The sequence below is a fragment of the Populus alba genome, chromosome 14 (assembly GCF_005239225.2).
Source record: "Populus alba chromosome 14, ASM523922v2, whole genome shotgun sequence".
Classification (NCBI taxonomy): domain Eukaryota; kingdom Viridiplantae; phylum Streptophyta; class Magnoliopsida; order Malpighiales; family Salicaceae; genus Populus; species Populus alba.
The window spans coordinates 12367938-12437852 of NC_133297.1; the positions used below are offsets into that span (position 1 = coordinate 12367938).

Sequence of the window (69915 nt, forward strand, 5' to 3'; positions counted from 1 at the left end):
ATATGTTTTAATTTGAGAGATTTTTTTTCTTATTTCAAATCGTCCAAGATTATTTTGAAATTTATTTTGGTTCATTTTGATTTTTACTAAATAAATAAAATAGAACATAAAAGATTATTTTTGTTTGAAAAAAAATATATTAATAAAAAAATAATTATCTTTGCAAATTATTTTATTCAACGGAATTTAAATTATTATTCTTTTAAGAAATATTTATTTTCATGTACTTAAATAAAGCATTTTGAAGGGATCAATGTGCATGATATTATATATCTTAAGATATATCAATATTTCAGTTTTTTGATTTATTTTTTATTTGGCGTTAACAATATTTTTTATTATTTATTAGCATATATAATGTTTTTTTTGTTTTTTTTATTAAACACACACATCAAATTGTTAATTCATAATTATTTTTTTAATATTATAAAATAAATTAAAAATGATTTCATAGTTTTTTTTAATCTTAAAAAGAACTTTTGGTGTGATACAAAAAGTTAGGGTTAACCAGCTAGTTTTATCCAAATTACGAAGAGGAAAACAAATTCCTTATTACCATTTACCCTTACAGGCTCACCTCATACTCACGCGAGATTTTCGTAATGTTGGACTCTAACTAAGTTAAAAGGGATCAGGACAATCCAATCCCAGAACAATAATATGCATCCAGCAATAGCCAAACAGAAGGAATTTCTAAAATTTCAACTCTTAGTTCCAGCGAAGCCAAACCAAGCGAAACCAACGAAGAAGAAAGCAAAAAAAGCAAAAAAAAAAAAGAAGAAGCTCCAGAGCTGAATTGATTCTAGGTAGAAGAAGATTGAAATGGAAGAGGCTAAAGAACTGGCGTCGAGTTCACTGAGTCAAGGTCTGAATCACCATGGTTCAGACCCTGATGACATCCCCAAGTCCCCTCCTGGGTCCCCCAATTCCTCTACTCGCAAGGTAACTCTAACACTAATACAGCAACACTCTTATACTCATTCTCATTGCATCAATTCCCAAATACTGAACTAAATAGATAGATCGTCATGTTTTGCTTGTGGATTTTGGTTTTCAAGTTATGTTTAATTATATTTTATTATTTTAATTAATCACACTTAAGTATGCCATTAAAGGGTGTTTTGTTTGCTTGATAAATCAGGCTTGCTATGCTGTTCTTCAAAGTTGGGCCTCTAAGAAGTTCATGACTGGATGGTATGGTAAATAAACAAGATTGCTTCTTTTTTTTTTTTCATGAATTGCACATTACCATAACATAGTGAAATTGCTTGCAGTGTTGTTTTGTTTCCAGTGGCAGTTACATTTTTAGTGACATGGTGGTTTATTCAGTTTGTTGATGGCTTCTTCAGTCCGATTTATGCCCATCTCGGCATTGACATTTTCGGTGAGATTTCGTAGCATCTCTGAATTATGGCTCTTGACTTAATTATTACTAAAGCCTGGTGCACTCACCATCGGCTGCAAGTATGAGTGTTCATTATTATAATTATATTTGTATGTCATGGGGAGCTTGGAATTTTGCATTTCAAATATCGCAATCCTAGTTTAATTTATCTATTTATATTGTATTTTGTTAGTCTGCTTTCTTAATTTTTGTTGTCATGATAGAGTTCTTCACTGATGATGTTATATATGTTGTTTGAACCAGGTCTTGGGTTTGTCACGTCAATCATTTTTATACTTTTCATTGGGATATTTGCTTCTTCGTGGCTGGGTGCCACCGTTTTCTTGGTCGGGGAATGGTTTATTAAGAGAATGCCATTTGTGAAGCACTTATACTCAGCATCTAAACAAATTAGTTCTGCTATTTCTCCAGGTAATTCGTTTTTCAGTTTTGTATGTGCAATCAGCACAGCACTAAAGATGTCTTTATTTAAAGTTGCTATTATGAGAAAAGCAACTATATCATAATTTCAGTGCTCATACTGAAACTTTGTCTTGTCGTGATGAAAGGACTAAAATTGCCCAAGAGAGGGCCCCAAAAGGAAATTTTAACACAAAAAAAGAAGAAAAAACCAAATACTATGTGTTGCTTTAATCTTGTTATTTTATACACGATGATGTTCTGGAGCTTCTTCCGGAAGAATTAGCCTTGGAAAGGGAAGATGCAGCAAATAGAAGAGGTGCTTCACAAATCACAAGTTTTCTCAAAGGAGCTTGGGGGTAATAAACTGATAAAAAATTGTTCAACTATCCAAAATTTATCGTAGTACCTATGTCTCCCAAACAAACAGAAACTTAGTCTTTTTTTTTTACACTATTTTCAAGGATTGATTATTCTAAGTTTTAAATGTCTTATATTTATTGGTCTTTGGACATGATGGATTTTTCAATAGACGCTGTCGGTAAGAGCCTGTAGAGTTCTTTTGGACCTTGGTTGGGTTTGGTTGTGAATTATCTTTTAGCTAAAGTTTTATTGAGTGGTGAAAACCTGATTTCTGATGGCCCAATTCCTGCAATTTGCTATAGCGTATTTTGGTTTTCCACTTCAGTTACTGATATGGAATGAAGCTCCAAGTTAATTTATTTATTTATTTTTGTATGTTCTTACCAACTCTAAAACCATCCCCCTTTTATCATGCAGACCAAAATACTACTGCTTTTAAAGAGGTCGCAATTATTCGACATCCCCGTCATGGCGAATATGCATTTGGTTTCATCACATCATCTTTAGTCCTTCAGGTAATCCAATCTAAAGAGGTGGACTGTTATCACTTTGTCTGATATCTTGTATAAGCTTGCGGAGAGAACAATCTTGGATGCAGTCAAAACTTTTTGTCTGTATCCGCTACACAATGAAAAGTAGGAATTTGGAAGGGAATAATTAATGGAACATCTTTAGTATTCCTTTTCTTCTTTACTGGTCAAGGAACTTAGCATCAGCAGAGGCACCTTCTTTAAATCAGGAAGCTGCCTTTGTTACTGATCTGGTAAATAGAAAAGGTGGTGGCTTAATCTAATCTTTTGAGGAATTATGCTTTTATAAGAAGAATTTGAAAATTGATATCATGGTACTGACCCTAAATTGCTAGACTTTTCCATTGGGGAATAGCCACGAGCCTAACAGGTACATAAAAGGATGGAATTATTATTGATGTCTTGCTTTTGCCAAATGACATCAGGTTCCTTGAGTTGCTACTTTAACTTGATTAACTGCAACAGCTACATAACCATCACCAGTCAGTGTAATTGAGCAATTGCTGGAAAAAAGATTCTCTTTCTGAAATTTGGTTTAAGTGACACCCCTTAAAAATGTAAATGCTGAGGTGCTTTTGCAATATTTGCTAAAATTTGTAGGTATGGAACATTCACTGATTTTTTGTTGCGTCAAGTATTTCCCTTGAGCTTCTTGCTGATTTTTTTTTCTGGTTGATTTTAGAGAGAGAATGGGGATGAAGAGTTATGCAGCGTTTATGTCCCAACCAACCATCTGTACATTGGTGATGTATTTCTGGTCAATTCAGAGGAGATCATAAGACCAAATTTATCTATTCGAGAGGGCATAGGTATGATTTTACTGCACAGCTCCTGTTTTATTGATGAGACTGTTTTTGCTATGCTGCTAATCAAAATTTGCAGCAATAGTTTCTGCTTTCTCTTTTTTCTGGGTCTGCAATATTAGAATGATCCCTTTGGGTTCTTTTAATGTTACCGGTTTTTAGGATATTTTCTTAACCCTTGTGCTTTGAAACTTTCTGCTGCCTGCATGCTTGAAGACGTGGTTTACTTTTGAAGTCTTTTTGGTAATAATTTGCATAATCCTTTCACGCTTTTGCTTGACTGGCATTTTCTCCTTCTGTGATTCAGAGATCATTGTTTCTATTGGTATGACAATGCCTCAGGTGTTATCTCCTATAGAAAGGATTCCTCATCCGAGCAACAGGCTTCCTCTTAATAGAGTTTGATAAAGGTACATAAGATAGACAATTCTACAACACAATGTACTGTCTGTTTAACAGTACCTTGTTGATGTCTTTCTTCCCTTTATCTCATGCATTGAAACTGTTATTGTCTGACAACATGATAATCAAAAAGGAGGCAGCAAGGTTTTTTTTTTTTTTTGGTGGGGTGGGGGGAGGTGATCTCAGTACTCTATATATGTACATTTCCTCTTTAGAATGTGTTATAGTGTAAAGCAACTGTCAGAGACACTTCAGTTTTACTCTTCATGAAAGCAGTTTCATTCGTAGGAAATAATGCCGGGGACCTTGTTTTCCGTACAAGGACTCTGCTTGTGTCGTATGGTGAGTATTAAATTACTCTTGTCGCTAAATTACTTATTCCTCACCACAATTCTATCAAGATCAGGTTATTTGTATCTCAACTGGATATGAAGTTCCCTATTAGTTGCTGCTATAAGCTAAGTTATTCAGATTGAAAATTGCCACTTGACTACCTCTCCTGCAGTAATTTAAATCCTAGCTAGGCCGACGCAACGGAGTGCCTATCAATTCTTCCCTCTGGCAATTTCACTCTTATCCTCGCAGCCTTAAAAGCCCTAAACAAATTGCAGTCTTAAAGGGTGGCCCCGTGGAGTTCAGATTTTAAGGCAATGCAAGACGAAATCGACCTCCCAATAAAAAACTAGAGTAGAGTCAGGTCACCTTGATAATAGAACGTTATTGATAACGACATAACAAGCTGCTGGAGTAGCTAAGTTGGTTTGAGCGCATGGTTGTTAACCGAGAGGCCGAGGGGTCAAACACTTGCTCTAGCGTTCATTTTGCACGCTGAATTTTAGCCTGAAACACTCTAGCAAACGAAGACTTTAACTCAATTAACAGAGCTATTTTTTCAGCTTTTTTTCTTGACAAATTGTTTCGAGGTTCATTAGAAAGCTCAAGTAGAAACCAGCAGTGTTTGTTGTGTGCACTCAGAATGGGCATATCCCTTTAAAATCAAAGATGATGATAACGATACAGAAACAACGACACAGTAACAATTTATACTTGTATCTTCTTTTTTTATTTAACTGGCAGTACAACAAACGAACCTCTTCTTTTGTTGTTTCATCTTTGGTATAAGATGTTGCGTCAGTGTGTGCATTTGAGCTAATCTTCGCTGAGCAGTGGGGGGTAGTTTCGCAGGCGGTCCACGAGGTAGTTTCTGCCTGGTCTCTCTTTCAATTCTGGTCTTGAGCTATCTGAGTATCCGGATTTAGGCAAGCTTCTCGGGAGACAATGTGTCCAAGTAGATAGATTCCTGCAGGTTAAAAGAGCTTGTTTTCTAAGGATAGGTCATGAAAACTACCTCAACCCATTACAAGGTTGGTATCACTCGGTTGTTCACAAACCTCGAGGCTTGGGAATAGTCGTATTGGTGAAGATGACCTGGGTGGTAGCGCATATGATGTCGAAAGGAACGTCACGAATCATCAATTTCTCAGCCGGCATGTCATCTGCTAATTGTTAATCATGCACTGCAAGAATTTTAAGAAAAAAGAGAAAATGGGGTTACTGAAGAGTACACCTTTACTGATGCAATAATTCAGTAACAGCAAGTATAATTCATGTCTACAACTAAAGGGAGCAAGGGAGAGGCCAGAGCAAGTGCTGCGAAAATGGAGCTGATATTCGGGTCAGGGTTGACTCCATGAGCAGAAATTCGGGTTGTTTAATGAAATACGTGCTTTGCGTTGAATTTTGAGATGGAAGCGATAGGGCATCAATGGCTAGCTAACATGAGCAACTTCAAAACCATCAATCTTGTTTGCATCTCTTCATGTATTACAACAGGCTTTATTCTTAAAGAGTTTCTTCGATGCTGGGGCTCAGGGAGGACCAGGTTTGCAATTTCCCAGAAAATGCACCATTGCTGGAGCGATTTTCATAATTGAACGTGCCCGCGCAGAGAGAGAGAGAGAGAGAGATGGAGGCAGAAGATGAAGAAGAAGAAGAGGTGACCAAAGAAGAACAGTACATCTTTTGATTGAAAAAAGACGGAGAGCAGGGCGGGAGGAGGAGAGGGACGGAGGTGGACAATGAGGTAGAGAGTAGATTGGCAGATATGCAAAGTAGTGAACATCAGGAAAGAGGGAAGAATAAATTTTACGCTGGGGGTGGGGGGGGGGGGGGGACGAGGAATACAACAGAAACGGCCCAATTAGCCTGAATTACAAGAATGTACACCAATGATACAAAGTGATCCCCTCAACGAGAAAGGTAACACATTTCTCTCTCCCTACTCTTCAAAACTGACCAAATCTGCAAACATGAACTCTACTCCTGATATTAAATAAACATTCCTAGGAAAAAAATGTGAGCGAAAAAGACGATAAATAAAAGAGAATGAACATCCACCAGTACGAAAGCAATGAACCAATTACAAGAGGAGAGAGTAGGAGCTGTCACCAACATGTGAATATCCTGGGCAAGCATGAATCCTCAAGAATTATTATTTCCACAGCAAATCCTTAACACTGCTATTCTTTTATTGGTTCTCTCTAATGGACTGTAGCTGGGAGAACGAGATCCGGACTATTGACCCAGCAAGCGAAGTAGCATGCTTGCACACAAGGGCTTCAGTAGCCTCCTCCTCGGTTTCAAACAGAACAAGAGCTTGCTTCTTCCCATTCATCTCAAAGAGCTTGGTGTTCACAATGGTCCCGTGTTCCTCTACAAGATTCCCAATCTCCTCCTCAGTGATGTCCTGAGGTAAAGTGGAAAGATGGATCATCTTTGTTGGTGAGCAGCAGTATCGATAGTTCTTCGCAGCATTTCGGTTGAAGCGATTCAGATTAGAGTTCATGTACTCGTGCGTGTCAGCACCTTGAGTTATGTTTGGGTGCTTCGAAAAATTCACCTCCAATCGCTTTCCAAAAAGCATGGCACCCTGTTCCACATATAAAAGAACATAAATACTGTTCATTGAGACAAGAAAAATGTTATATGGAGGGAGAACTTAGATCCTACAAAAAATAATAACAAAGTAATGAATTCTGCAAAAGCTTCATAGAGTGAACCTTCAAAAAATGTACTGCCAACTCTGCTTGAAAACCATCCCCCATCTGAACAAGTGCATGGTCGGGCTTGTTGCGAAGAAGCTTAATCCGCACTATGTTTCCATAGAGAGAAAACAGGTTGAACAGCTTATCCTCATCTATTCTCTGGGCACACAAACATTTTTCTTGAATGAATACAAGGACTATTAAAAAAAATATAAATTCAAACAGAACAAAGATATCAGAATAGACTCACATCAGGATTTAAATTGGAGGCAAGAACTGTGCATCTATCATTTGTCCCACTAATTCCAGGAGGCAAACCTCCACCAAAGGCGGCAGCAATTGCAGCTGCATTAGGCATCTAAAAAAATTTCAAAAGAGATCAAATGTGTCAAATCATATCACATCTTAGAACATTTCAGCATATACAAAATGACACTAATTTTAGGCAAAAAAGCTTGCATGTTTAAGATATTTCAGCAATTGAAGAAGTTGACGTCTTATTGAGGTTAAACCATGGATCACATGTTATTTATATTCCACAAACACAAAATAAAGCTCAGAAAATAGCAAAGATAAACAAGATTTACAAGATGGAGATCTTTAAGGTGTCTTTCATGCTTTGCCATTTCCATTCTATCATTTCTTATTTTCCAGGAAAAAAGGTGTGGAAGAAGGATTACATTGGAAAACAGCATACACAGTGAGGTGTTTCCAGTTACAAGTTGAGAGGATAACATAAAAATACCAATGGTGGGGAAGACAACAAGGCAAATAGGTAAGATTGACGTTCCAGTTCAAGTTCCCTAAAACTGATCAATAGCACCGTGACTCCAACATATACTTTACTTTATTGTTTTCAGATTTCAACCCTAGCTGTTATTTCTGGAAAACAGTTCGCAAAACAACCAACTGCAACCTAGGAAAGGTTGAAATCAATTAGGCAGGCCATTGCTATAAATACAAAAAAATAAAGAACAATAAATGATAGTGGTCTATGGTCGGCAGACATCCTGAATATTACAAGTGGATGATAAATAGTCCTTACAGTGTGACCGTAGCAATACCCACCTGAGGAGGATATCCAACTGCATGGGAAAAAGGAAAAAAAAAAGAGTTAATTCTCAAGGAAAGCAAAGAGTAACAGCTCATTGTAACCTCCAAAGTCAGCACATCCCCTAACTCCAGTAGTTTTAAGAGCATGCATACCTACATCACCATATGCTGGCTGCTGCAAAAAGAAACAGAAAATAATTTAATAATACAAATCACCTATCACCAACAAACATGTTTATTCAAGCAAAATATAACAAGAGACCAGTACATACTTGGGAAGATCTGCCTTTCTGTTCTGAAGGCAGGTTAGGATTAGTGAAATCCCTGTGCAGATGAAGATACGGTGTTTAGCAACAATGACAGGAAAAACATTGAAAATATAGAAGGCAAACAAAGGGCGACCCACTCACCTTGAGCGGTCATTGTTGTAGTTCACTTGCAGCTCGTCCAGGCTAGATGACAAATATGGAAAGTACAATTATAACACCAGAGGAAAAGGACAAAAGAGAATCAGAAATCATATGTTTCAGTGGTCTCAAGAATAATAACCCCCCCCCAACACACACACACACCACCGCCACTAGTGTATGTCCATTACATACTTTGAAAACTGAATGTCCAGCTGACAGCAGCCATCATAGATATTGCGTCCCTACCAAAACAGCCAAGTTTCAAAAAACTCTTAATAAAAATCAAGTCAAGTGCTACACTTTGAAAACAAGCTTGCGGGTGAAAGTATCATCTGGAATGACAAATTGAGAAGTACCTGAAGAGAAGTCCTAGCCTGAACAGCCAACTGGCGTGACTGGTACTGGATAAGGGCTTGAAAACCTAAAAATATGCAAAACATTCATGGGTGACACTTTAAAATCACACACATAAAGCATAAGACAAATCCACAGAGCACTCGGAGTAGACAGTTAAGAAACAGAAAAAAACAGATGTTACTCAACTATAAAACTATCAGTGGTTCAATTGGAATGCACAAAAGTAAATACCATAGTTAATACGTGTAAACTAAAATTCTTAAAAGAAAATGGAGAGAAAGAGGAGAAGGGGGAGAAAAGAAAACTTGAAGAAGCTGACCAGCCGACTTCTGAAACGTGACAATCTTCTCCACAAATCCATGGGGAGAAAAAACTTGATGCAGCACTTCCACTGTAATAGGATAAAGCATGTGATGTATTGTAACTAACAGAATTCGATTTGGCTGCGCATCCAGAGTGCCCGACAGCAGACCATCATAGAGACAGAAGAGAGAAGAGAATAAATAGAGAAGCACAGATAGCAAGAAGAGATATATGGAAAAATAGTTAGAAGAAAGATCAAACAAAACAGACCATTTGTAGTTGATGATTCAACATGCAGGAAGCATATAATCAACAGTACTTAGAGAAAAACATGAGAGATGCCAAAACAAAGTTTGAGGTATGAAAAGTCCAAAAGGTGAAAAATTAGATACAGTTTATAATAGAGATATAATTAACTTGCTATGCTCCTGTGCAACTGGATCAAATCATCTGATAAAGAAATGCGTAAAACTTGGTAGACGTACTAGGGCTATATTATATCTACATTTTACGTCAAATTAAGCAGATTATAGTGGATGATCTACAATAAACATGGAAATGAAAAATCAAGGTGGAAAAAAAAAAACAATCCACAGTCACCGTCAGTTTCTTATTGGGGATTGAAGAAACTAATGATGATTCTCTCCTTATATTGTGCTTTCTGGTTATAAACATTTTCCATTAACCAGAAACACCACACCCCTATCCAACTACAAGAACAATCACCGCTCCAACTTAATGCCACTATTACCCTTAACCACCGGGAAAAAAAACAGTGCAACTCTCCAGTCAGCCACTAGTTGATAATAAAGAATCCTTTTCATCAATTAGCACAACCCCCCCTGGTTGCTCTTTTCTCTCCCTGCAGTTTCAAAAGAAGGGAAAGGAGCCATACATAATTCTAGTCTCTATGATGATACCCTCAATCAGAAGACCGGGTGTCTCTTTGCTTCCCAATTAATGAACCATTCACCTAATCAACGAAGCCTGAATAATTCAAGGCCATATCATGCTGACCATTATAGCTATTGGATCAGTGTATCATCTAAACATCTAAGTAATGATTAATTTCTGCATGATACACTTTTGTACTGGCAGCAACTAAGCCATTTTAGTATGAGCAGACTGAAATAACCCACTGTAGCACTCTTAAGGTTCAACATGGAACCACGGAAGCTTCTAGCTCTCCACCTATATGGATTGCAAAGTATTGCTATCAACAATGTAACATTTGGTTTTTAGTATATTAGAATACAAAGTACCCACCTCGTCTCCTCGCCCTTGAGTATTTTGATCCATTGTAGTAAGTTCTTGATGTGATGAGAATTGAACATAAACATTCCTTCCCCTAGAAGAAGAAGCAGAGATTCAACACAAATTAAAGCAATCTGTTTCGACTGTTTGGTAGATGTCATTACACAAAATTGATGATGATGATGAAACATCCTAACAGAAAGTTCTGAAAGGGAACCAAATACAAAATTTTGGTTACCTTATGGTTGGCTGAATGTTTGTATAGAGTTGGAGAGCATTGATAGCTGAAGGAACATCTTGCATTTGAAGGAGAGCCTGCATGCATGGCAAACATATCAGACCACATCACATTCCAGGTTCAGTAAAGATCTAATGCGTTCATAATCACCACCATTCAATAAGCATTAGAGAAACCTGATTTTTAGCACGAAGCATAACAAGCTTCGTTATAACCCCGAATGGCTGGAACAGCTGAAGCAAGTCATTCTGAGAGAACAACAAAAGATCATCAATGATGCATGTATGTAAACATGTACAAAAAGACCATTCCATTATTCAGTAACGCTAGTGAGCTGTTTCCAGTTATCACTGTGTTTTGAGACATGCAAAGCTTCCAAGTACTAAGGAGACAACTCTGCTAGTGAGCTGTTTCCAGTTATCACTGTGTTTTGAGACATGCAAAGCTTCCAAGTACTAAGGAGACAACTCTACACGATGTTTCAGCTAATTTTGAAAAATGGCCAAGAAAACCAGAACATCTAGGATGAATTTCATTAATGCAAAGATTTTATCAAATAAGATAATTAAGCACACTGTTCATAACAAAGCCATCCTGAACTTTATCCCTTATGGTAAATTAAGCTAAGGTTAGACTTTGCTATTAGTAGCATCAGATTTAGCTCATCCTAAGCATTAACAGCTAAGCTTGTGCTATGCATCTTTGTCATGCCACTAGGGTAACTCCAGGTATTCTAGAGAGACGAGATAACACATAATACACAGATTGCAGATTTCTCTGTTGCCTTTCTGTGGATTGATAGAATACATGCCTTCTCATCTGTCACATTTAGGAAGTATAACACCTCCTGATTCGTTTCAGAAGTAAGTTTTTTATCTTTTTTGAGTTCATTAAACATTACCACATGCAGAAATTGAAAGGGCTGTAACTCATGTCTTTGCAATTTTCTCGACAAATCCTTATCACCCCGTAAAGAATTACTGAATTGAATTTTTTTGTTCACATTTTCCAAGGTGTTTCTCCTCTATCCAAATTAGCATGAGGAAATATAAAACTTTCCTTCCTATGCTACTAATGGAATGCTAATCAGCACATTGTTACAAAAACATTGACTCGGAAGCCATCCGACTAGGCATAAGCAAAAGGAAATTTAATATCTCTAGCTATTAATAGAAGTGCAATCTGTCTTTAAAGACCAACTTCCAAAAAAGCATCATTCCCCGTGATACGTTTTAACATGTATAAAGACATTAGGATATATACACTAGTTACTTCAAACCCTTAAATTACAACTTCTGATCATTTCTGTGCGAGCACGTGAGAGAGAGATAGAGAGTATACTTCAGAAATTTCATGCCCCACGTTGCGAACATGTATAACTTTGGAAGGCTCAGTCATTTTTTAACAACCCTGCAAAACCATCACCAAAGTTGATCCATGATCCATGATTTCCATTCTCACAAAAAAAACTCATTCAAGGTTTCTCACATGAAATAAAAGCAACTAAAAAACAAAACTCATTCACATGCAAAATGCTCACAGTATGATCGATCAACATGAATTATCTTCTACTGTTTTTGTCATTTGAAGCCAACAAAGCAGCACTAAATCATGAATTACAAACAGCTTCTTCAGAAGCACAAAACTTGTTAAATGATTACAGATTCTCCACTTCAATCCATGTGCAAATCTTAATAAATGTATTTATTTAAGAACCTAATTATCCAAATGCAATAAAACATTTAAAACCTGTGTCACTAAAGGAGTAACATGGCTGCAAGCAAAAGTAGTAAAATTCGAAACCCTACCTACCGGTCTTTTTGGAAGCTGAGAAATAACAAAGATTGAAACGAAGCAAAAAAGTCGAATCTAAAAACAGTAGCTAAAACAAACTCATCGAGCGCTATCAGCTATTTCAGATTTTCTCAGTTACCAAACAGACCCGTGCACATTCATCGAGTGCGATCGAAAAATACAAGAAAGAGAAATAGAGAACCTGCCTGGGAGAGAAGGAGAGAGAGAAAGATTGTTCTGCAGAGAAAGAAGAACAGAGGGGGAAAGAGCAGACGTGCTATGTAGATCGACTGCAACGCAGGCACGTTGTCCAGTCTTTGGTGTTAGTGGCTATTTTGCCCTATCTCCGTCTGTTTGAAATGCTTGTACTTTGGACTTTGGAGTAAAAGTAATGGTGGACCCCCCGAGTTCCGTATGGGACCCATATTATCTTCTACTGTTTTTGTTATTAATTGACGTGTTTGGGTACCCTCGATATAAAGAAAAAATACGGTAATTTTTTTATTTTATTTTATATGAAATCTTTGAGATTTTGGACACTCGTTGAATTTCTGCTACAACTTTTACGCTTCAAAAAAATTTATAAAAAATGTAAAAATATTATTTTAAATTAATTGTTTTTTATATTATTTTTATTTACTTATATTTAAAATGAATTTTAAAAATTTATTATAAAAAGTAATTAACAACCATCTCTAAGCTCTTAGGATGAATTTGAACAATAATATTGATGACTGTTTGGGTTGAAAAGTTTGGAAATATGATTATCTCATATTTTTAAAAGAATTTAAATTTTTTTGTTAAAAATTAATTATATATATATATATGTTTTTATGATTTTAATATACCAATCTTAAAAATAATTTTTAAAAATAAAAAAAAATATCATTTTAATATATTTTAATATAAAAAAAATTTAAAAAAACAACCATAAAAATACTCACAAACAGCCCAAATATCTGAAAAAACAGTGCTCAGTAATGAAGAGAGTGTTGAAAATGTTTTGTGAGAATTAATGTTATTATTTATAATAATTGATTTAAATAGATGTTAAATCAAGATCTGAATTAGATGTGGTTAAGAAGCAGTGGATGCATTTATGTAGCTTAATGATTAGTGCGGAGATACGGAGACGTAAATGATTTGAGCCCAGGTGATGAGTCCATTTACATTTCTTATTTTAGGAGCTAAGAAAATGATTCGCCTTTTTACTCTTTTCCCCAACACTCTCGTGTGCCGGTGTGGTTGTTTGTTTTTAGAAAATATCTTCCTTTTTAATCTTTTGTTATGTTACTTAAAATTATTGCTGTTTTCTATTCAAGGTCAAGGCCGGGCACATCTGAAAAGAAAAATCATTGTAAATAACTATGGATAAAGATCGGTTGGTAACGCAACTCGAAATTTAGTCTGTGTTCATTGATATAAAATGGTTTTTTTAAAAAAAAAAATTAATTAAAAAATATATTAATATAATTTTTAATAGTTGAATAATATAGACTTATAATGTTTCTTTTACTTCTATATAAATAAATTTGCAAAACTTGTTCAATATTTTTAATATCAAAAAATAATCAAAATATATTAAAAAATAATTTAAAACTAAAAAAATCAAGAATTTTTAATAGCATTGCTGGCGGTAATGCTAAACAAGGCCTTCAATATCAATGTTTAGAATTATGGTATAAGTTGTTTTTTTTAAAATATTTTTTGTTTGGAAATATATCAAAATAATATTACTTTTATTTTTAAAAAAAATATTTTTAATAACTGTGCATTAAACAATAAAAAAAAATAACATTAAATAAAAAAATAATTTAAAAAAAAAAACGTAGTTGAAAAGAAAAAATCATTGCTAATGGATAATTTTTTTTTGCCAAACTAGAAACGTGAATTAGTATAAATAATATACAAAAGCCAATCTGAGATGAGGTTGATAAATACACAAACACATCGGCATGGATAGATGAACACGATTCAAGGCATAGAGGAGCGGATAAGACTACATTTTGAATGCTAAAGACCTAAACCGCTACTTCAACGGTGGTTAGAAAATTAAAAACAGTTAGTGAGTTGGCTTTGTCAGGATGTCTGGAAATGTGATATAATTGGTGTATTTTAAAAGAATAATTTTTTTAATAAAAAAATATTTTTTTATATTTTAAATAGTTTTAATGTGCTGATTTGTAAATAATTTTTAAAAAATAAAAAAATATTTATTTTAATATAAAAAATACTTTAAAAACCAATCATTACTCCACTTTAAACATGTAAAAGGAGCCTATCTTTGTGTTTTTTTCTCTCGGCCATCAACTGTCTTTGTTCCTCTCCTCTCTACATCCGTGAAGGTGATCAAAGTTGTTTTTTAATACTCTCAAAGGGCGTAAAAATCACAACAACGACAACATGGATAGCAAAGGAATAATGGAGTATTATTGATTTCATATCAGATACACGATAATTAAAATAATATATCAGAATTCAAATTAAAATTTATAATATTGTTTAGAAAACATGTTAAAACTAGAATGTAAGTGAATTTAATTAAAAAAAAAATAAGTGCAAAAAAAAACCAAACAAGATAACAATAAAAAAAGAGAAAAGAAGAGTAGAGTCCAATGCCTGCCCACGAGTAGTAGGCTAGGCACATGCGGGGCTTGCTTTATTTTTCGCACCTTATTTATTTGGAAAAAAAATCACTAGTTGTTTATCTGAATTTCGTGACCTCTCATCTCAGTTTCATGCTAACCAACTAAGCTATAACATGAAATTACTATCATGTCAATTTAACAAATATATTTATATGTTTTATTATTTAAATAAACAGTAAAACTCCTTATAGAACTCTATTATTTTATAGATATAGGGTAATATGCAAAATTTGACCATTGATACAGCAGTTCAAAATATTTTTTAAAATAATTTTTTACTTGAAAATATATTAAATTTAAAAAATTTAGATTTTTTTATTTTTAATATTAATACATTAAAATCATAAAAAATATATTAATTTAATATTTTTTTAAACTAAAAGTTTTTTAAAAAACACCTAAAAAGAAGAAAAAAAAAACCGTCAAAAATATCAACATGGATAACTGGATGGATAAACATGACTCGAGGTGTAAGAAAGTAGGCGAGAGATTGGACTGGAAGTTTCAAGGCTTCTAGAATGCTACTGGGATGATTTAAGTAAATGCGTAGCACGGGGATTTACAAAAAAATACGAGATTTGCTATTGAATAACTGTGAACCCAAATTTCAACGGATATTCTCTCCCCTTGCAACATGTTTTATACTCTCATCATAACTTTGCATGCTGTTTTCCCAAATTTTTAAAAAATTTCAACGGCCATGTTTGTTTTATATATATATTTTTTAAAATTAATATATTTTTAGATAATTTTAATGCAATGATATTAAAAATAATTTTTTAAAAATAAAAAAATATATTATTTTAATATATTTCTAAATAAAAAATATTTTTAAAAACAACCGTAATTATAATCTCGCTTACACAACCACCTACTATATTCTGATTTTTATTAGTTTACAAGTTATTTTTAAAAAAAAAAAAAAAACTCAACAATTTTTATTTTGTTTTCGTTTTGGCTGGATCACCAAATATCTCTAGCCTCTTCACAAATCGATAGCATGTATTATTTTAGAATTAGATTATTGTCTAACGCTTTGAATGATTTGTTTAATATAAAAAAAAATTAAGTGTTGTTAATATGTTTTTAAGATAAAAAATTTAATTATAAATTTAAAATATAATATATGTTGTATGGCATCTTTTGTAAACATTGACAGCACAACATATTTGGTGACATTTTTTCCAAGTAAGGAGACAGGGACATATTAAATTGGTGAGGGTTAAATTTATATCATGGGTCATAAACCATGATGATTTTATAGAAATTAAATTATGAAAGTTAATTTTTAATTAATTAAATGTTAAATAAATAAATTAATTAAAAAATAATAGAAAAAAACTACTTGAACCAACCCAAATTAACTTTATAGATACACAACTCAGGGTAAATTAATATTTTTACTCGGGAAAAAAAAATGTGAAGAGATGGGATAACCCTTATTTAAATTGATAATGTAAATTGAATCATGTAAAAAGATAATTTTAATCCATGTTTTTAACTTTCTTGGCTTTACACCGTAGCAATTCAATGTGTAACAAGTCTCATTCCACTGTATTTCACTGACCACCCTTATTTTTTTTTTATTATAATTTTACCGACAACGACATTAAAAATCAACCAAAAGGCAGCTGTTACTGTAGCAAAGTCAACTGCATAGTAACGGAGTTTTAGTCTAAATTTTTTTAGGAAAAAAAAGAAAAAGAAACATGAAAATCGAAGTTTGTGTTCAAATGTTATATTTTTACAAATTAGAAAAAAAAAACTGTTTTTTTTTTTTAAATTTTCCATAATATAGCTTCAGGTTGGAAACATCTAAAAAGATGTTTTTCAAAATTTTTTATCCACGTGTTTGATAGTGTAGGAATAATTATTTTTCAAATAACTTTTTGTGTTGAAATATATGTCAATAATATTTTTTTATTTTTTAAAAATTATTTTTAATATCAGCACATCAAAATGATCTAAAAAGTACAAACCACATTTAATTTTAACAAATTTTTTTTTTAATTTTTTAGTAACTCAGATTGAACCGTGTTTCCAAACAGCCCCTAAAAGAAGTGCAAAACACGCTTCTCCATTTTTTTTTTCAAGTTAATGAATTTTTTTTCTGACAAAAATGAACTTTCACATTTTATTAAATTACAATTAAATCATGCACATAATTTTTACTCTTGTTTTTGCCCTATCTTTTATATATATTGTTTTTCTCCTTGTCCATTCTCTATTCTCACCACCCAGAATTCATCACCACCGAGGCAATCAACCGCAACAACGATTCCACCACCACTAGCAGTGCCTCCAGAAGCAATAGCAGCGACTCCACCGGAAACAACAACCGGTAAGGTATTATATAGTATAATTAGATTTGATCCTGAACACACTTGTTTTGATTTCATATAATTTCTTCTGATTTCTTACCTGTTGCTAAATGTGGATACTAAACATATGCTTTAAGATGTTAGTCTTCTTTTTGCAAGTATTACGAAAACAGATTATATGCAATGAATTCTACATGTGCTGTTACGAAAACAAATACTATATATTCAAGATAAATTGTGATCAAATTCTTTTATTATTTGGACTACGAAGTGAAATGGGTTGGCTTTTTAGATGTTGAAACCTGATGGGATGGCATTGGATTATGGTTTTAGATACCAGTGAAGCTACTCTAGAGTACGCCTTCATTTGGGAAGAAATGATGGGTCAACTAAATATTGAAAGGCGTGGCTTACTTCGAAGGGCTTAATTAGTCAAGAAAGCATTGGATAAGCATGCATGGTAATTGGAGAAAATGGATGGCACTCTACTGCATAATCGTGGGTTCCTGTTTGCCTCAAAAATCTTGGCAGCTTATCTAGGGTATGCATTTTAATCTCTAAGTTCCCATTGAAGTGTTCTCGCTATAAATTTTGATTATTTGATTAAAAAATTCAAAACTTTATTAATGATGAGAATTAGGTTTTAGGACATGGTAATGTTCTCTAGGCCAACTCAATAATGGCATTTTTATGTTTGATGTCTTTCTCTTGCTGGGTTTTTATCGACTGCTCAATTGGATGAACAAGCTATACTGTTAGCTTTTGAACAGGTATTGTAAGAGCAGTTTATAATGATGTCTAGGCCTATGTTTCTTGTGTTTAGTGCTAATGTTCTTAATTCGCCCCCAGTTTAAGTGGATCAACAATAAAGCATGTCCTTCAGGATACATTGCAACCCCAACTAAATATAAACACAAGACGTACCAGTATATACTGTGGGCTGCATCTCTATGATCTCTCGTTTTGCTTTACTTTGTGAAAAGACTGATCTATGTTACGAGCTTCAAAATTATGTGGTGGTCTTTCTGTTTTCAAGAAAAATAGAAGGATATAAAGGACGTGTTTTGATTTCGGCCATGAAAGGGTTCATGACCTTGACTTGCTTTGGATATATATTTATGTGCAATGGCTGCAATCTTTGTAGCTTAGAAGGTTGCTAGCTCTTTTAGCGGCATAAATGGTTCCTTGAGAGCAAAATATTGGTTTCTTGTATGTTATTTATGCAGTGAGTAAACCCCAGAGCCCTCAATTATCTCCTCTTTCCGGAGGGGATAACTTTTTAACAGATAACTTGAGGAATGGTTTCCTATTCTACTGTGCAATGTTGAAGGATGTGTGTAGATGAATTTCATATGCCTATGCATGTGCCTTTGTCAGTCCTGTTCAATGTATTCTACTTGAAAATTGGTAGGTAAAATAACTTCATATGGCCAGACTTATTTATACGTGTGTAACATTTCTGCAAAGCGCAAACAAAATAAGCTCTTGGAAATATCACGAATCTTTTTCCTCTGCTGTCTGTTGGGGACAATATATCAGCAAAACAAAATAAGGAATTTCGTGTTTTTTTTGTTGATCAGGCGGCATCCAGATTTGAACTGGGAAAAAGGATTTCCAGTCCCCGGCCTTATCACTCGGCCATGTCGCCATGACAATAGAAATAAAAAAATATATGAAAATACCCTCCTTTTTTTTTCTTACTAAACTTCTATTTTTATCTGATCAATTATTTATAAAATATTATGGAGAATGATTGAAATTTGTAGAAGAGGATGGTACTGGCATGGTGCAAGAAGGCATTCAACAATAACAAATGAGTTTGGTTAGGAAACCATTTTACATGGAATCATTATAATAGTCACTAGTAACTTACTGTATTTTAATTAATATTGTTTATGGGGATAAAACTTAATTATTGATACACTCGAACTATGGAAATATTATATTGTTATTTTTATTCTTTTAGTATCTCATTCAATTTAATTAGATGAGAATTTTCTCTCAAAATAATGATAAAAATTATTATGCATGTCAAAATATAACGAATATCATAAAAATATATTTAATTTGAACACGATTTTTATTTTGTTATTTTTCTTCAAATAAAAAACAATATAACATGAACATATTTTTCAGCTTTTCATACTAGAAAAATATTGTAAAACTTTAAAAAATGAACATGTTTTTTAATTTTTTACTGGAAAAGAAAAACTGGGAAAAAATGACTAAAAATGAAAAAGAAAACTTTAATAAGTGCTTGGATCCTTTGAGAGAACAAAAAGTGAAGAACACAAGTGTGTTCCCAGGTTGTCAAATCCCTACTAATAGATCCAAAACGACATCGCTTGGCAGATATGCTTCTTTCCGTGGCAACAAACATAGGAGGAAAGTACAATTACAAAATTCATATCCGAAGGAGCCACGTCATGATAAAGAAAATCAGTTTAATAACGCGGTCTCATTGCCGAAGCGACCGCCCTCCTTTTCAAAAAACAAAAGAAGAAACCCTACCTCCGTCGTCTTATCTCCACAATCTCCTGGCAACTGAAAAATAAAACACGAGGAACTTGCGCTGCTACTCAAAACGGTACCGTAGTAACTAACAAAGAAAACCCTAGCTTCTTCAAATCGTCGTTGTTTTCAGTGATTTCAGATCTCTGTGCGTGATTTATTGAAGCGAGAACTGAAAACAGTGTGTGTATTTTTGGTGTCATAGAGAATGGATCGGTACCAGAGGGTAGAGAAGCCAAGAAACGAAACGCCGATCAATGAGAATGAGATTCGCATTACTACTCAAGGCAGAATGAGGAACTACATTACTTATGCCACTACGCTCTTTCAGGTTCTTCTCTCTCTGTTTCGATAAATTATTTTTTAATTTTACAATGTTGATTAATAAATTGACCTCACAAGTCGAGTGCGCGCGTGCTTGGTATTATTTCTTTCTTTTTCAAAAATGCTTTTTAGGCTGTTTATATATATATATATATATATATATATATATATATATTTGTTTGTTGTTTTGTTTTGCAATTAAAACTGCAATAGCATAGCATAATAAATCTCAGTAGTTTTTTTCCTTACTCAAAGGCTTCAGTGATTTGTTAAGTTTTGATACCTGTGTAGTACTGTGGGTGAAATTAGCAGATGGTCCTTTAGAAAGCTTTGTTTCACTTTGTTGTGCCCGTGCTAAATGAGATTCACGGTTGCTATTGCTCTTATCTGCTTAAAACTGCATATTTATTGGCATTCATCAGTTTTTGCAAACCCACCTTATCGAAGAATTGGTGGTGTATCTATAAGTAAACTATTCATTTACTTGCGTCATAGCTTTGGATTTGAAGGTGGTATTTTATTTTTTGTCGTGCTTTAACAGGAGAAAGGATCTGATGAAATCTCTCTCAAGGCCATGGGCAGAGCTATAAACAAGACTGTGATGATTGCTGAATTGATTAAGGTAACGTGATTATGTTTTGCTGCTTTCCCTGTTTAATTTGTATTTTTCAATTCTTCCACAACTTTTCATTCACATAAACATGGAGGCACAAGAATATGGATGCAACCTATCATCAGAACCTTGTTATGCTGAGAATTTCCTCTCTGTTTCAGAGAAGGATTGCCGGTCTTCATCAGAACACATCTATTGGTTCTACTGATATAACTGACATGTGGGAGCCACTAGAGGAGGGTCTTCTCCCGTAAGATTTCTCATGAACTTTCTCTATTCCCCTCTATGGTGTGTTGTGTTTATTAATGGCATTGGCTGATTTGTTTCTTGGTAATGCAGCCTGGAAACCACTCGTCATGTATCAGTGATAACAGTTACTCTATCCAAGAAGGAACTGGATACATCCTCCACAGGGTGAGTTGAATCTTGCTGTGTCCCTAAATCCACACTTTGGTTTCATTGAGTCAAATTTTAGTCAATAACATCTCACTGCAGTCTCTAATGTACCTATGTGTACATCTGCCCGCATGCATAAATGTGTAAGAATGTATTATATTGAACTTTTAGTCCTTGTTTTAATACCATTTTATTACTTCGCCTCTAGCTATCAATCACCAATTCCAGCTGATCAAGTGAAACCTTTGGCTGAATATGATTATGAAGGAGGTAACGCAAAATCTTTCACTTTTCTTTCTGATTGCAATCCCTTTGTGGTGTGTCAATTGACTTTTTCTTTGTTTTTGTTGATATAGAGGGTGGCTCTCCTCGGAGGCAGGGGAGGGGGCGTGGTGGTCGAGGGATTGCTAGAGGTAGAGGTAATATATGATGCAACCTTAACATTGTTTAATATGTTAATTCTTTTTATATTGGTTGGGGGCGGTGGCAAGTGTTTTTTGTTTCTAACTATTTATTATCAAATTTATGGCTTCTAGAGTGAATGTCTGTGTATTGCATGCCATGTTGCTTTTAACGAGTAGATATTTTATATTAGGCAATGGATTTTTGAAGCAATACTGGCTGGGATTTAGGGGTCAAAAGTAAACCAGCCATGCTGTATATGAGCTGTTGCTGAGCAATTTCTTTTTAATTGGATTCTGAGGTACCCAGTTCCGTTACCTCACCTGAACTGCTTCACTTTTTGTTGGTTAAATGAGTGTACAGATAAGCTGTCAGGTGTCACCATTTCTGGCAGTGAACATTGGACATTAACAACTCTGGCGAAGCAATTAGATATATCTGCTAGATGCCCTGAACAGAGAAATTGTTTTTGTTTGATCTCTGTAATATTTTTCTGCTTATGTGAATAATAGATAAACAGAAAATTTTGGTGGTATGCTGATGTCTAAATAGCAACTTTCACTTCAAGTTCTATTGTTGGCTTATGGATCTTTTCCACCATGGACTAATAGTTTTCCTTGCCATTTGTGTATCTCTTTCATTATATCTGCTTTTATTTTGGGAAAGTAACCATAACTTTATTTCTTTTCTGTAAACAGGAAATAATAGCAATGGAGTGGTGGAGCACAATGGAGATGGTGACAGGGTTGGTGGGCGTGGATATGGTGGGAGGGATGGTGGGCGTGGATATGGTGGGCCTGGATATGGTGGCAGGGATGGTGGGTATGGATATGGTGGCAGGGATGGCGGGCCTGGATATGGTGGCAGGGATGGCGGGAGGGATGGGCCTGGATATGGTGGCAGGGATGGTGGGTATGGATATGGTGGCAGGGGCAGAGGTCGTGGAAGAGGACGGGGTTATCGTGGCCGTGGAAGAGGTTATGGTGGTGGATATATGCAACAACAGTCAGGTGGTTATAATGACTATGGTGGTGGAGCATTTGTTGGCCAAGGCAGTGGTAAGATTTCTAATTATGTTATTGTAACTTCAACTCTTGCTCAATAGATTTTTGAGATGTTATGAATAAAATGTGAAACAGGTACAGAATAATGTAGAAAACCTCTTTTCTTGCTGATGATTGGCGAGCTTTGCATTAAAGAAAGCTTCTAATTGTCTCCCTTGTACAGTTGCACATCTTTCTCTCATTTGCATTGAATCATGGAATTCTTCCACAGTTTTACTGCATGGTACTGCTCAATTCATTTTATATGCTGGCATGATTTTTTGTTTGTTGATTTAACAATCCAAATCAAGCATTTTTTATTTTCTTATAACCACATCTCTGAAAATATTTTGACTTCCATCTTTGGAAGTATCCAGAAACCAGTATAGCTTTTTGTTCACATTTTATAACTTTTGCCTTTTGTTTTGTTCCTTGCTTCTCTCTCTTTTCATAAATGCTTGCTGGGTTTAGCATTTTAAAATAACGCACCTAGTATAATCATTTTCTATTTCAGTGTAATCATGTATCACAAAACTTGTTTACCATCACAGCAATGCCATTCTTAAGAATTTGAAAAAAAGAAAAGGAGAGAGGAAACGATGAACAGTGAGTTATTTCTTGGATGTCTCTGTGATGAGTTCATTGTGTCAATTAAGTGATGCTGAAGTGCACAATAGTGTGCACAGTGAACTGCTGAAATTGTGTAAAAATGATATATGCTCTCCGGGTTATTATCGTCATCTGAAATTAAAACTATTTGATAATGCAGGGCGAGGACGGGGCAGGGGTCGTGGGCGTGGCCGGGGTTTCAGATTGGACGGTCCAGCCCAGTCAGCTGAGTGAGCCCCTAGACTCAGTTGTAGAATTTGGTTAGAAATGGATGCCTGCTCTGTTGATTTTGCCTTATCCTAAGTGAAACAAAAATTAAACAGTGGATTTCACTAATTAATTTCCAGGCATATTAGTTATAGTAAGCTCCTGCACGTTGTGTGTGGTGGCCTTGTTTTTGTAGTTTGAAGGTAGATTATTCTTGCTTACTGCTGACAAAAACTTGAAAAGTTGTATACTTTATTCTCATTTAGGGAATAATAGAGCAGAACATTCTTCCAGTTCTATTTCAGCGTTTGTGTTTTCATAAGTTGTATACTTTAATGGTTTTTCTTGCTATGAATGCAATGCCTCTTCCCATGTTTTACCATGGAAATTCACTCCAATGTATTTGTGATTAGTCATTCTGATAAATAACTTGCGAGCTATATAGATTTTTATTTGAAAAAAATCATAAATATATTTGGATTAGAAACAGTTCTTTTATTTGAAAAGAAGGTTATTATAAAATTAAATCAAAATTAACTTCTAATCTAATCTAATCTAATGTTAATTTTTTTTAAAAAAAAACCTCTAATCTATACTGCCTCTTGTTTTGAGCTAGCTTTTATTTTATATATATCTATATTTGATTTAAATATTAGAAGCAGACTTAAATAAATCCTAGAAGAAATACTTTATTAGAGAAGACGTAATCGCTTAGGCCTTGGTTCAAAAATGATTTAAAGGTCGAGGAGAAAGCAGGTTCAATTAGCTCGCAAGAAATCCTTGATACTTTTGGGCTTGCATAACCCGAACCACTTGCTTCTCAACGGAAGCACTTCATTGTTAACTTAGTTCATCTCCCTCGATTCTCAGGTTCGGCAAGGTCCCTCGCTTCGCGTGGTCAGGCAACTGAATGACAAAAGGTTAATGGAACCCAAAAATGAAGAATCGGTGGTATAAGCCATGTGGTTGCTCCCGAGTCACAATGGCATCAAAACTGGCAGACCACCCTAAAGCTGAAAAAAAGCCATGTGGTTGCTCTGGCCGAGCAAGTTACGGCCACCTTTGCCTTCTGCCTTAGCCTTTGGGCCGCACAATATGTTATGATCCAACGCCGCTCTGAGGTTATCATGTCAGGCGGTGGTCCAAACTTTTAGATCTTTATACCTCTACGGATGGATTCTAATGACGCTGTAAGGGTTCTTCACTGCCTGGTCTAAATGTCCGCCAGACGTATGGATGGCCACGATCACGAAGCAAGTAACCAGCAATTTGACCACATCAACAATATGTTTACTATCATTTAGCCCGTGCATTTAATATCTGGTTTTAAGACTCTGTTTTGTTGATATCTTCTATATATTTTTTTAGTTCAAGATAAATACTGAAAAGTAAATTGATTTAAAGTATTTTTTTAAGCATTATTTTATTATTAGTGTAGCAACTATTTTATCATCATTCAGTCATATTTATCTAAATACACTATCACAATAACAATAATATTTGTCTATGTCTAAGAAAGGCTCTTGTGTAGAATGACATGATTAAAGACAAAATATGACGACAACCTATTGATTTTACAGAGAAGCACATGATCACACTTTTCAAGTTTTCTAACTTATTACCAGTCATCTAACCTGCTCTACACCTTCAGATAGGATTTTAAATTAATTTCTAATGTAAGATAAGAAGGCGTTGATGCTCTATAGATGTGTTTTTGAGTATCATTTATCTTTTTAACTGAGAAACTAAAAGATGGTGTTTATATTTACTAAAATAAATTATAAAACACATGAATTGATAAATCAAGAAAAGAATTATTAACGATAATTAAATAATAAACCAAGAAGTTCATCTATCTAGTAAAAGCAAGCTAAAGATACATGTGCTAGTTTTTTACTCCAGATATTTTATTATTTTATATATTTTTATTTATTTAATCTTAGAGATTAATTTTGGTTGCTAATAATAAATGGTTTTTATTTTTATAAATATATCATGCAAATACAACTTATTCATATAAATATACGAGGAAAAAAAATTAAAATAAATTACAATATTCTTTTTAAAGTACTGTGAAATTAAAAAAAATCAAAAGAACTGGTTACTATTTAAAAAAATGTTGAGCTAAGCATTTAAAAAATCAGAAAGAGATCATTAATTAAATTAAAAAAACATTTAATGAAAGTTAAAAAAAACCAGGGTTCGCGCCCATGGACAGGAATGAAAAAGCCTATGGTGCGCGCTTGGTTTAATTTTTATTTTCTGAAAAAGCAAATTTTCTTTTAGTTTTTTTAGTGGATAAAACTTTGGTTAGGGTTTGATTTTGAATTAAAAAACTTATTTTTTTAATTTATTTTCACTTAAAAATATTTAAAAATCTTAAAATTATTTTCAATTCTAAAACATCCTTTAATCTCATTAAAAAAATAAAATTTAATTCAATAAAAAAAATTAAAGCATATGATACGTCATATTATTTTCCTCATATTCGAGCTATTGTGGTGGCTAAATATTATTTTCTTTATATTCGAGCTAGTGTGGTGGCTACAAAAAAAGTATTGAGATCTTTTTTATTTAAAAAATTACTTTTAATATTTTTTTATCAAAGATACCTTGATAAATCGATTTGTAACCTCAAAAAAACCCAAAAAAAAACCTTTCAAAAATTTAAAATCAACTCAAGAATAAAAAATCTTTTAAAGTTTAGATCTTTTTTAGACAATTTAAAGATGTAAAAATATCAAAGTATAACTCTTTTTATGAAATGAAATTTATTAACATTAAAATCAAGTATTTTAGTGACTGAAACGGACGGCAATGATGATTTTTTCACCTTATTACTGGAATTCAATTTCTTATATCTTAAATTAAATACTGAAAAAAAAAAAATTAAAGTTTTGGACAAAAATTGTTTTTTAATTTTGAAAATTAAAGAGACCGGTTGTTATAATTCAAAAAATATAAGAACTAAATTGAATATTACGCTAAAAATTCGAAGACCGAAGAGCATTGCCAATTCAACTAGAACTCCCTCTCGCTTTGTGGGGCATTATTTGGATTCCTGCATTTTCAGATTCCCATTGCGATTCTGGACATCCAAATCTGAAGCGCTTTGTTTTTTATTTTTTGATCCACGTTGAAAAAGGAGCTCGGTTAAGCAAAAGCGAAAAAACAGAATGATAGGCCACACAATATTCTGAAATAGCATGCTAGTTCAAAATGCAAATTAAATCCACCTGGAACAAAAATTGTTCAGACTTTGCGCAAACATAAAAAACAACACAATTGTCTCGAGCCAATGCCACGGAAGAAACAGAAAGAAACCAAAATCGACTAAATTTACTAGAATAACTAAAAATCCCAGATCGCATAATTATGCTTTCAGGCGTCCATAGAACTTCTGTTTCTCCTGTGTTGTCTGGAAACGACCATGTCCAAACTTCGAGGATGTGTCCACAAACTTGAGTTTGATTTCCTCATGAGCCAATCGAGATGTCTGTTTAAGCAGTGTTTGACGGAGTGTAACCACCCTCTTCTTAGGTCCAACGCAGCATCCCTTGATCATCAAATAGTCATCCTTCACTACACCATAGTGAGGGAAACCACCGATTGGAGTGATGTCCTTTTCAGTCCTGTTCCAGAAAATATCAAACACGTTGTCAAGAAAAAATTCTAGAAGCAACCAAGTTTCAACTCATCAATGAACTTAAGCAAGCATATTAAGGCAGATATATCAAGCAAAAAATAAAATGGCCAAGTATCATGAGTGAGACACCTTCTTTGGGATAGATACAGCATTGCTTGCATTTCATAAAGAATGCAGTGAAGTTCAAGGAGCATGTTAATTACCTGTCATACTCGGTTATGGCAGTGTGACACTCCTGACCGGTCTTGCCAAGCTTGTAGATCTTCTTGTTCAACTCAGTACGGTGGTGGTATCCATTCTGACCAGCCCTGGCAACAGTGAATGAGACTCTTGCAGGGTGCCAGGCACCGATACAAGCCACCTTTCGGAGACCCCTGTGGGTCTTCCGAGGCAGGCGAGTAACACCCCAACGAGTGACAACACCTTCATAACCCTTACCCTTCGTGACACCAATAATATCAATCATCTCATCCTTCTGGAAGACAGCATCAATTGGGACTTGCTTCTCAAAGAAACCATAAGCAAAATCCACCTTCTGAGCAATTGTGCCACCATTAACCTGGATCTCCATCAAGTGAGCTTTCTTCTGCTTCAATCCTTTCATCTTTCTGATCTGTAATATGTTAAAACGGTAAGAAGCAATTATTGCACAAGTTAAATTAAAAAAAGAGAAGCTGGAACACACAAGTCTGAAAAAATGACCTGCATACAAATTTGAACATAAAAAACAAGTGAATTGTTAACTTCAGAGATAATACCTGAGTGTGAGCCAAAACACGAATAACAGTTGCATATTTCTTCAACTTCTCAAGCTGTGATTGGATGCTCTTCTTCCCTTCATCTGTCTCATACTGCTTTGAGTATTTGTTGAAAGCCCTCTTCTTTGACTTGCACCAGTTCTTGTAGAACCTTCGCTTGACCTCTTCACTCAAATGCTGAGCCCAAACAGTGTTCAGAGTCCGGAGGCCAGATGGTGTATTCAAGTAACCAACAACTCCAACAATCACCATTGGAGGTGTCTCAATGATGGTTACAGCCTCACATGTCTCCTTCTTGTGGAGCTCTACAAAACAAGAAGCAAAATACACATGTTAAATGAAAAATACCTTGTCCATGCTGGTTTTTAATACCATATGACTATGACTTACAATTGAAAACATACAGCAAAATAAAACGAACAAAATTTTTAGGGTTGCATAATGTTTACTTCTCAAAGATTATATCTTCAAGAAGGAAAACATTTATAAGACTTAATTATTCAATTCACAATGCGCACAAACTTTAAATTGGTTAATGAATATCTTGCTTACTGGATCCAGGTTTCTCGACCTCTCTGACAATGTGCGTCATGCCAGCCTTGTAACCCAAAAAGGCAGTAAGCTTGCAAGGCTTAGTAGGGTCATCTCTGGGGAAAGACTTCACTGAGCAGAGTCAAAACAAGAATCAAAAGTTCAATAGTCAGAACACAATGAGTGCACAATGATATTAAAACCCAAGAAACACATCGCTTAAGGATAAAGATACTCCTAATAACCTTTTCCTCTGTGACGGGCAGCTCTCTTCCTTGGAAGAAATCCAAGGGAGCCATGTCTTGGGTGCTCGAACTTCCTGTGAGACATGCTTCTTATTCTTCACCACAAAATCAAACACGTATTGATTAACAAACTAGAAATCTAATTAAAACATATATATAGATATAAATATTTAAAATTTGACCCTTAGGCATCAGTATTAGTTCATAGAATAACAATTTCTTTTCTTTTCTCTGTATTTTATTTTATTTATTTATTTAGTTGTAACCAAACTTGAATAAGCATGACAGCAAACTACATATAAATACTGGATCTTTCAACCGAAGAAATATACCTAAGAAAATCTTCTAACTTTAAATAGTATTCAAGCAACAGAAAACGTAACAAGTGTTGCAGAATAAATAGCAGGAAACTCAATGTCAAAAAACAATAAAACACATCCATGATACAAGAAGCGAAACGATTTTCATGCTCTTACACTATGATCTGCTGATTACTAGAAAAACAAAACAAATCAAATACAAACAAACGATGAATCATAGATTGAAATAAGAAAGAAAAGAAACCAGAGCAAGACAACTCTTGGTTTCGATAATTTCCAGAGAGGCAAAGATAGTTGAAAGTTGTAACTACATAACAATGAGATTGGAAAACCTGTGTTATTATGTTTTTCAAGACAGTCGAAAAGTTTTGCAAGATTTTCTTGGCGACCAAACAGGAAAAGAGAGGAGAAATCTGAGAGACAGAGAGATGAGATGCAAACCTCTTGCTGCGGCGACACACACAATAGCTAGCTCTAGAGCTGACAGAGGGCGTCAATAAACCCTAGTTGGTCTTTATATAGTACTTCTTCTCGCATAAAACCCACCTTATTTTTTCGGGTTTTTTTTATGTCATTGAAATAATAAATTCGATATAATATCTAATTATCATTTATAAATTAAACTTATTGTAATGGTTTAAAGTTACTGATTTGAATTATGTTAAAAAATAATGGAAAAGTTTAGATAATCGGTTTAAAAATTTGCTAATAATTGAATAATTTTTAATTTACAGGTGAATAATTTATTGATTTTAATTTTAGAATTTTATAGCTTTTCAAAACAAATTTTTAAAAATTTATATGAAGATTTCATTTAACAATATGACTTGATGAAAGACCCGGGTCTTAAATCTACATCAATATTATTTGAGTTTATTTTTAAAAAATAAAACATAATTTTAGATAAATTGAAAAAAACTAACGCAACATTATTTTTTAATAAATATTTTTTTTGCTTGAAATAAAACAAATTTTTAAAAATTTATATGAAGATTTCATTTAACAATATGACTTGATGAAAGACCCGGGTCTTAAATCTACATCAATATTATTTGAGTTTATTTTTAAAAAATAAAACATAATTTTAGATAAATTGAAAAACATTAAGCAACATTATTTTTTAATAAATATTTTTTTTACTTGAAATTAACTAAATCATGTTTAAATTTAAGGAACTCAATTAAATTTGACTAATTTAACTTTCAAATTAATTTAAAATAAAACTCAATTAAACTTTGAATCGTAATTTATTGGATCATCTTAGCCATGTTTAATAACAATATATAACTATTAACAACCCTATTTTCTAAAAAACGTCCCATAAATTGAAAAGCATACCCTAAATTTTTATTCGGCCGTCATGGCCCAAATACAAATATGAGAGCGTGCCCTTCAGTTTGGCCCATAAAAAGGTCATTCTTATCCTTGCTTGTAGGCCCAATAGTAATTACAGCTTGGAAAGAAACGACGCGTAGTTTAGACATTCCCGTTCCATTTGTAATTAGGGCAACCATCGCTACCACTATAAATAAACCTCCATTCATGGCTTTCTTCAAATGGTCGCAAAGCATGGGGATAATGGAAGCTGTATTTCAAAATTGGTTTTTGCTTTTGTAGTTTCTAGGGTTTGTTATTGTTGAAGAAAGAGAGTGATGAAATTATCTGTGCAAACGCAGCACCAGTCTGTTTTATCTGATTGGTTGCCATGGGCGGCACTTTCCACACGAGATTTCTGACTCTTCCTTCCGTTTCTTTTTCTTTTTTTTTTTAGCTCCGAAATCATTATCCTTCTACGTCCAAGTGTCCAGAAAACTGAATTGAAGAAAATCTTTTACCTTTTTTGCCAACCCTCAAATTCAAGTTCTCTCGCTGGTTTAATTTAGTTGCTGATGTAGCCTCTTTTTTTGTATCTGTTAATGTGTAACTAGTACTCTTTTTCTCTAATCTTGTGCTCCGTTGCCCAGAGAATTAGAGGGGAAGAAAATCTTCTGTCATCTTTTTTTCAAAGCTCAAAAGTCAGGCTCGTGAAGTTGCTGGTAGTAGGATCTGTTTTGGATCTTAAAAACATTTCTTTCAAAGCTAACTGAACCAGAGTCCACAACAAATCAGACTTGTGCTGTCCGCAACGAATCATATGTAGAACTTGTCTTGCCTTGCTTCCAAATACGAAAGATGGTGGTGTTCCATCCCACTGTCCCGATAATAGCTTGAATATTCCCTTTATGCAAATTTGCCACAGCCCATTGCAAAATTTAAAGGACTAGCTTCTAGGACTTCTGTTATATCCAGATTTCACCTCAACTGGACTCTAAAGAGCCTTTAATTAAAGGTTTCTCAAAGAAAAGATGGTCACGATCCTTGTCTGTATTTCCACACGGCGCACAGATATCATCAACCTGCCTTCCCAAAGCAATCTGCCTTGTTTTGGTGGACAGCCTGTTATGAACAGTCAACGAAGCAACAAAATTGTCTAGGAAAGTTGAAAGAACCCCAGATTGATTTATGCTAACTAACTATAGGATTCATGCATCTATGTATTTCTTGACCACTCTTAACTTGAAATTCACCAGTAGCATTAGCTTTCCAATTCACCTTATCCTCTCTAGCAGGATCAGGGAATAAAACACCACACAGCCAATAGCATCAGATCTAGCGTTAGTTAACCCCAGTTCCCATCATTAATTTCTTCCTTTAACCTGGCATCAGATGATGTGCTGGATTCTTGTACAAGTCTCTGCCCATAAACTTCAACAAGAACACTGGCTTGATGCCGATTGTCCCACTATAAACTGATTTCTTTGTTTGCCATTGGCCGGGATATAATAGAATTGATCCCAACCCGGCTCTCTTTGTTTAAGAAGCTTCCTCCAGTACCATGTGCAATTTCCCTTTTTCCTTCACATTCCAAAAGTTTCTACCCACGTTTCAGCTTGTAAGTGTTTGTCCAAGCTACCCACAATGAACCAGCGTTTACAAGGTGTAGGAAGTCAGAATGAGTAGAAGCAGTCCGAATTACTAGAAGTGCTTTAAGTGTTGTAACAAAATATTTCTATATATATTGATGTTAATAATAAATATCTTTGATATATATGTTAATGGTTTTGATCTATAGAAAGAAGGAACACTGGTTTTGACGAAAATATTGCGGGCGTTGTCTTCTTAAAATTAGGAGTCGGAGAAAATGATATCAGATTCTATTTCGACATTTTCCCTTTGTTTTTCTGGTTCTCACTAAACGTTCTTAAGCATGACAAGCCAAAATGCTTGTGGGTTAAAAATATCATTGCCTAAAGTTAATCGGTATGAAATCTTTAGTATTTTGTGCTAGCTTTGAGGTTATTGGGTAATTAGCGATATGTTCTGCGAAGAATTGGCGTCTATGAAACAAGCTAATGATTGATCATTGTTTCTTCTGAAGGCTGTAAGTGCTATGGTTGATTAGAACAAAGACCTGAAGAGCTAAGTTGGCAGGTCAAATGATACAAAGGCTTTGCCGTGGGAAAATAAGAAGGCGTAACTTCAGCCCTTTTTTTGGGTTCTGCAGATTAAGGAAGCGTATAACCCAATTTTAGGTAAATAGAAAAAACTAAACTGATCTGGTTGCGTTTTTGTCCAGCGAGGATTTACTAATCATGTCGAATTCTTTCTTGCCGCATGGGATTTGTTGTGGCTATAAATTACACCAACTCTTGGGGCAATTAGTCTTCACAATATCCCAATCATACCAGGCCTAGCTACCTCCACCAACAAAGTAAGCAATGGATTCCTCGAGCCGCGTCTTCATGTTATCAGCCATTTTGATGCTCCTCGTTTCCCAGTCAATGGCAACAGTTGCCCCATCCGAGCTAGTAGAAGATGTCTGCACTGAGATTGAGAAATTGATGATGGCTTATGGTGAAAGATCAGGGTATGTCGCAAAATATGATGAATGCGTTAACGCTCTTCAAATGGATCCTAGAACTGCCACGGCAAACATCACCACTCTTGCCGAGATTAGTGTCCAGTTGGCGATTTCCGGTGCCAAAAATGCCGAGGCTTTGATAGAACACCTTCTCGGGAATACAACACCTGCTTCAAGAAAGCCCCTTCAGAATTGTCTGTCCTCGTACGTGAATATCACTGGCCATTTCGAAAATGCACTCTCGGGGCTAAATGCAGGTCTGCAATCTTCCAACTTCGACATCGCGGGGGTTTTGGACCTTGTCAAGATATGTGAACTTGAATTGACAAAGAACCAGACTCATATTCTGCAGCTTACAAACAGAAACCACTACACACGCATGTTTGTTGAAATCTCAGAATTTCTCATAACCCGTCTTGAATTATATCACATAGCCAACGGCTTCACACAGACGAGGACTCAAGGTTAATAATCAAGGCTCGAAGAAAGTTTCCTTGACGCATGCCGAAGCATAAGTGGGCTTTCTTGTAATCTCGTATATGAAGCATGAGCATTTAATATGTTTTTGTATTTTTGAGTTTTTTTTTTTCTAATCTAAATTCCTTTAATATGTTTTTGTATTTTTGAGTTTAATCTAAATTCCTTTCGAAGGAGACATGCATGCGTCTCCTTCTAAACATTGAAAGAATTATAATTTTTTTGTTTTTTGTTTTTTTTATCTTAACTATAAACAGGAATTGAAAATTCAAAAATGTATTGTGGTATATTTGTGGTTATGGTTTAAAAAAATATTTTTAGTTAATTTTAAAAAACAAGTTAAAAAAAAATATGTTTATCTATACAAAACAAGAGTGATTCTATAGAAACGAATAAAATAAAAGAGAATGTTAAATTCAGGCCATATGTTGAAAGACGTGAATACGAGCCTCCAATGTATAAAGGAAGGAGGAGGAGGAGGAGGAGCTTGTTTAATTCTGGGAAAGTTAACGATTCTGTGTATACAAAACTTTAATTAATTTAAAATTCTTTATTTTATTTTTTTACCGAAAAAAACAAAGTGCTTATTTGAATATTAGAAAACCGAGTAAAATTCTGAGTAATTTGAAGATTAAATTATATATTAATTTTTCCTTTGAATGGGATTTTAATTAAAACATGAGAGAAATGAAAAAATCATAATAGCATGGATATTTTAGCTCGTTCTCTTCTTTGTTTTTATATATCAATGGTGGTTTCCAATTCAATCTTTCCTTTTTCCTGATTGTGTAGCGATTCTTATTCAATTTTCTCTTGCATCTCGCATATGTATAGAAATCGATTAACTATTTCTACACAGACAATTTATAATTATAGGTTTCAAAGTTAAGAATCGGGGGCATAAAAGGTTAATGTAACTTTTTGATTAAGGTAGTGTTTGATATGTTGGATTAAGACACAAATCGAGGATGATTTTTTTTTTTTATGAAGTTATTTGGGGCATCTTTAAACAATATAAAACTAGATTTTTATAATGTTTAATGTTATTATGGTAAATATTTTTTTGTCCCGTTAAAAGAGATAGGACAAACTTATCCAAATATTTATATAGGAGTTAACCTGTGTTGATCACATTAATTTAAAAATAAAAATGTTTATTATTATATTTTTAAAAGTTAACTCAATTCGGGGCAAATCTTGAGTCACAAATCAAGTTAATCATTGACCTAGGTCAACATGAGAATAAAAATGGTTTTAATCATAATTTTAAAACTTGACTCGAGGCAAAACCTGGGTCGCGGGTTGTATTGATTATTGATCTAAGTCAATATATAGATAAAAATTATTATTATCATATTTTTTAAACGTGACTAGGGATTGACCTAGGACATGGTTTATGTCAGGGTCGGATTGATCATTGACATGGGTCAACGTAATACTAAAAATATTTATTATCATAGTTTTTAAACTTGACTTAGTGGTCAACCTCGAGCAAAACTTGAATCATGAGTGAGGTTGGCCATTGACCTAACCAACATAAGGATAAAAGTAATTATTATCATTATTTTAAAACTTGACTAAGGAGTTGACCCAGGGTCAACCCTGAGTCACAGCTTGAGCTAACCAATGAACCGAGTCAACATAATGATAACAAAAGGTTATTATTATAGTTTTGAAACTCAACTCAGGAGTCGATTCGGGGCAAGACCCAAGTCATGGGTCGAGTTGACCTATGTCAACATAAGGATAAAAGTAATTATTATAGTTTTAAAATTAATCAAGGGTTGACTCGAGCCCAAGCTCGGGTCACGAGTTGGGTTGACTATTGACTTGGGTCAATATAAGAATAACAATAATTATTATCATAGTTTTTAAACATGAATTGAGGATCGACTTGGAGCCAAACCTTAGTCAAGTTAACTATCGCCCCAGGTTAATATAAGAATAAAAATAATAATTATTATAATTTTAAAACCCAGCTAGAAGGTTGACTTGGGGGCAAAGACCATGCCAAGAGTCAGGATGGTCAACCTGGGCAGAGTCGAGGCAATATTAGAAAAAAATAGTTATTATGACAATTTTAAAACCCAACTCACTCGGGTAAGATTTAGATCATGGGTTGGGAGGGTCAATTTATGTTAATATGAGTCAACATAATAATAAAATAATTATTATCATAGTTTTAAAATCTAATTTAAAAATCAACTCAAACAAGGCTTAGGTCATGGATCACAGATCCAACGTGGTTCGACAATGTATTTATATTCACAAGAGCAATGAGTTTTATTTCACTACATGTCAAAATTAGAGTTATAATATGTGTTTACATCCTAGCCGTACAAAAGATATTAGTAATTTTTAATCGGCACATTTTGCTCCCCTTACTCTGTTCGCTTCACTCCAGCATTTGCCTATAAGTCACATACTACAATAAAAGGGTCAACTTAGGTTAATTCAAGTCAACATACGGATAAAAATGATTATTATTATAGTTTTAAAACTTGATCCAGGGGCAGCTCGAGATAAGACTTGGGTAATAGGCTGTGAGGGCCAACCTAATTTGATATGATTTACCCCTTGTATATATCTTATATCATATTAATTTTGATATTCATAGTTCATATTTTTAAAAAAAATTTGGCAGGAACAAAATATTGGTTGTATAAATTTAAATCAACACCTTCATTTCATAACATAATCAATCAAACATGGGCCAGAGCCCAAATCACAAGGAAGGGGAAGCTCACTGCTGAGGGCCGAGGTCCATATTAGACAAGACCAGATCCCCAGAAGGGCCAGAATGATATTTATCCATTTTGAAAATGTCCTCAGCATGAACGCGAGAGCCGTTCGATTGTGGCCTCAAATAATCAGACGATCGTCAAATACAATTCCCAAGAATTTGACTTGGAATAAAGACACTCCTGCACGTGGCAGTAGCTAAAGCGTCTTATCCACTCTATAGATATCCATACTAGACGCGTTAATTCAATTATCAGGAAAAACAAATCATACTCGCTATGCCTGCCCTTTCAATCTAACCTCAATTACTATTTCGCCCTTATCACTTGTCACATGGAGGCGAGTTTTGATCATCGATCAGAGTCGCGAGTGGGGGTAATAATAGAAAAATAAAGCCGTTTCAAAGAGCGGGAGAATGAAAAACCAGCCGTTTTGAATTTAAACTGCCTCGCACAAAAACTTACAATTGAAGCCTTCTTGTTTCCCATCACTGATAAAAAAGGAAAAGGAAAGGACAGTGGGCAAGCAGAGAGTATTTGATGAATGGATTCTGAAGGAAGAAAAATGGAAGAAGTAGAAAGGGATTTTCATGGCATGAAGAGGAAACAACTGCAAGCGCTTTGTAAAAAGCATGGAATTCCTGCTAATAAATCCAATGCCGAAATGGCTGATTTGTTGACTTTGACTCTCAAGGTGTGTTTTCTGTTAGACACTGATAATTTATCTTTGTTTAATTACAGGCTTGAAGGGTTTCTGGTAATTTCCTTTTTTTTTTTGTTTGAAATTGGAATCTCCAATCGATCTGACGAATTTGTTAATTATTGTGTAAATTTAATAAGAATTTGATTTAAATACGGAAAAAATTGATTAGGCTTAATTTATTGTCTTTGTTTTGTGATCATTATGGTTTAAACATTGAAAGAATTTTTATTTTTATTTTTGTGAACTATAAACAGGGAATTGAAAATCCAAAAGAGCAAGGTCAAGGAGAAGTACAAAACGTGAGTGATTCTATGAAAGTGACTAAAATATTGAAGAATGTTAAATTCAAGCCTGATGTTGAAATACGTGAATACGAGCCTTCGGTGTATAAAGGAAGGAAGAGGAGGAGGAGGAGCATGGTTAATTATGGGAAAGTTATTGGTTCTCCGCCTGGAAGTAGGAATAGAGAGCAGAGAACAGTTGGAAGAAATGTAGATGAGGTTGTTGGGAAGAAGAGAGGGAGAGGACGAGAAAAGAAAGGGAGCGTTGGGGTGGAAAATGTTGATGTTAATGACAACTCACGACCTCCTGTAATCACTAAAGAGGGAGATGTTCAACTTGTGAAGGGTGAAGACAAATCGGGTAGGAGGCGACTGAGAAGTAGAGAGGTGGTGATCGAGGAGAACGTTGAAGGGGGTGAAGGGGATTTGGTTGTTTCTAGGAAGAATTCAAAACGGGGAGAGTCTAGAAAGAGGGGGAATCGTGATGGGATTCGTTTCTCGGATGAAGTTTCTGAAGAGAATGTAAGTGCAAAAGACGATGCTAAACCTGCAAAGGCGCCATCAGGATCAAGAATAAATGCTAGGACGAATGAAAGCACTTCATTATTGAGTGTGGATTTCGGAAAAACAGAAAGTTTTGGAAGGACTACTCGGTCACGGGCTAAGTTAAGGGAGAATACTTCTTCTACAATTGCAGATAAAGCTGAAACCGTCGAGGTTCAGGATGAATATGAAAAGGCTCTCCAGACTGAAGAAATTTTGAAGGGTGCAGGTAGAAATGCTTTTGGAAGAAAGTCTTTTGTGCCTCGAAAGCGGTTGGTGGTAGAAATTCTATCTGAAGAAGGTGTTGAATCAGTGAAGGGTGGCAGGCGATCAAGAAGAAATACTAGCAAGAAGGAAGGTACTTCATTATCGAGTGGGTGTTTTTCTAAAACTGAAATTGTTGGTAGGACTTCTCGGTCACGCTCTAAGTTGGAGGAGAATACATCATCTGTGACTGCAAACAAAGCTGAAACCATCGAGATTCAGGATGAAAGTCAAAAGGTTCTTCATCTTGAAGAACCGTTGAAGGATTTCGGTAGATATGCTTTGAGACGTAAATCTATTGTGCCTCAGAAGGGAGTCGCAGTAGAAACCGTGTCCAAAAAAGATCTTGAATCTGTAAAGGATGCCAGGCGATCAAAAAGAAACATGGCAAAGGCTACAGATTCCAAACCTATTGTGCAAGTCGTTACTAGGAGGAGGACAAGGTTTGGAGCTCAGGCTACGGTTGAAAGTGCAGACGAAATTACCGAGGTTAACAAAGAGCATAACAAGGCTGTTCAGCTCGAGGAATGTTTGAACACTCAAGATAGAAATGCTTCAAGACAGAAGTCTCTTACAGCTCAAAAGGGCCAGGTTGGAAGTGAAGGACCAGATGAGAAAATTGAAACCATAAAACAATCTAGGAATGCAGATTTGAAGCTTGCTAACAAGGTTGAAGCTTCTGGACAATTTAGCAGTGAGATTGAAAAGGCTCCGATATCGATTGGCCATGTGAGGGGGTCCAGAAGCAACACTGTTGTATTAAGCCCTGCTTTTGCCACTGGTGAACTAGGAATTGGTGAAGCTGTTGGTATGGTTGGGTGTCTGAAACGAAAGCGTGGCCCAACACTGGAGACAGATTCTTCTACAGTGGGTGAATGTTTGGCCGGTAAACCTTCAAGAGAATTGGCACAGCACGCCTCTAGAGGTAACTTGGTTGGATCTACCGTCCCTGGAAAAATTGTTGAAAAGAAGCAACATGGCATATCTGCAGTTCCAGTTATGGTAGAGGAAGGTCTATTTACTGAAGAAACACAAATTGAGGACACTGGATTGACCATGCCAGAAGCTACAGGGGACAAACCTAATTTCAGTTTGAGCTGCTCCAAGGAAGTCTTTGAAACTTCTGACAAGAAGGGATGTGAGAGTAAAACAAGTGAAATGAGAACCAATTTCTCAGAAGTCGCTGCTGGATGCTCTAACATTCAGGAAGGTGTAGATAATAAAACAAATTTGCAGGAAACTCCGTCTCCAACATCAATATCAGTGATGTTATGTTTTGCAAACCAAGAAACACCAGAGAATGCAAGTCAGCCCATAGTCCTTAATGAGGAGGCTAATACTGTCGCAGGTGACATGGAGAAACTTGCTGTAGATGCTATCATTGAGGTTGGTGTGGATGATCCGTCTAGCAGATCTAAGGAAGAAGATGGTGCAGATTTGGGTAATGATAATTTAGATGAACACGGACAAACAGAACTTCAGACTAATGCTTCTGATACGTTTCCCCTAACTAATCGTTTCTCATTTGCGAAGCAATCAGATTTTTCAGGTAATTGAGTGATCTAGAATGAAAATATGCTATTTTCTTTTCAGTATTTACTTAGGATGTTCTAAATATTATGTTGACCAACCTTCCAACTTCTCAGGGTTGGAGAATGGACTTGAAAGGAAAGAACTGAGAGAAGACATACACTTAGAAAGTGGTGATGTCAATGATTGTTCAACTGAACTTGTGGACATAACATCTGCTGTGGAGGGTGGTTTCTGTGATCTAGAAAATACTGGACAGAAAATTAGAGCAAATAAAAATGAGCATGAAGAGGCATCTTGTGAGGATAGACCATCACCAGCTGCTGGTGAAAAGATGGTTAGTTTTATCACTGAAATAAACCTACAGGAGGATGGTGATGTCCTCCTTATACAAGCTGCCGAGGAGAACCAAAATTTCATTTCAGAGGAAAACGCTAGCAATGTTTTTCAGGTCTCTAGAAGAACATGCGCACATGAACTTCTACATGGAGAAGTAACCTGTCTGAGTGCCCCAGAAAAGGGCACCGACGAAGGTGAAAATCGTTCTTCGGCCATTGTTCCTTTACAATGTAAGGGCACCTTACCAGCTCTTGCAATTTTTTGATTTCTTCTTCCTAACAACATTTTCCTTTTTATGTTGTCATCTTCAATTAATTTTAACGCAATCTGTTTCTCTTGGCAGTCACTGGTATTGGCAAGCAAAGATTGCCCTTTTATGCAGGGGATTCCTCCGAGGACAAGAAAATACAGCATCATGGTGAGTTTTTTTTTATGCGACAACATTTGGGAAATGTACTCTAGTATATGCATAAGCAATTGCTTTTCTATCTAAAACAAAATTATATTGGAGATCAACAAATATTATCAACATTCATGTCACTGAAAGTACTGATGCTTAGTTTAATGAACCTGAAAACTTCCTTTCATATATTGTTGATGCTACAGATGAGAAATCAACAGAAAAGATTAATTCAAGTTGTAAGGATGAAAAGCACGTTCTGGAGGAAAACGAAGCTGTTGCAGATGCTTTTCCACAATCTTCGTTGCAAGATAAAAAGGAGGTTACTTTTGCAATAAAAACTGATATTTGCGCTGTCGAGACAACAGGAGAAAGTGAAGTTACCAATCATAGTGACAGTGGTAAAGCATCAACTGGAGTGAATAGTTCACCAATGCTTTTTGAGAAGCTTGGTGGTTATAAAGAGATGAATGCAATGAGAAACTGCAGCATTGATGCTTCCATTGATGTCCCTGTTAGCAAGTCCCATGAAGCTGTTATGGTTATGGAGAGTGGCCGAAACATGGATGGGGAGTCAGATGCTGAACAAAGTGAGTTTAAGGAAGAAAAATCAGGATGCGCTGTAGAAACTGTACATGGTGATGACAATGTTTGCCAGAAGGTGTCTGCAGAGGCAAATGCTTCCAGTTTAACTTGGTTAATTTCTAAAGAAATGGAAGGTTGTGAAGGGAAAACATTTGATATGATGATGGGCCGTCCTAGTGACTTCCTTAAATCAAATAAAGAGTTGGCCAGTGGTAAAAATACGGCTAGATACCAGTGTGATCAGGTTGTCAGGAAGGAATCTGTTACAGGTGCTCTCTTGTTTGAGCTTTGTGACCACAGCAGCAGTGATGAGGTGGCTGGCAATGCTGATGCAACTTTGACTCCAACCATCGAAATTTTTGGGGGAAAGAAAGTTGGATCATGGGGAAACACTTCTAAGAGCATAGAAGGAATTAATATGTGGACAGGCCAAGAGACCATATCTGTAGGCAGCGATTCCAAAGCTGACACTTTTACACAAGTTATGAATGATCGCTTTGATGAAGAAAAAACTGCAGAAGTGAGCGATGGTGATCTTTATGATCATATCAGTAAATATGGTGAGGCAGCTGACAAAGAATCACTGAATATGACAACCGAAAAATTGGACATGTCGGGCACACAAAATGAAGGAACTGCACAACCAAATTGTCCTGTGGGGCTTGGTAACCTATTTTCAGATTATGGGGGCGAGTTTTTGAAAATTAATGATGCTGGCAGCAGTGCTTCCCCTGAAATTGCTTCTGCAGATTGTGAGGGCATTGATGAAACATCAAATGGATTTATGGGCTCTGAGCTTGAACTTGGAGTCAAGGCTGGTAAATTTGACGATCTCGAAGAGGTGAATGCTTTAGAGCTAGAAAGAAGTGCTTCCGTTTCCTTAGAAAACCGTATCTCTATGGATGTCATAGCTGCATTTAACGTTGAAAAGGTGGAGGATGATTCGAAGTTGTACCAGAGAAACATTGATGATGAGAAGGAATACAGCATTGTTTCTCTCCCACAGGTTACCCCGAAGAGCATTGGAGAGCACTCAGTTGAGGAGGGACTTCTTCATGCGAGTAAAGACGACTGTGTTGCTGCATCAAATGATGCCAGCAATAACATTAAAGCAGATAGAGCTGGGTCAGTGGCTGTAATTGGAAAGATTTGTTTTGAGAAAACTGAAGGCTGCACCTTGTGGACTGAAAGAACACCGATTTCTCCACAGATACCTAAAAGTAGCGGGAAAAAGGCTCAGCAATCTTCATTTGAACATAAATTATTTGCTGAGTCTTCTGGAATATGCGGAATGGGTTCAAGTGCTGATGCTGTTTCAGAGCTGAATGTTTTATTATCTCATGGTAAGTATCTGAAGCCTGAATGTGTTACTTAATACTGAAACTTATCAGATAAAATCCTTCCTGTGGAAGATTGAATATTTGAAAATGACATCCAATTGATCTTCGCGTCTGTTTGTTTGTAGTGTGGCAAGTTGGAGTTAATTTTCGTTTTGTTAGTTGCAGGAGAAAAATATAAATCTCATCCAGGTAGCAAGTCAATCGGCAATGAGGCAGGAGTAAAAGTTATGGCTTCTAATGACAGAGGTGTGTCTATAAATTAATTTTTCATATCATCTCAAGTATTAGTAACAACTCTTTAGAATCAAATCAGAGTCGTAAACTTTTACAGAGTATGAAATAACTATTGATTGTAGGCGTTTGTGAAAAATCGTCCAGAATGAAATGTCGTTTTCTTTCTTTTACGCTTATCCGACAGTAGTTCAGCCAAGTGTGTGTGTGTGTAAATATATATAAGAAAATCTGATTGATTGCATCTCTCCAACACCACTCTTGTCCTGGGTTACAAGTTCCAAAAGGTACGCTTTTTTGACACAAAGGGATAGGATCTATTAAGGATTCATCGTAGAGTTCCAAAGGAATTTTTTTTCCTGTTCTCAAATGATATAATTGTCGATTAAATTAGTACATTTAAGACTCTTCTTTACAGTCATTTTCTAAGAGAATTATTTCTTATATTTAACAATCTGTCTCTCTTATTAACAGAACAAGTACCCCTAGAGCTTCTCACTGGATCTGATGCATCTGCCCTGTTCACCAACTGGGAAGTGAATTTGATCCAAGGGAGTGGAGAAGAAGATCTAGTTGAAGAATCTGATGGAGAAGCCTCGAAGGACAATTTGATAAGCAACGATTCTGAGCATACTGCATGGATGAACAAAAATGTTGAAGAAGTCTTGTTCACCAACCGGGAAGTGAATTTAATCCTAGGGAACGGAGAACGAGATCAAGTTGAAAAATCTGATGGAGTAGCCTCGGAAGACAATTTGATAAGCAATGATCCTTTAGATGAGCATGTAGCAAAGACAAGCATAAGCAACGATACTTTAGATGATGCTCCTCTTGACTTAAAAGTAGACAATATCTATTATTCTGACATCCAAGATACTTGTGAAATAGGATCGGGTGCAATAGACAAAGTTAGCTCAGGAGCCGCTGCAAAGATGGACATCCTAGAGGAAGTGGTTATTGGAGTGATTCAACAAACAGTTATTTCAGCTGAGGCATCACAGGAAATGGCAGAAAGTCCGCCACAAGAAAGATTTTTAAGCTGCAGCAAATCGGAAGAAAGCCCGTCCCCAGATACCCCTTGTCGCTTACCTGAAATCACCTCAGGTGCTTCTCTGGTACAGCGAAATGGTCCAGAGTCTTATAGTGAGTGTTTCCACCTTATCTTATGTTGATTTTTTATGTATACCAAACGTCTTTCTATATTGATAGGCAAGAGATCTGATATGAGTTCGCTGACTTTTGATTACTTCATGACATGTTCTTCGATTCAAACCATAGTTTTTTGCCCATCTTGGATTGGTCTATAGAATTAGCTTCACACCCGTCTAGCTCTTGGGCATTCCGGTTTGCATTGCTAGTGTCGTATTATTCTCCAAGTAAAGCGACATGAGATTACTTATTGGTTTTTAATTTTTTGTACGTTGTTGTGGGACAGAAGGTGAATTTGTACCACAATTATACTATAAGGATATGAGAAGTCACGGAGGAGAAGAAACAACTTGCGATTACAGAGCTATGATTGTTGATTATGTCCCCATTGAATTTAGTATCTAATGTAATTGGCACCTTGATTTATCATGATTGTAGGGAGCATTCCCACAGAGCAGGGTGAATTCCATCAAGGGGACTTCAAAGTTTTAATAGCACAAAAGGTCGGGGCTGAGGAAGTTAGAGAAGCTTTAGCCACAGATGATACCAACCTAGAATCTAATCCCAGTGATCCTCGGGAAGTTGCTATAGAGCAAGCTAATGAGCACCCAGACGCATTAAATGAATCACTTCTCATGGTTGGCCTTGATTATCAGACTCAAAATCAGCAGTCATGTGGGTGTTCTCTCCGAGGAGATTGTAAACACGCATTAAAAGAGAGAGAGAGACACTCCATTGAGACCGAGGCAACAAATTGCTTGCATCAGCTTGATGAAGGTGTTTTCTCCGAGGAGATTGTAGACTTTGGAAATGGCTTTGCTACTTCTCCATTCAAACGTCAGCGAGATGTCGACTCTTCCGCTGGTACTTCAGTCAGTGTATTTCAGCATTGTATAACAGAAAATGATGCCTGGGAGTTGAATTTATTTTCTGAAGAGAACGAACAGGATGAGAATCAAACGTCAGGTGCACGGTTCTTGCACACCAATTTGAGAAACGAGGGTGCTGGGAAGGTGTATGAAAATATAGCTGTTACTGAGCAAGCCGCTATTCAAGTTGATGAAGAGCAACATGGTGAACTATGGCAAGTAATGGATGAGCAAATTGAAGAGGAAAAACACACATACTTTTCTGTTTCAGACGAGCCCAGCTTTGAAGATGTCGAAGGTTCAAAGAAGCAAGATTGTGTTCTTCTCGAGATTGATAGCATTCAAGAACGTATTAACTGTGAGAATCATCAGAATAAATCTGTGAATACTGAGCATTCTTACGATTCCAAGGAAAAGGAAATCTTTATAGATGTTAATGAGGTAAATGGTTATCATGATGTTGTTTCATCGGAGCAAATGGGGGAACGCAATTCCAGCTACTTAAAACAATATAATAATGAAAGCCTCAGTGTTGAAGATATCGGAGTAATAGAGAACTTAAGTGAGAATGTTTCAGCCAAACCAAATATATCCGCATTGGATCAATCCACTGAAATTATCAATTCAACTAGCAGTCAAGGTACATGAATAAAAACAAAATCTTGCGATTTCATGTTTTCTTTGTTTGGACAATGTTTTAGACCTGATCTCACAAGATGACGTCCAAACACTGGACTAAGATCTTTGCGTGAATTGTTTTGCAGACATTGCTGCCAGGGATGATCAAACGCATCAACTGAAGTTGCCTTCATCTCAAAAGGGGGTCTCATGTGACAAAGAGGAAGAAACCCATAGTTCGGACGCTAAACAGTTGACTACGTCATTGGTTCGAAGGGAGGCCAGGAAAACTGGTTTTGTTCAAGCAACTCCTCAGAAGATGGTCACTTACACCGGCATGAAAGAAAACCTGGCAAGTATCAAGAGGGAGAAACGGGGTAACATGACAGCTCCGAACCCATTATCAAAGAGGCGGGCTCTGGGGAATCTCAGAAACAATTAGATTTAAAACGGGCCCTTCTGGTTTTCGGTTGGTGGTTTTAGGTTTTCGCGTTTAGATATGAGCATATCTCATGCATCTTTTACTGGCATACGAATACTATGTTATGGTTGTTCAGCAGAATTTAGATTTGTTTGTGTAATCTTATGCTTGAACGCCTCCGATTTCTTGAGCAACGAAATACTTGCTTATATTTATATATTCCCCAAGTTCGAATTTGGTGGAAATCTCACTGTACCATAACGCTATATTGTTTCATCATATTATTGCACGACTGGCTGATGAAGTTGATGTAAAATTACGTACAGAATCTCTTTCGCTTAAAGTAACCTCTCGCAGGGTTTAGACATTTATGGCCTCGGGCTTAGCACTTCCAGCGAACAGGAACAGATGAATAACCAGTCCCCTGCTTCAAGAGATACCTCTGCATACTGCAATGGTGGTTTACCGTTTATTTATTTATTCCTTGGAGCTATAATATAAAACTCAGATGTCACGTAAATCATCAGGCACCAACAATCTCAATTTTTGCGAGGTTTTCCGGTACAAATTTCATGAACAAAGTGTCGTGTGACTTCAATTTGGTCAGTGCAAGACCCGTTAAAGAAGTAAAAAGCCTGGACGGAAAGCTTGCAAGAACTTGCGGTGAAGGCATTCTGAACAGTGATGCCCTTAGCAACAACTTTAATTGAAGACGCAGCAGAATACAAGCTGGAGCAACACATCTCAATCCAATTCTAAAGGGAAAATTCAGGTAAAGTTCTTTCCAACACTGGATGGGTACATAAATTATATCAAACAATCCATGCTCTCTCATATTACACACAAGATCTTATAATCAACAAAAAAAAAAATACAAATCTATCAAATGAATTAATGAAAACTAGACAACAAATGGCAAAGTCAGTCCTGTGTATCTACACACACCCCCGCCACAATTTTCATTCCAAACTTATTGCGAGGAACCATGCTTGGTCAGGGGGTGTCTTTTTATCTTTCCATAAAAATCATAGCTCGCTTACGCACTCCTAAAATGACCTTTCTACATTTAACTCGAACCATTTAACCTTCTACGTCACGAGTCTTAATTGCAATCCAACCCACAAACTTCTAAAACAATGCCACCTTTTGACACAAATGGGTTGATTCGAACCCATAGAAGTGTTAAAACAGAAGCTAGAAGAATCGACCAAACGAGAATAATGGTGGGAAGCCTGTCTTGTTTCCCTATCCACCCCTTGAGGAATGGGTAAAGGTGAACTATAACCCACAACGCAAAGAATAGCTTACCAAAGAGTGGACCCCAAGTCTCGTAACCATTGTTGATGGCATCGGAAATTCCAACTATGACTCCGATGATGTTTATGATAAGCAAAGTCATAGGAGGGATCAACAAAGATGTCCATTTAAATAGGTAGAGATCTGAAAATTCTCCATCATCTGCTGCTTTTGAGGTGACGGTGAAATTGGTGTTAACTCCAGCCAGAACCTTCAGAAGACCCTGGAAAAGAGCAAATAGATGCGACGAGGCACCACCAATGACCCAGAACTGCTCATTTCTCCACCAGTCATGTATGCCAACACCTCCCCACTGCATTTCGAGGATACCAGTTGCAGCTATGGATATGAAGAGAGCCATGAAAATGATACTGGCATAGTTACTAATCTGTACGCCACATGAAAACAAGATTTATAAGAAAGCCTGGAAACTCACAATATTATTCAATTTATTTGAGAAAGATATGGGTAAAGAAATTACCTCAGGAACAATGAATTTCCCAGTAAGTAGACAGACAGCAGGTAAGGTACAGTAGGCAATCAAGGGGATCGATGTCAAGGGATAAACAACAGAGTTTATGTAAGAGAAGCGCTCCAACCATTTCAATCCACATCCATATCCATACCATATTGGACAATGTCTACTCAATAAAATCTCAACAGATCCCAGCGCCCATCGGAGAACCTGGTGTAGACGATCTGAAAGGTTTATTGGAGCTGAACCTTTAAATGCAGGTCTTTTTGGCATGCAATACACTGAACGCCAGCCATGGCAATGCATCTTGAAGCCGGTTAATATATCCTCAGTGACAGAGCCATAAATCCACCCAATCTGGAACATCATGACAATAAGACAACAGGAAAGTCAAATGTCAATTCTCTTTGAAATGAAGCCCAATTAGCTAAATCATAAAATCTGGAATATTCATGGCATGAATACCTCTTTCCCCCATTCAGTTTTATCTTCATAACCACAACTGATGACGTGAATGGCTTCTTTCAAAAGTGACGCAGAACTTGCTCCTTTTGGCACTCCACCATCTTCCATAAGCGTAGACGCTATGAAAACCGATGACTGTCCAAATTTTTTCTCAAATTTTATTCTAGGCATCAAGGCTGATTTTTCATTATCTATTCCTGTAATCAAAGTTTGATAATCACAGCAATGGTCAGGATTTTGTACAGTCTAATGCAAGCAAAGAGCAACATAAGACGAGGGACTAATTTGATTGGCTATGAGAAGTCAAGAAAGATTAATATCCATTTTAAGACACGTACCAGAGTGGAGATTATTTAATCCTTTTATATGAAACTAAGGATATTTTCAACTCTGCGAAACTATTAAGTGTTATTCATACCTTCAATTCCCTCCTCGATATTTTCTAATGCATGTATCTGCTTAGAAGCATCCTTGCTCTTCTTTTTTTCATTTGATTTTGATTTCTTATTCTTCTTTTTAGATCGACAACAGCAGCAGCACCATTTTGGCAAGCAATTGCATGTCCTCCCTGGGGGCTTCTTCTTGATAGGGGCATCGTACCCATAAAGTGCTTGCCTCCTGAAGACACATCCAGTACCAACATATATAGGTCCTTGTATGCCATCCAATCCTTTCATATTGATCTGCATTGAGAAAAATGGATGAGCTTATCGAGAGAAAGAAAGCCCATGTGTGTATCAAACCAACATCATTAAGACGACTCTCACTTACATCGAAGAATACAACATTACGATTTGAGTATCTATCATGACGATCAATCCCATCAAATCTTTGTGGAAATTGCACATAACAGATTTTCTTTCCAGATGTTGGGTCCATCATGAAGCACATGGCTTCTCGAAGTGCCTTGCTGTTGTTTATATAATGATCACAATCAACATTCAGCATGTAAGGAGCATTTGTTATGATTGCAGAGACCCTCACCTTCATTAACAGGCAAACACAAAATGTTAGAGTGGGAAGAGAATGATAAAATGCCAGAAAAGTTTGTTTGTGAGAGAGTTTTACCAAAGAATTCATAGCCCCAGCTTTCTTGTGGTGATCAAATCCCGGTCTCTTCTCACGAGATACGTAAACTAGACGAGGCAATTCATTTCCCTCAACATCATGAACTCCATTATGACCAAGGAAAACCTGAAGGAGGATAGCAAGCATTAGATTTACTTGAAACCTCACTAACAATAAGGCAAGGAGGATGTGTACCCCCTGACACCACTCTCATAAAGGTTTTCAAACAAAATATTTCACCTGAATCATTCCAGGATGATCTCTGACATTATTCCCTGGCCATGGAGTGCCATCCTGCATTGTCCAACCATCCTCAGGAACCTTCTGTGCCGTGGCAACTAACCCATTTATTCGAACTTTGAACTCTTCATACTCTCTCTGAAATCAACAAATCACAACAAAAAAACCATAATGTTGATTGTTAAAATGAAACCAAACTTATTTATTTATTTACAATGTGAATATCATTGTTGTGGTAAAAATAATTTCAATAGAAAAAGTTCAGCTTTCATTTTATTAATTGAATGCAAAGGCAAGCTTCTTCTCCAGTCACAGTTCATGAATTTTCAGTGCCACCATTTCTGTCATGTACAAGAATGGGACAAGGATGAAATAACAGCATAAAAAAATAAAAAGGATGAGCCACAAACCTTCATGGCACGACGTTCCCTGATAAATGTTGGATCTACTTTGTCTTTCAAGTAGTCAACCTTCTGAGCAAAATACCATTCTGGAGCTCGAGGTTCAATGCTGAACCTCTTGCAGAAAGGGACCCACTTTCTTGCAAATTCAGATGTCTCAGAGATAGCTTCAAAAGTAAGCATGGCAGCACCATCATCTGAGACATAGCATGCAACTTTTTCGACTGGATAATCTACAGCAAGGATGGACAAGACCGTGTTTGCAGTGATAAGTGGAGGTTCTTTCATAGGATCAACTGTGCTAACAAATACGTCCACACTCGCCAACTCAGATGGCTTCCCCTCTTTCTCATATCTACAGGAAAAATAAAAGCAGAAGCTGAAATTCCTGACAATAATAACCACAATGTGTTTGTGTGCTTGTTTGTGAGGGGGGGAGAGAGAGAGAGAGAGAGAGAGATACCTCAACGATAATCTATCTAGATATGTTTCTCGCTCAATTGGATACCACTTTGGAAACTGATCTAATATCCAAGATACGGCAAACCATATTTCACAAATTACTGATGTAAGCCACAATCCATAGGCATCGTTGACTGGATGAAGAATTCTATAGTGAAAAAAGAGGCCGAGAATCACAAGCCTGAGTATAATGATCAATCTGTATGGACTAATCTTGCTTGAAGAAATTGGTAATTTCCTTGAAAGAGGCTGCCTTCCTTCATCCATCCTACCAAATCATGAAGCTTTTAGAAACATACACTATCTATTTTCATAAGCTTGGCAAATGCACAAGGGCATCCATGCTAGGAGTAAATTGAGTATTTTTTTGAAGCTGAAATGCTAGCACATGGTGTAAAAATTATATACATGAATAATTCAAAATCATAAAACAGCAATGCCTTGCAGCAACAAATTTTTGCAAGGACATATCAGTGGTCAAATAAACTTATCTCAATTCTCGAAAACGATAAATCAAGTAATGAGAACTACATTCAGACATCATGACCACATCATTGTTTCAATATAGTAGATGTTAAAAGCGCTTCTTGGATTTGATATCATTAACAACGGCCACCTTTAGAATGTAATTAAACTAAATGTTTCCTTGAGGCAATAGAAATTCCAATCAATAACTTCTGTTCACATTTAATATAAGATCACAACAACAATGCAATTATATACACAAACCTAGTTCTTCTCTTAGCTGGAAAATGCAATGTAATTGTACATAACGACAACTGTTCTTATTTTGACACCACAAATTATAGCAATTAAACAGTTGCTTGGATTCTTATTTGTTTCAGGAAAAAAAAAGGAAGTTGCTAGTATAGCTGTGAGTGCTTGGCATAACTGCTAGTATATTAAAATGACCAATTTTCATACTAACTTTCTTGTCCAGCTGTTTTCCGACATCAGGCTAATGATAAATGAAAAAAAATATCAGAAAAGGTATAATAAAAATCTTCATGACTGAGATTGCTGCTGGGTCAGACTATCAGAAGCAGCAAAGTTCGAAAGAAAATAAAGGAACAGTATCCTTACTCGAAGATAAAAGCAAAGGGGATTTGAAAGGCTAAATATTAAGCAGTCAAGCTCTTGAGAGTAAACAATAAGGTAACACTCTGCAGAGCAATAATTTGTCAGTAAAAGCACTTACATAGGCAAATCAGGATCGTCCAATTCATCTCCACCATTGTTTTCACCACCCTTTCCACCTTGGTGCTTGACCACCTGAAGTTTATCACTCTGCTTTTTCCTCCACTCCTCCATTCTTTCCTTCCACGCAACCGTTCCATACCCATACACTGCCAAGTCTTTCTTAGGATCCATAGGCCTTGGTGGCACTGTAGCATCAACACAAGTAAACACACGCTAAGCTAAGATGAGGCAAAAATCTAAACAGCTGTAAAAGTGATGGTGGTTTTCAGAAAGCTACACGCGACAATTTAAGGAACTTACAAGGCATTGAAGAATCAGAAAACGGCATTGGGTGTATCCGTTTTCCATGAAATGGGGGTACGATAAGGGCATGCTTATCAGAAGAGATTCCGACATCCTGAACCAGAAAACCCAGTCTCATCATATGAACTCAAAATTTGTAAAACTTTTAGCTGTAACAAAAAGTAGTGGTAAAAATTATAGCTGTAATAAAAAGATGTATATTGAATAGTAAAATCTGAACAATCAAATCCACCTCTTCACCATAGGTCAGGAGAGGAATTTCAGGACCAACGGAAGCAGAGTCAAACTCAGATGGTGTAGCGAACCCAGAAACATGGGCTTGTGAACCACGACCAGTGTTGAGGCGAGCAGAGAGCAAGGCTTCAGCAACATGGCGAGGGTCTCTCCTGTCATTGACACCAATGTCAAATTCATTCTCCAAATCATCCGTATCCTCCTCTTCCTCATCCCCGTCAACTCTAGGACTCCCTGCAATAGGTCGCATTTTTCAGTTGTTCTTGAATTAATATCAAAATGTCACGAAGGGTTTTCGATGAATAAAGCACAAAATTCTCAATATAACAAAGACAGTGAGAGGCTGACCTTTGATACGCTTGTATCTGGTTCGGCATTGAGGGCAGGCTTGATTGCCTTCTCTTCTTTCATACTCATAGCAAGGTCTACACACAGGGAACGCACATTCATTGCAAGCAACAAATGGCTCCCCGTCCACTGTAACCTCTATCTCATCCCCACAGATCTTGCAAATCTGCCCACTTAATTCTTTAACAGAGGTGACCTGGAATTGATAACAGCCATAAAATCAAATCTGTAATCAGATGAAGTGAAGACTGCAGAAGTATACGAAATTTTACTATTAATTTCACTAAAAAAATCAGTAAAATGCACTGATGGGGAAACAAAGTTGCAAACTTTCATGCAACGGTTTCATTGACTGGCTCAGAAATCTAGAGGTAAAAGGGAAAAAAACAGGAACTAATTAATGAAAACTGTTTATAAAATACATTACCGCAGTGCACAGGAAAAGAAAATTAAGACAAAACACATATTTTCAATACTATCATAATCTATCTACTTAAAGAAAAACAATAAATTAAGCATGACCAGTATGCTTGAAAATCTTCCAAATATTCACTAGACAAGGGGGGGAAATAATGAAGAAAAACCATTAGAATCACTATCACAGCTTAAAGACCACCTGGGATCGTTGAACTTTGCACGAAATCGGTAATCACAGTCACAACGTAGTGAAGATGGGCAAATGGTGTGTTCGAAATGCAGAAATGGATTCATACAACCACTTGAAATACCAAAAGAAACAGAGTTTTCCATACTAAGTTTTTAAATCCGCAAAACAATTAAAAAAAAAAAGGCAGCAGCAGAAGAAGAAGAAGAAGAAGAAATCCAAGTAACACTTACCCTTGCAATTTCATCAGCATTGATAAGAACAAACTCATTTCTATTGTGAGAACCTGCAATGAGTCTCCCTTTGGTCTCCATTTACAGTTCACCAGACAAACAACAAAGAAAAAAACCCCTTAAATCTCAACTCGCAGTTCCCAGTATCATTCTCTCTCCCTCTCCTTGTCTCTCATCACTCAAAAACGCACAAAACTCAAAACTTTATCTCTCTCACTTCCTATCTCCGTGCTTTCAGCTCACTCTCTGATGCGCACACACTCAGCCTCAAATACAAGAAAGAAAACACGTACTGCTGTTAGAGAGAGTAAATACATATAGAAAGCGAGAGTTTTGCGATTACAATAAAATACTACAAAGAGAAATTACATGCATTAAAAAAAGATTTGATTTTTTTTTCTTTTTTTGTTTCGTTATGTTGCTGGTTGATTCTTTTCTTCACGGACCTCCCAGCTGGGTTCTCCCTGTGAATCTGGTTGGCCTTGATCTGTGACGCCACTTTGCTTGCCAAAAATAATTATATACACGAAACGTAATTTATTTTAGAGAGGGATAAAATATTTTATTGATTGATAGAAAAAGAACAAGGAAAAAAAAATTCAACGCGTAATCCACTAAGAGACGAGACAGGGATAAAGACAATTGAAAGGATCAGCTTACCGTATTATCTACGTGTGTGTCGGTCGGTTTGTTTACCCCTACTGTATACGTATATGTGTGCTGTTTGCTTTACGTTTTTGCATATGTGGGTTTTATGTATTGAATAGAAGGCGTTCAAGGGGGGCCGTAATTTTGATGGTGGAGTGGAGTGGTGGCAGAGAGTGGTAGTTGGTGGTGGGGCCAAGGGAGGTGCCCCACCGGAGCTGTAGAGTGGTTAAAAGGGTGTTATTAGTAATTTCGCATGCTTCTTGGCTTGTGCTGATTTGTGAAGCACTGATGATGGTGATGTGACGTGTCCTTCCTCGATTTTCTCTCACAGGTTGTGTTGTTGTTGTCAGTGGGTATTGTGTCAAATGAGAGAGAAACTTTTTATTTTACATTTTATGCCCTTTTTGAGTGAGGAGCGAATAAATGTATTTCTTAAAATTAGAATTATTAATCTAGACCTCCCAATAAATTGGTTCAGTGGCTATGAAAAGATAATAATAATAAAAAAATCCATTCCCGTGTGAAGGAATAATACTCTCTCATAATGTCTCGACCATTAAATTATACATCCATTTTTACTTATTGAAAATACACCAATTCAATTACTGCCACGATTAGTTTATTTTATATAAAATAGTTTATCTATAAAATAGTTTTTAATACTTAACTTAAAAGATATTTTCTTGTAAAACATTTATTATTTGTAATGATGGTAAGACAAGAATGATGGTAAAAAAAATAATTACGAGGTAATTATCGTATTGATTGTAAAAATAATAGAGTAGAATGAAAAAATGATATTGGTTGGTAGAATAATAATGCTGTTAAGTGAATTATTATTCTAATAATATTTTAAAAAAACTTCACGAGCTAGTAAATATTTTACAATAGATAAATTAATTATAAAATATTTTTTATTCTCTAATTTTTCTATAAAATATTTTACAAAAAGCAATATTATTTTACCCAGGACAAAGAGGTACATGTTAACCTCAAAAATAAATGAATGAACTTGCTTTTGTTACAAGTTTGAAAATCCAACCAAATTTAGCTAAATTTTATACTGGATGCAGTTCAGAAAAAAATTAAAAAAGATTATGTTTTAGTAAATATATTAATCTGAGCGTGGATAATTTAGTTAAATATCAATAAAAAAAAATACTTAGTTTTGACATGAATACCATATTTAGCTACTGATTGCTGATTATTTATTTTCCTATGAATTTCTATTTTTTTAATACCAATTACCTACACTTCAGTAAACAAGAAGAAATAAAAATCCAATCCCCGTTAATCTAAACACAAAATTGAGTACCAGGTACTTCTCGACCGTTACAAAACAAAAGGCACTAACGACAATTTTTATTTTAAAATTATATTAAAAATAAAAAAGTAGTATTAGTATGGTATAAATTGAAAAATTAGCATAAAAAAATATAATTAAATACTTAAACAACGCATACCAATGTAGTTTTAATTAAATAGCATAGTTTAAAGATATTGTGATTTATAAACATGAAATTTTAATAATGTCACAATTTAGAAAAATAGTATTTGATACATGTTATGTTTTTTATTAGTGATATTTTACAAAAGATATTTTAAAAAATAACTGGATATTTAATAAAATAGCTGGACTTTGACTAAAATAATTAAACCATTTTTGCCATTGTAAGGTTTTGAGTTATTTTATTGTTTCAAGCCCGAAAAAAATTATAAAATTATATTTTTTGTTAATCTAAAATTTTATTTACTTTATAATTTTTAAAAGTTAAAATATTTATAATTTTATCAAAACTTGGAAAGAGTTTCCTCTATGTAGAAACTATATCTAAATTTTTATCTCGTTTAAAAAGCTTATAAAAAACCACAATAACCACAATCTAACATATTCTAACAAAATTTAACATATTTTTATATTTTATAATCACAAATAATACTAGGAATGCAAAACAAAAACAAAAACATATACATATGTAAAATAAAAATAAAATAATTTAGTAATATAATATTCAAATTATCTCATAATATAATAAAAATAACTTATTTATCTATTTATGTTTATATTATCTATTAGATAATATGAGTTTATGAATAACATGACCGAATTCATTTAGCTAATATCGCTTTTAAAAAATGAGGTATGCAATTATCACATTTTTAAAAACGCCTAAACTATATTATTTTACCAAATATTTTTTAAACAATATCATTCTCTTTAATTTTAAAATTTATTATGTTAATTTGAAAGAAGAAAAAAAACCATCAGCACGTGGTCTGTTTCGGATTGACAGACAGTGCGAAAGCGTCACGTGTGGCTAATGAGTTTAAGATGTAAAAAAGATGGTGTTCTGAGTTCTCACCACTCTTGATTTATGACCAAAATACCCTTATAATTTACCTTCAACCTTTTCCTGTCTCTCGTAATTGTGTACGTTTTTAATTTTTCTTTAAAACGGAAAAAGTATAGTATTTCAATGCCAGTGGTTTTTTTATAAGAAAAAACAAACTCTATCTTGTTGACCTAGCTGCAAATTAAAGGGGTGCCTTTAATTAAATAACAATAAAGATGGATAAAAAAAGTCCCATTACTTGTCCACCCTGCTAACTTCTTATAGTATGTTTTGTATAGCCGTGTAATATATTTTTTTAAAAATATATTTTAGTTTTTCTTCCAGGTTTTTTTATATTATTATACAAAATCATTAAAAAATGCTAAAAAATTATTAATTTAATATTTTCTCAAACCAAATACATTTTTAAAACATAACCTAACACAATTTCAATCACGGCTTTATCTTCCTGGGTCTTACATGTGTTACCTTGGCAGTGAAGAAAAGTGGACGTGGCTTTCGTGTGTTGGTATGCACAATACATGCCTTTCATCCCATTATGAAATCAACCATGCTCTATGTTAAATGATAAAAGGATCTCGAGCTGTGTGATATCGAATAGCATTTCTTCGGTATGTCATAATCCGAAAAAACTAAAATAACTACAGCTCGGAGTTACTTCGCACACGTCCATTCAAAATGGTTTCAAATCCATGATCTGGCCACTTATCTCCAGCCAGTTCTTCAATACACTATCGTGCGCGCGGCAATGACCATGTTCGAGGAAAACGTTTACTAGATAATTAAAAAATCACTATTTTTTTCAAAGGCAAATTACAGGCTTAGGTGTTCGATCGATGTTTTATTCTGTTGATGATGATTCGGATTAAAATGAATCGGTTGAAGATCAATAATTGTAGTATCTATATGTATTATTTTAGTGAGCATGAGACAGCATCTAGAAATGCGAGTCAACCTATTTTTTTAAAAAAATTAAGAATTTTATTTTGTTAAAAATTAATTTTTTATATGTTTTAAATCATTTTAATGTGCTAATCTTAAAAATAATTTTTAAAAATTAAAAAATAACAATAATAACATACCATTAGGTTTGGTAGCTAAGTTATCTCTTTCATGATCTCCCAATTATCATTTCTTCTTTCGAAATGGACAGTCTAAAATATTCGTATAAATTAAGTGTGTTTCGGTAGGTATTATTTCACATACTGTTTCTCTTAATTACCTAATCTTCAGCACGCGAATTGAGATGCCAAAATCGACATCCCAACAGAACACAAAATAACAAATGTTATTGTCTTAGCCTTTTCTTCCTCTGTGAACTCAGTGCCGCTCATGATAAATAATCCATCCTAACTAATCAAGTAGAACACGTCATCCAACTCCCTGTTTTTTTTTTCTCTCAACTATAAGAAAGTGACCGGGCAACTGTTGCTCAGAAAAAAATAAACCAATCATCTTAGTTTCGTCCATGCAGCGCAAAAAAGCTGTGTTAAAAATATTCCAGACTGGAAAATCAAATCCATGTTTCAAAATATGGAGTACGTTTCCGAGAGGAATTTCAAGGATATTAATAATTGATGGGTACTGATGCATCACATGCGTATAGTTTCTCTCTCGAGGAGATCGTGAAATATTGTTTGTTAAGAGATTTCCGGCAAAGCTCTGCAAGTGGGTCATGTAGCGTGGATGCTTCTTCAACAGGCGTCCTTTCAATTTCGTATGCTGTGTTGATCGTGTGGACCAAACATACCTGAGATCGTCATTATTGGAAATAAATAGCTCTGCAGAATTTCCTGCTTCTGTTTGCAGTGTACGGATCAAAATTATTTTGAGGCCATGAATTGCTTCATCTCAAAACCCTAATTTATAGCATATTATATGGGGCTAACTTGTCATGAAATCGTTTTTTTATTGTTCTTAAATTGTTTTTTTTTTCTTTTAAAAAAAGAGGCTGGTTGGTAGTCTAATTATTATAGCACAAAATTAGGCTCAAATGCTTACTTAATCAACAAAAAAAAAATCCCACGGCAATGATTTGTGACCGGTGAAGTGTCTGTGATTGTACTTCTTATTAGCAGGTATACTCACTCGTCGGAGATAAATTTTAGAGCGGTGCATGACTAATTACTAATATTTATTCCACAAAAAAGAAATAAATATAAGAAATTATAGAGAAACAAGAAAAAAAAAATAGAAAACATTTAAATATTTTTTAGTCCATGTAGGTTTATTGTTATTATTCTGATTGATTTAGATATAATATTATAATAGCAGTTGTTCTTTAAAATATTTATTTTATTTATTTTTAATATTAACACATTAAAAAAATTTAAAAGCAATAAAAAATCATTTAAATAAAAAACTTTTCAACCATGAAAACAATTGGGTAGCAGCACTCATTAATAAAATATATATTTAATCAATCGCTAACATTTATTACACGATTATTTCTTGGCAGATTAATCTATCCTGATATTTTTATGGTTTGGCCTGTTATTTTTTATATAAAAAATTAATTATACAGACAATATGTGTGTGTGTGGATATTTGGTCCTCGATGCAGATTAGATTTCCTTATCAGGATGTCAATTGGCTTTGGCAGCGACATGGGTTGTGAAAGAAACCTTCGGAAATATGAACAAAATTAGGAATCTCAAATATTCTCATATATATGCCCCAGCTCACACTACTGTTTGTCCATGTTGCACAGACAAATTCCTCTGTATTTTGGGTCCCGAGTAATGTTTATTAACAATTTCCTTTTTCTTTTTCCAATATCACAGTCAAAGTAATTGACACCCCAACGACACCGTGACATGCATGTCTTATTCAGGCATGCCGACACGGTAAAAAAAAAACATCACAGGGGAATTATTAACATGTGTCTTGTGAACGTGTTTTCAATTCGGAGAAAAAAAAAGGAGAGCTAAAATAGGGAACCTCAAAGCTTCTCGTAGTGACAATTTAGATAAACTATTTGCTTTTTATCACGCACAGAGCAAGTCTTATGGTTTTTTTTTTTTTTTTGAAATGCCACAATTCAAGAGTAAAAGACCCATCTAAGATTAAAAAAATGCTGGTTCTAAAATACCCTTGTGGAAATTAATTAAAATCCTGATCGAGAACTGTTATCATTGTGAGGCCTAATCTCGAGGATTGCTTGCTTATGATCAATCAATCAATAAATAAATAAATAAATAAATAATTGTGAGGTTTAATTGCCATGCAACTGATAACAGGGAAACTTGAATGCATTGTCAAGAATCACAAATGATGTGCACCAAAAGGAAAGCATATTCACACGCATATATATGCATATATACGAAGCTATTTGGACTCGATCCTGGACAAACAAAATGGAATCAGATTTTCTTTTGGATTCACGTGGCCGATCCTTGTACATCATATACATCCAAGCTATATATATATTATGACCCGTCGTGTCAATATCAGCACTGGAAATTCGTATTAATTGTACATGAATGAGCAGCAAGGACTCCAAGTTCCCTTTTCATGGCTGTGAGTTTCTGCAACGCCACAGTTTGGAAAAAAGAAAAGGTGATGGAAAAGCAAGAAGGAATTAATCGATAATTGTGAAGAATGTGGAATGTTCAACGGGACACTGGGACCGTACGTGGATTGGCTTTTTAGGTTTCTTCTGTGCAACTCAAGCCGATCCCTACTTGTCCAGTTGCCCCACTCTTCTTTAATCTCTGAAACTTTTAATGGAGATGAACAGATCAGTGCTCTATTGGGTAGTTTCTACTTCAAGGGAACAATATTCCCTACAGCGTGCTTTTGATGGTGAAAATAATGGCGACGCAATTTATTTCTTCTCTTGTCACCATTAATCATCAGGTGATTGCTTATAGAAATTTGATTCTCTAAGAATTCCCTTCTGGGAAATGTAATTCATTGCAAGCAGCACGAGCAATGATGAACTGAACCAATTAGATGTGATAGACTAGTACATAACAAATAATGCATATTATAATTAATGTCTGGTCTCTGTTAAATCTCATGTGTCTGGTCACCAGGGAGTTTCATTTCTTTCTTTTTTTAAAAAAAAAAAAGGTTGGAAAACAAGGAAGTATTTTTCACATAGCCGGTAAAAATTTTCCATTCAAATTTATGTGCGAAATTACGGTTACGTTAGTTTCATTTAAAATATTCTCTTCCTATTTTATGTGCTTGGAAAAACTTAGTCAACATGAAATAATTTACAAACAGGAAAAATAAGTTAAAAACAATAAAAAATAATAGCTTACGGTATCGAAGAGATAAAAATATCTTAACATCTATTTTTTTATACACACACAACACCGAACAATTATTGTCGAGTAGTTTTTATGTTAATTAACATGGTCAATTAATAATATTAAGAATCTTATGTAAATTATTTTTCAAAACAAGTTATTTTACGCAAAATTAAGAAATTATTTTTTTAATTTATTCAAAATCAAGTAATTCACATTAAAATTAAGAAATTTATAGAAATTATATTCTGACTGGTTTTGGAGTTGAACCTTGAACAACAGGTTCAGTTAAAAAGATGTATAAAATGGTAGCAAAAAATGATAAATTCCAAGATAAGCCTTTGAGGCACAGGAGGCGAGGCAATGCTCCCTGAGTTTTGAAAACGAATTTAAACTCGAATTCCAAAAACATTACATCCTCGTAACACACAATAACTCATTGGAGCATTTAAGATCATTAAACAAAAACTAGAGCTAAACATATATTTACAGAGAATATATCAGTCATAACAGGGAAATAGTTAGTAAAAATCCCATTTGAAAAATAACTCAACTTATCAGATTTTAAATTTATTTTATAATAATCATGAATTGAAATTTTTTCAAGGACACTAAAGACCTATATAATCGTTAATTTTAAAATTTATAAGATTAATCGAGATACGGACAATTAGTTCCAAACACTCACATTAATAAAAATAATAATAATAATAATAAAAAACTCTTTTGATGAACAATCTTGTTGACTAAAAATAAGGGTAGGATCTAATTGAGAATATGCATTTAGGGACCCAATTGGGATAAGATAGGTTAGAAGGCTACCCTCAAAAGGTGAGAGCTTATGTGGGGTTTGTCCAAATTAGAATCACGGGTACTGGAATACGACTGAGAAAAAGGGGAAAAAGAAGAAGAAGCTGCTAGGTAGATAATGAAACAACCATGCCTTTCCATAGAATTAACACTAAAATCAACGAGCTATAATCCACGTGATTTATGCTGGCTGCTGAAACCAAGAATCACATATTTTAGTCTTCCAGGAGGAAATAGACTTGACGACTTTTTTCCGTCTGCTTTGGATGCTAAAATTCTTTTGAACTGTTTTAAATATTCTCTTGTCCCTCTCTCTCTCTCTCTCTCTCATCATGAGCCAATTTGAAAGTGGCTACCAATGAGGTTTTTTTTGAAAAATAACTTAGTTCACTGGAAGTATTGGAATAATATTACAAGTTAAAAAAGTAAATAAAAAAAATATCACTATTTGAACACGATTGCATTTTAGAATATTACTTTTGTATGCAACCGTTATGAATATCATTCCCTTTTTAGAATATAACCGCTATTTAAGTCTAGTCATGTTTCAAATCATATTTTTTTTATCAATTACTTAACTTAACAAAAATTAATCCAAAATTTTATTAACATTTAATGGTTAAAAAATGAGATTCTGAATTCAATAATTAAGAAAAAAAAGAGAGGAAATAAGGTGATCTTGTAGGAGAGAGAAATGAAGAAGAAAAAATGGATCTTCAAAGACATATTAAAGCCTTATTTTCTGCATATCGGATACTGTTAGAAAGATTTTAATAAAATAATTTTAAGTATATATTTAAAAGAACATCGAATGAGATCATAATTAATTTTAAATTAATCTCAAATAAAACCCTGATAAATTATGATTATGTTTAGTGGTTTTTCAACGCATGGTTATGATTGTTTTTCTGGAGTTTTTTTAATAGTATCGAGCATTTAAAAGAAGAAATTCCAATATATTATTTGTGACTTATTCTTTCTTGATTATTTGATTTTTATAAAATTTTAGATTTATTTTTTTTATATATTAATTAAATAGAAATAGACATAATTTTTAAAACAACTATCATTTCTAATGAATATTGTTTAAGCTATATTATTTTACTAATATTTTCTAACTTGTATTACTATCTCAAATTTTTTAACGAACTATGCCAGAATTCTAAATACTCCAATTCATGGTGGAAATGCACACGTGGAAATCATTTCACGGTGATGTTATATATGATTCACTATCAGTCCTATTATCTGTCGGTGGACAATCATGTAAAAGAGCAATGCAAAGCCGCTTGTCTTCAAAGCTGTCGTCTATCAATTTCAAAAACAAACTAAAATTGATGGTCTAGTGGTAAGAGTTTGGGACCAAGAGGTTTGCTTTTTCTATGGTCTCAGGTTCAAGCCCCGGGTTGCTCATATGATGATCACTGGAAGCTTACATGGTCGTTAACTTCAGGGCCCGTGAGATTAGTCGAGGTGCGCGTAAGCTGGGTCGGACACCTACGTTAAACTAAAAAAAAAAATTGGAGTTATAATTAACTTAATACCAGATCTATTAAACCTTGCTTGGCATGGTAAGTTAACATGGTAAACTCAAGAATCAAAATATAATCTATGCTAGGTTTTGATTTTAAACTAAATTTGATATTAATTTGGCTAAACTTAAATAATTTAATTAAATTACTAGATTAAATCTCATTTAGTTAAAATCAAGAATTAAAAAAACTAAAACTTTACTTGAATAAAAAATAATTATTTCTTATTAGTTTAATAACTCATAAATTAATCCAATAACTCAATTATCTATGTTTTTTTTTATCGGATCAAACCTTGAATTGAGTACAACAAATGTGTTAAAAACTCTATTGTCCATCTAGTAACCACCACCACTTGCCACAATTCTCAACAAATTAAAGAACATTACACACAAACTATTTATCTGGCTTGTCTAATTTTGCATGAAAGTCTCTCCGTGCAGTTTTATGTATTTGGTAGAGATTTGTATTAATGACGATGATGTTTCAAAATTTAGAATGCTAAAAAACAAGGGTTTCTTTTAGTTTTTTTTTTTTATAGAGGATGATAACGGTTTCATATTAATATTTTATTTTTTAAAGTTTGAGAAGTTGGTGATGAAAAATTCAGCATCTGCAAAATAATTATTTTTAATAAAATTTAAGGATTTTTTAATGATAAAAACAATGATTTTTAATAAATGATCCAAGAACAAGAATTTTTGTGTTTTAGTTACACATGATAAATACTTCGCAAAAATAAGAGAATGAACAAAAAATAAAAAAAAATGAACTTTTTACTTTAGTGGTTTAAGGGTATATATAGCTTTCGAATTTTATCATGTTACTTAATGGAAATGTTAGAACATCCTCTTCTTTTGATAGAAATAATGAAAGATAAATACATTTTATATAACATTAGTAAGTAATGAATATCTATTACACAATATTAACAAGGGGTTGATACCCCTTATATAATATTAATTATTGGTGAAAATATGGTAGGTTTTTAAAAGATTTTTATACAACTATATGTATAGGGAGACATCATTATTGTGATTCAACATATAACTTAAAAAGATTATCAACTTAAAAATATATTTAGATCTAGAAAGATTCTAAATTTAGGGCAATAGCCTATCAGACTTGTATGTAATTGAGTTTAGAACAATGCTGAATCCATGGGTTTAGTATATTGTAATTCATGAGTTTAGTATCTCGTAAGAACCATAGAAATGCCCGTCAATGATCACAATTCATTGTTTTCACGGTTGACATGGTATTGTTAGAGTAGAGCGGATTAGCCTGGATGGTAGGCACCATCTTTCCTGTAGCTAGGCCACCATACTCAACCTCTCTTCCTTTCCGTGAGGGCTATTCGCTCAAAATTTGAACTAGTTCAGGAAAAATAGAAAAAGAAACATTTGTCCCCGAGATTTTAATGTTATCTGTTCAAACCACCTAGCTACTTCAAGCACCAGAGGTTAATAAAACGCCGCCTGATTAGCAGACAGGCCTGTGCTTATCTCAGCCTCAGCTCATCCCGAATCATGAACCGAGCGAAACTTGATGGACCCTTTGCCGACACTTTATCATCATGGTGCCCTCATACTAAAGCACCGGGATTCTGCCACGTGTAAAAACAAAGAAACACATCAGCCATGAGCCCCAACCCAGTGCCAGCCAGCCAGCCAGCCAGCTTGGACCCTTCATAAAAGCGCGGTGGTCTCACGTCGTTAAGATGACCGTTTTCTTTTACGGGGAGTTGCGATTTAGGAAAGCAATGTCTAGTTCTCCTGTTTGGTCGGCAGGATTTGGTTTTACCCTTACAAATGGCGGGAGAATGTAGCGGGTAAATTTGCCTTTTTTTTTTTTTTTGATATTTTATCAAATTGGTGATGGGAGACTCTCCAGGTTTTGTCCTGATAAAATTACAGTTTAAGCAATCAATTCAGTCATTGATACATGTTACCAATTATTTTCTACCTGTTAGCGTGATTTAGGCTCTGTGTGTTTGGTTTTTATATACACAGTCATTGATTTATTTTCTATTTGATTTAGGGCCACATCCCTCAATGCTATTTATTTGTTTGTATTAAAGAATGGATGGATTCTTTTTTAAAAAATAAAATACAAATATCATATTGTTTGTGTTTGTTTATTTTGTTTTGTCACCTCTCAGCTCTTAAACTTGCGATACCTAAATTTATATACTAGTGCCATTCATTTTGAGCTCCAACAAAAAATTATTAGCAAAATGATTAAACAAATATGTTAACTTAATCTACTATTCATATGAATAATAAATTGAACTAAGCCAAGAAATTAGCATAGAAATACCTAATTGACCTAGCTAGATGAGTATTAACCTAGTTACATGATCTAATCCGGTCCAAACTCAGCAAGACCAAGAAGTTAATTTGACTAAATCCGGCTGTCCAAACAGTTTTATATCGACCTAGTTGACTTGATTTAAACCCGTCTGAACTCTACTAAGTCAACTATGAGATTTCATAAAAAAACTTAAAGAACGGCAACGCTTCGTTTTTTGAATAACCGAACTAATCCACAATTCCTTTCCTTCAATCCCGTGAATCAAATCCTAATCCCTTCTTCCTTGACAACTCTTCTTCCTCGGCTCCTCCTCCTTCACAACCACTTTCTTCCTCCTCAAACTCAAGGTTGCAGGCTCGTCTTTGGAGGCATTAATTAAGCAGGAAGCTCGCGGCAGCACTTATTTGGTGTTGTGGTTGGATCGAAATCGCGAAGGAGAAAATGCATGCTTATCTAGAGAAGGATATGTGACCTAGAGATAAATTGGCTTCAAAATCTTTCCAGCTACAGGCACTTTGGAACTTTTGCTTATCTAGAGAAAGATGTAACGAGGCAGGCGATCCCCATTTTCCAAGGAATTCCTTGCTGAGCTTCAAACAAGAGCTAACAAGTACTCTCACGCACTTGTCCAGAATTTGCAACAGATGCAATCAAGAAAGATTCAAAGCAAAACAGATGGTAAGTTGCAGCTACAAGCAACAATGAATACGCTGCCATGACCTGGACATGCTTAAAACTTCCAATGGATGTCCACTCACTTGAGAATGTAGAGCAAATAAATCACTTGCACATACTGTATAAGCAGAAGCCAGAGTTGTATATGTGCTCAGAGCAAGATGGTGCACAGAATGCAACCTAAAATTCAACGGTGATTTTCCTTCTCTGACCTCTGAATGCTCATCGAGGAGGCCAGTGATTAACAGGTCCCCAAGCTTCTCGCAGCAAGATTCAGGATCACTAACAGCAAGTCTCTGGAACTTAAGCTCGAGGAGGGCAGTTTTGAAGCAGAAATTTCCTATACGTGAGAATTAAGGGTTAATGCATGTTTGTAACAATATGCAGAACCAGTCAAACGGGTCAAATGACCCACGAGACAAGATCAGGTCGACCGTGCGGACTTGGTCACCCAAGAGTTAGGATCAGAAAAAAGAAATGACATGAAGTGAAAAAGAAATGCAGCAGAACAGGCTGCAGCAAAGTCTGTGTATGCCACTCCACAGTCATCTCCTCACCATTATTAAATCCTCCTCGCACTCCTACCAACCACTCTTGGTCCACTTCCATTACAAACCAATTCTTAATAAAAACTAATCCTCAGCAAATAAACTAATTCTTAACAGAACAGATTCTCCCATCAAAATTACAAAACAGATGCAAATCATTAGCAAAATTTCCAAAGTTAAAACAATGTCATCGCAATTTGACATGATCACCACATTCAGGAACCTAACCTAAACAATTTCTGTCACTATTTCTACGTTCACGAATTTCTAACATGGAGAGATTAAAAAGGGAAAAAAAGGAGAAGGGAGTGATGGGATGGGGAAGGTGATCAGCTGTAAGGAATCCAAACACACTAGCTTCATATTGTATATTTTGGAGCTGCGAGCCAAATAACATAAATGAGCAAGAGAGTGAGAACAATTCGACTGCAGTTTCATGATCTGTAGATATATTATGGAAATAAAATAAAATGGATACAAACAAGCCGGGCGTTGCTATTGCTTGACATTCAGTGAATTTTCAATGCGTTGGATGAGCTGATCTTTAGTCAAAGCACCCTCCTGCAAAAATCAGAACCAAGATCGCTATAAAACCCAAACCAGCAAACAGTTAACAGTAAGTGGCCATAGAACAAGAAGCATTAGAACTAGTAAAACTGAAAACATCGTACATTATAAAGTTGAGGGAGGTGAACCCCTCTCCTCTAATGGACGCAGGCATTGTAGTCAAAATGCAAATCTTTATCCTCTCTTTGATTCTTGTTGTGCAGTTAACTTGTAAGGAAAATATCACAATTGACTTAATAATTCAAAACCAAGTTATGAAACAGACGCATGTTCCTAGGCACAGGAGAGTAAAGGTCCTGACTTGATTGTCAGACAAAAAAGATTTATGCATTTCAGTAGCATCCATGCAGAAAAAAAATGTTTCCAAAATCTAGGATAAACCTAAACAATTTGAAAACGTTCACTGCAGTTTTCTATTTGGAAAACACCACGCTTGAACATAAAATCCATTTTCACTAGTTCAAAAATAAAATAAAAATAAAATCCATTTGTCCCCTCTGCGGAAAATATTTAATGGCCCTAATTCAACAACTGAATAGGTCTCGGGACATAAAGCTACTTTAACTTGAGAACAAACAAAAACTAATTCAACTTACAAAACGATCATAAGGCTTTCCATCCTTGAATATGATAAAAGTAGGCAAGGCCTCTATTCTGTATTTATCAGCAATGCTAGGATATTTCTCAGTGTCGATTTTCACCACCTGGACCGTGTCTTCCAGGACAGCACTGACTTCATTTAGAATTGGAGCCATAAATTGACAGGGACCACACCTGCACACCACAAGTTAGCTTCACTTCTATAAACTGAGATTCCAAGTCATTCCAAAACGGTAAACATCTGCTAATCTTAAAAGATCCTTATCTATCACCAAGCTACTCAGTAGCCTAAAATTCACAACCTTATCAATCAGAAGGTTAATCCCAGCTAACAATACATGCAAGAAAATTTCTCCTAAGACTAGCTTATTAACTCCACTTATATGATTCTATATGCATAAATAAAATGGTGGATCCGCAAAGTATCAGTTTTGGAGTTTAGATAACTACACAGAACCTTCACTTATGACATCATTTTCCAATAATGTTAGGGGATAATACAACGAGAAATCTAGAAAGAAGAGAAAATAAAGAAAATTACCAGGTTGCATAAAAGTCTACCAAAACAGGTTTGTCAGACTTTTCTAGCAACTCATCTAAGGTGGAAAAAGTTTGCTTCTTTGCTGCAACCTGCAATTATCATTTGAAAAAAAATAAATCATTACATTAGGAATAAATAGGAGTTTCGACTTGATAGCTCAGCCACACAGCAAAAGCATCACATAAAGCCAGTGTCAGCAATTCAATCAAAGTCAGAATGACTGTTCTTGTCCATTGCTTACTTTATAACAAACACAATTAAATAGTAAAAAATACAGACAAATATTGGGGAGAACCAAAATATAAAAAAGGATTGAATCTCGTGGTTGTTAATGAAACCTACAGCCATAGCATAATCACATGCATCTGAGCAATGACAGTTACCCCATAATGAACATGCATCAAATATCTTACCAGTTTCTCTCAAACATCCGAGCTCTAAAAAATTTGCATATGAGGTACTCTATCACCCACAATATGTTTAACTCAAAATGACCCACGTTAGTCTCTGTTTAAAAAATCATGGTTAAAGGATAACAGGAATGACAGTTAAACCATTGGAGATAGCAACTAAAACAGAGATAGTTATCATTGTTACAATCATCAGGAGATAACTAACCATTAGAGAATTTCATAACAATGACTACCAAAACTATCAGTAACAATAGAAACTGAGAACAAAGATGTCAAAGGTAGAAGGAAAGTCCTAAATGTCAAGTCATTTCTTCTCGCAATTAATTCAGTTCCACATCAGGGAAATAAACAACTAAACAGGACACAATTTCAGCCACCATAGCAACATCATCCAAATCTCATTCATTCTGTTTTTTCACAAAAGGTAAATATTTAAGGATAATTTCTGAACTTACAAGAAATCAAAGGGCCAAATTCTATCTCTTTAAATCGACCTAACCCAACAAGCAAACTTGAAGTGAGGGATTTTCTCAAAAAAATGACAAGAAGGATGCTAGTATCAGCCAGCCATTCGGATGTAGCTAGTTCAAACATATTCCGTACCATGTGAATATGTTATTCACAAAACCAGTCAAGAGTAACGTATAATCACATCTGAACATGGACATGGGCACTGTAATTTCTGACTCGCCACATCTCCTATCAACAGTAATTTTGCTTATCCTCTCCTTAGAATGAGGCACTTTCGCCTCATAACCTACTAATACATCTGTATTTATCTATCTATCATTCCTTGTGAGATTACACTTAGGCAAACAAATATCTTTGTATTATAGGGGAAATTTCACAGTGTTACGTTAGAATAAGTACTTCTGTGGGAAATCAGGTTACCAAGCAGCAACAGTAAACATTGTACAAGTGGAAAGGAAAGTAAAGCAAGATAAACACTCACCTAAGTGGAGAACAAAGATGATGACTTGCCCTCCAAACATACAAGAAGAATGGTTGGGAATTTTTTAATAAAAGACGTGAAGAAAGTAAAGGAAAAAGAAGCTATGGTTGGGATAAATTTTTTGTGGAGAAAAATCTTCTGGAAAACTTGAGTTTCCTGAACATGCTAGAATGTAATGGCTAAAATGATTTTGAGTTTGCTTGGACGTGTGTGGCTAGAATAATTTGCATGCCTATTGATGATGAACTACATTTAAATCTTGATTTTTGAATTGTGGAGGGTGTTGCATTTGAAATTTGAAGGGGAACATACATGCTCTTCCCACTGATCATTTGAGTGAAGCTCAACGGTGCTTTTTTCATGTAAGCGTCCATTTCTTCCACTTTGTCATTTTATCTGTCTTCTTCATTTCTCATATATGTATTTTTTTTTTTCATGCCTTCCAAATGCATGCCACATCTGTAAATAGGTGGGAAGTTGAGAAAGAGAATATACATAAGCATGTATCCCTTACTAAGAAGGAACAAGGAACTTGAGGAGTCTAGAAAGGTTTGTGTAGAACTACAAAGCCGGCTTCGTGAATTGGAATTATCATACCACGCAACAGTAAATGATAGAGATACTAATTTCCCTCAAGTAATGGCAATGTGTGAAGAAATGATAGGGGTTAGAGAATAACTTGCATATATTAAAAAGGAAGGCCATGGAAGACCAGACTACATTGACTAACCTCGGGCTGCACTTACTTTTGTTCATCAACAACTATCCAAAGTTATGGGAGATTGGGAGTAACCCCAAGGAGTTTTGTGCCTTTTATATCATGACAATGTAGATGACGTGCTGTTGCTTCTGATAGGAAATGTCCACTTTGACAACAGTGTTAAGAGGAACACCATGGACCTCTCACGTGCATTTTATACTAGTGTTGTTCCTGGCTATGATGGGATTTTTCCTAATCATGCTGAAGTCTCAGCCTGCAGGGAATACCTTCCACGTGGAGGAAATTAGCTTCTAGCTTCTCTTGCTTGTATCTAGTTTCATTGATGTTGTTGTTTT

At 35.0% G+C, this 69915-nt stretch overlaps 7 protein-coding genes and 1 non-coding gene across 18 annotated transcripts in view; 4 read left to right on the top strand and 4 right to left on the bottom strand.

Moving 5' to 3' along the window:
- Positions 1 to 711: 711 nt before the first annotated feature.
- LOC118030537 (protein LIKE COV 2) lies at positions 712 to 4392 on the top strand. The gene is made up of 7 exons (XM_035035073.2): positions 712 to 942; positions 1142 to 1194; positions 1275 to 1384; positions 1649 to 1816; positions 2585 to 2682; positions 3380 to 3506; positions 3808 to 4392. Exons 1-7 carry the CDS (start codon positions 823 to 825, stop codon positions 3903 to 3905), a joined length of 774 nt encoding a protein of 257 aa, XP_034890964.1. The 5' UTR covers positions 712 to 822; the 3' UTR covers positions 3906 to 4392.
- Positions 4393 to 6083: 1691 nt separating this feature from the next.
- On the bottom strand, positions 6084 to 12719 carry LOC118028018 (polypyrimidine tract-binding protein homolog 3). 3 transcript variants are annotated; one of them, XM_035033982.2, is made up of 15 exons: positions 12562 to 12719; positions 11903 to 11971; positions 10738 to 10809; positions 10562 to 10638; positions 10336 to 10417; positions 9086 to 9209; positions 8766 to 8830; positions 8602 to 8651; positions 8410 to 8451; positions 8272 to 8323; positions 8153 to 8171; positions 8015 to 8031; positions 7197 to 7304; positions 6962 to 7105; positions 6084 to 6831 (listed from the first exon to the last, which is right to left on the bottom strand). In XM_035033982.2, exons 2-15 carry the CDS (start codon positions 11957 to 11959, stop codon positions 6430 to 6432), a joined length of 1311 nt encoding a protein of 436 aa, XP_034889873.1. In that variant the 5' UTR covers positions 11960 to 11971; positions 12562 to 12719; the 3' UTR covers positions 6084 to 6429. The 3 variants fall into 3 exon arrangements, with proteins under 3 accessions (XP_034889873.1, XP_034887759.1, XP_034888475.1); XM_035031868.2 differs by having other exon boundaries at positions 8153 to 8174; XM_035032584.2 differs by having other exon boundaries at positions 8153 to 8174; positions 12558 to 12706.
- Positions 12720 to 17187: 4468 nt separating this feature from the next.
- Positions 17188 to 23751, top strand: LOC118061657 (uncharacterized). 6 transcript variants are annotated; one of them, XM_073404169.1, is made up of 10 exons: positions 17188 to 17344; positions 17658 to 17865; positions 20041 to 20166; positions 20701 to 20781; positions 20934 to 21022; positions 21112 to 21186; positions 21377 to 21438; positions 21525 to 21587; positions 22269 to 22628; positions 23383 to 23751. In XM_073404169.1, exons 3-10 carry the CDS (start codon positions 20044 to 20046, stop codon positions 23454 to 23456), a joined length of 927 nt encoding a protein of 308 aa, XP_073260270.1. In that variant the 5' UTR covers positions 17188 to 17344; positions 17658 to 17865; positions 20041 to 20043; the 3' UTR covers positions 23457 to 23751. The 6 variants fall into 6 exon arrangements, with proteins under 6 accessions (XP_073260270.1, XP_073260272.1, XP_073260271.1 ...); XM_073404171.1 differs by having other exon boundaries at positions 17202 to 17349; XM_073404170.1 differs by having other exon boundaries at positions 17221 to 17344; positions 17617 to 17865.
- Positions 23752 to 26623: 2872 nt separating this feature from the next.
- On the bottom strand, positions 26624 to 29495 carry LOC118060823 (large ribosomal subunit protein uL3z). Its single transcript, XM_035074482.2, has 6 exons — positions 29371 to 29495; positions 28610 to 28704; positions 28386 to 28496; positions 27834 to 28138; positions 27279 to 27688; positions 26624 to 27061 (listed from the first exon to the last, which is right to left on the bottom strand). Exons 2-6 carry the CDS (start codon positions 28692 to 28694, stop codon positions 26803 to 26805), a joined length of 1170 nt encoding a protein of 389 aa, XP_034930373.1. The 5' UTR covers positions 28695 to 28704; positions 29371 to 29495; the 3' UTR covers positions 26624 to 26802.
- Positions 29496 to 30449: 954 nt separating this feature from the next.
- Positions 30450 to 33450, top strand: LOC118059437 (uncharacterized). Its single transcript, XR_012167858.1, has 2 exons — positions 30450 to 32501; positions 32632 to 33450. It is a non-coding gene; the product is annotated as an uncharacterized protein (transcript).
- A 2882-nt stretch (positions 33451 to 36332) lies between these two features.
- LOC118056851 (uncharacterized) lies at positions 36333 to 45616 on the top strand. Of its 4 annotated transcripts, XM_073404369.1 has the most exons (10): positions 36333 to 36742; positions 37006 to 38301; positions 38431 to 39388; positions 39486 to 39938; positions 40052 to 40126; positions 40315 to 42036; positions 42193 to 42279; positions 42739 to 43407; positions 43852 to 44922; positions 45047 to 45616. In XM_073404369.1, the coding sequence occupies exons 1-10, from the start codon at positions 36593 to 36595 to the stop codon at positions 45340 to 45342; spliced, it is 6777 nt and encodes a 2258-aa protein (XP_073260470.1). In that variant the 5' UTR covers positions 36333 to 36592; the 3' UTR covers positions 45343 to 45616. The 4 variants fall into 4 exon arrangements, with proteins under 4 accessions (XP_073260470.1, XP_034926846.1, XP_073260469.1 ...); XM_035070955.2 differs by having other exon boundaries at positions 37006 to 39388; XM_073404368.1 differs by having other exon boundaries at positions 37006 to 39388; positions 42199 to 42279.
- A 435-nt stretch (positions 45617 to 46051) lies between these two features.
- On the bottom strand, positions 46052 to 53197 carry LOC118054384 (cellulose synthase A catalytic subunit 2 [UDP-forming]). Its single transcript, XM_035068476.2, has 14 exons — positions 52651 to 53197; positions 51814 to 52009; positions 51464 to 51699; positions 51229 to 51325; positions 50927 to 51113; positions 49730 to 49996; positions 49276 to 49621; positions 48866 to 49003; positions 48626 to 48751; positions 48329 to 48541; positions 47976 to 48240; positions 47558 to 47754; positions 47099 to 47449; positions 46052 to 47005 (listed from the first exon to the last, which is right to left on the bottom strand). The coding sequence occupies exons 1-14, from the start codon at positions 52729 to 52731 to the stop codon at positions 46424 to 46426; spliced, it is 3282 nt and encodes a 1093-aa protein (XP_034924367.1). The 5' UTR covers positions 52732 to 53197; the 3' UTR covers positions 46052 to 46423.
- Positions 53198 to 65919: 12722 nt separating this feature from the next.
- LOC118053310 (thioredoxin Y1, chloroplastic) overlaps positions 65920 to 69915 on the bottom strand; it is a 6346-nt gene continuing 2350 nt past the window's right edge. Inside the window, exons 2-4 of the mRNA XM_035064890.2 lie at positions 67495 to 67583; positions 66950 to 67127; positions 65920 to 66347 (exon numbers count right to left, since the gene is read on the bottom strand). Of these exons, the coding sequence (XP_034920781.1) occupies positions 66282 to 66347; positions 66950 to 67127; positions 67495 to 67583 (333 nt within the window). The 3' untranslated portion in view covers positions 65920 to 66281. The remainder of the gene's footprint in view (positions 66348 to 66949; positions 67128 to 67494; positions 67584 to 69915) is intronic.

Coding starts and splice junctions, on each gene's coding strand:
- LOC118030537 (XM_035035073.2), top strand. CDS start 823: ATGGAAGAGGCTAAAGAACTGGCGTCGAGTTCACTGAGTCAAGGTCTG. Junction 1,195..1,274: donor AAGAAGTTCATGACTGGATG/GTATGGTAAATA, acceptor AATTGCTTGCAG/TGTTGTTTTGTTTCCAGTGG. Junction 1,385..1,648: donor TCTCGGCATTGACATTTTCG/GTGAGATTTCGT, acceptor TGTTTGAACCAG/GTCTTGGGTTTGTCACGTCA.
- LOC118028018 (XM_035031868.2), bottom strand. CDS start 11,959: ATGACTGAGCCTTCCAAAGTTATACATGTTCGCAACGTGGGGCATGAA. Junction 10,810..11,902: donor TGGGGCATGAAATTTCTGAA/GTATACTCTCTA, acceptor TTGTTCTCTCAG/AATGACTTGCTTCAGCTGTT. Junction 8,324..8,409: donor TACAACAATGACCGCTCAAG/GTGAGTGGGTCG, acceptor TCATCTGCACAG/GGATTTCACTAATCCTAACC.
- LOC118061657 (XM_073404169.1), top strand. CDS start 20,044: ATGGATCGGTACCAGAGGGTAGAGAAGCCAAGAAACGAAACGCCGATC. Junction 21,023..21,111: donor CTAGAGGAGGGTCTTCTCCC/GTAAGATTTCTC, acceptor TTGGTAATGCAG/CCTGGAAACCACTCGTCATG. Junction 22,629..23,382: donor ATTTGTTGGCCAAGGCAGTG/GTAAGATTTCTA, acceptor TTGATAATGCAG/GGCGAGGACGGGGCAGGGGT.
- LOC118060823 (XM_035074482.2), bottom strand. CDS start 28,694: ATGTCTCACAGGAAGTTCGAGCACCCAAGACATGGCTCCCTTGGATTT. Junction 28,497..28,609: donor TGCCCGTCACAGAGGAAAAG/GTTATTAGGAGT, acceptor GACTCTGCTCAG/TGAAGTCTTTCCCCAGAGAT. Junction 27,689..27,833: donor GTGTTTTGGCTCACACTCAG/GTATTATCTCTG, acceptor AACATATTACAG/ATCAGAAAGATGAAAGGATT.
- LOC118056851 (XM_035070955.2), top strand. CDS start 36,593: ATGGATTCTGAAGGAAGAAAAATGGAAGAAGTAGAAAGGGATTTTCAT. Junction 42,037..42,192: donor GAATGTTTTATTATCTCATG/GTAAGTATCTGA, acceptor TCGTTTTGTTAG/TTGCAGGAGAAAAATATAAA. Junction 44,923..45,046: donor CAATTCAACTAGCAGTCAAG/GTACATGAATAA, acceptor ATTGTTTTGCAG/ACATTGCTGCCAGGGATGAT.
- LOC118054384 (XM_035068476.2), bottom strand. CDS start 52,731: ATGGAGACCAAAGGGAGACTCATTGCAGGTTCTCACAATAGAAATGAG. Junction 47,755..47,975: donor TATCGAGGAGGGAATTGAAG/GTATGAATAACA, acceptor CTTTGATTACAG/GAATAGATAATGAAAAATCA. Junction 47,450..47,557: donor AAACTGAATGGGGGAAAGAG/GTATTCATGCCA, acceptor ATGATGTTCCAG/ATTGGGTGGATTTATGGCTC.